Source organism: Myodes glareolus, chromosome 19 (assembly GCF_982192425.1).
Source record: "Myodes glareolus chromosome 19, mMyoGla1.1, whole genome shotgun sequence".
In the NCBI taxonomy this organism is placed as follows: Eukaryota; Metazoa; Chordata; class Mammalia; order Rodentia; family Cricetidae; genus Myodes; species Myodes glareolus.
Window position 1 is genome coordinate 63,838,439 of NC_142044.1, and position 64,939 is coordinate 63,903,377.

General features: G+C 47.7%; 2 protein-coding genes and 2 long non-coding RNA genes across 7 annotated transcripts; 3 read left to right on the forward strand and 1 right to left on the reverse strand.

Annotated features, from left to right (window-relative positions):
- Positions 1 to 330: 330 nt before the first annotated feature.
- On the forward strand, positions 331 to 16,789 carry Csrnp2 (cysteine and serine rich nuclear protein 2). Of its 2 annotated transcripts, XM_048446160.3 has the most exons (6): positions 331 to 557; positions 5,071 to 5,169; positions 5,776 to 6,008; positions 7,068 to 7,327; positions 10,189 to 10,485; positions 12,269 to 16,789. In XM_048446160.3, the coding sequence occupies exons 3-6, from the start codon at positions 5,858 to 5,860 to the stop codon at positions 13,196 to 13,198; spliced, it is 1,638 nt and encodes a 545-aa protein (XP_048302117.1). In that variant the 5' UTR covers positions 331 to 557; positions 5,071 to 5,169; positions 5,776 to 5,857; the 3' UTR covers positions 13,199 to 16,789. The 2 variants fall into 2 exon arrangements, with proteins under 2 accessions (XP_048302117.1, XP_048302107.1); XM_048446150.3 differs by lacking the exon at positions 5,071 to 5,169.
- Positions 16,179 to 25,927, reverse strand: Letmd1 (LETM1 domain containing 1). 3 transcript variants are annotated; one of them, XM_048446170.3, is made up of 9 exons: positions 25,521 to 25,907; positions 24,953 to 25,104; positions 23,056 to 23,171; positions 22,430 to 22,512; positions 20,143 to 20,329; positions 19,938 to 20,039; positions 19,691 to 19,843; positions 18,387 to 18,483; positions 16,179 to 17,588 (listed from the first exon to the last, which is right to left on the reverse strand). In XM_048446170.3, the coding sequence occupies exons 1-9, from the start codon at positions 25,640 to 25,642 to the stop codon at positions 17,521 to 17,523; spliced, it is 1,080 nt and encodes a 359-aa protein (XP_048302127.3). In that variant the 5' UTR covers positions 25,643 to 25,907; the 3' UTR covers positions 16,179 to 17,520. The 3 variants fall into 3 exon arrangements, with proteins under 3 accessions (XP_048302127.3, XP_085534735.2, XP_048302140.3); XM_085678609.2 differs by having other exon boundaries at positions 25,628 to 25,895; XM_048446183.3 differs by lacking the exons at positions 20,143 to 20,329; positions 23,056 to 23,171 and having other exon boundaries at positions 25,521 to 25,927.
- A 10,151-nt stretch (positions 25,928 to 36,078) lies between these two features.
- Positions 36,079 to 39,951, forward strand: LOC146890985 (uncharacterized). The gene is made up of 2 exons (XR_014998145.2): positions 36,079 to 36,336; positions 39,713 to 39,951. It is a non-coding gene; the product is annotated as an uncharacterized LOC146890985 (long non-coding RNA).
- A 7,629-nt stretch (positions 39,952 to 47,580) lies between these two features.
- On the forward strand, positions 47,581 to 51,525 carry LOC148119029 (uncharacterized). Its single transcript, XR_015735707.1, has 2 exons — positions 47,581 to 49,957; positions 50,419 to 51,525. It is a non-coding gene; the product is annotated as an uncharacterized LOC148119029 (long non-coding RNA).
- Positions 51,526 to 64,939: the final 13,414 nt, after the last annotated feature.

A 64,939-nucleotide genomic window follows, 5' to 3' on the forward strand; every position in this document is an offset into this window, starting at 1 on the left:
CTTCAGGCATAGGCATGAGGTCATGGCGCGAGGAGAAGGAGGGCTTTATAGGAGAATTTGTTTAGTTAGTGTCAGTGTGTAGCCGAAGGTCGGCAGCCTTCCTTTTCAAAAGGCTGCAGCTACCCTGATGCCTTTCTCCGGGGGTCCGATGTGGACGCTCCCTTTGCAGCTGGTTCCAGGGCGGTCTAGGGCTTTGCGGCACTCGCCGCCTCCGACTCCCGGCATGCCATTGGGCGTGGGCCGGGTGTAGACTCCATTTCCCAGGCTGCTCCAGGTCCCGGCCACGACGCGCCGGCGCCTATAAGAGGCAGAGCGCCGCAGCCGGAGCCTATTGTTAGCCGGAGCCGGGGCGGTTCTGGGCTGTGCTGCTCGGGGTGCCCGAGTGCAGAGCCGCCCGTCCCCCGCCGCCTGCCGGCCGGCCCACACACCCTACAACCCGGGGAGCTACGCGACGGGCCCGGGGACCGGCGCGCCTCGGTCTTCCTCCGTGCACACGGGCTGAGGCGGCAGCAGGGGTGTCGGAGACCCTGACGGGAGAGGCGTCCGCGGCGGGGCCGGTAATGGGCCTGGGGTGCGGGGCGAGGGGTCCGCCTTGTCCTCTCTGGGCAGCGGCTCCCGGCAGCGCTCCGGCGCAGAGCCGTGCGGAGCGAGGGGGGCGGGGAGCCGGGGCGCCTCTGGGAAGAGGCGTGGGAGCGAGGGGCGCCGGGGACGCGGGCCGGGCTGCAGGCTAGCTCGAGGGACGTCTGGGCGTCTTGGAAGCCGGCAGGATTGTGGTTGACGGCTGAGATCGGGATGGAGTGGGCAGTGATGTAGGATGGAGAGAAGTGAAGGAAGGGGAGGGGGACCGGAGGAAAATGTGGGAGGGGTGGTTGGGAATTTGTGAGTAGCAGGCAGGAGGATGTGGAAGGCTGTGGGGGACTGCAGATGATCGGAATGAGCGGGAAGGTTAGCCGGAATCAATGGGTTGAGAGCTGAAGGGTTCCTCAGCTGTGTTAAGGTGAACTGGTGACTTGACATGTCCCTTCTGCTCTGGTCTTGATGGCTCCCATTTTTCTGGCGTTGTGTGCAAAAATGAGAGCATCACTTGTCCTGGTTGCTAGCTTGATCTTTTTTTTTTCAGGCCCAAACACACGCCCGCCTGCCTTCCAATCCCATTTCAGTGCTATGGTCTTGATTCTTCCTTTTAGAAGGGTTTGGAGTGGCAATGTGACATACAAACTGTTCTTCAGTATGAAAGGTTAGAAGTTCTCCCCAGTTTTCAGTTCATGGTAAAACCGCAGCCGATTCACATTCTCCTTTCCTTTGGTGGCTTTAAATCTTAGGAATCTCTAAAACCAGGGTGTTGGTATGTGGCAGCTATGTGAGGCTGTCCTTTAGAGGAGAGCTAATGCAGCATCATGTTCCAAGTCTCCCACAAATATCTTGTGTCTTCCCTAGGATGTGGCTTACACGTGGAAAGCCGGCTTCTAACCTCGTGTTAGTAAACCGGTAGAACCCCGGAGCATGGGGGCGGGAAAGGGCCCTCTTTAAACCTAGCAGGAGGTTGTCAGTGAGCACCTGAAATGCTTTTCCGATTTCATGATCTTGGTGATCACAAGGACACAGGGTTCCATAAAACCGTAGTATTTGAGAATCACCACAGCATCTTGTAAAAGGGCAGCAGGGTAAGGCATCTTACTCGATTACTGTGTGGAGTGACAGCAGGCTTTCTACCCCAGTCCTGGCTGGTAGTCCTTTAGCAGAACACTGGGCTTTAGCTGAGTGGAAAGGCCTTTCCAGTGAGGTGAGCCTTGTCTTAGGATTTTGGACTAATTTAAGAAAAGGCTCACACACCCAAACTGTACAAATAACTCTTCGACCACAGCTCCACAGCTGCCCTGAAATGCGCCCCACGTGCTTTTTTTTTTTTGACCTTGTCCCTCCCTCTGCATAGGCTGTCCTGGAACTTGCTCTGTAGACCAGACTATTCTCAAGCTCACAGAGATCCACCTGCCTCTGCCTCTGCCTCTGCCTCCTGAGTGCTGGGATTAAAGGCACCTTAATGCATTGCCACACCCGGGTTTTGCTATTTTATGGAAGTTGGGATTTGGTGTTTGCAGTTCTTACCTGAAGAAAGCATAGACCTAATACTGAAATGCACACGCTGGTTTTATGTCCTCTCTGTACTGTAACTGTGAACTGCATTGTGTCCTTTTGGGAAACGTTCAGCTAGAAACACAACACCATACGGCACATAGTCAGAATGTGTCAGCTGACTTCATCTCGCCAGCGTGTGGAAGGTTCGAGAGAGAAACCATTATTTGTTGTTTGAGATGTTGTTGATTTAGACATTAAGTATTCTGACCTGCATCTCTAGTCTCACCTTGGTTATTTCTGTATAGGTTTGAGTGCTTGGATATAACTCTTAAAAGTGGAGGGGTAGGGGTTGAGACAGGTTTCATGTACCCTTGGGTAGCTACAAATTTGCTTTGTAGCCAAGGGTGACCTTGAACTTTTGCTTCTTCTGCACTTAAGTGCTGGGATTACATGCATGTGCCATCAGATGAGGGCTAAAGAGTATCTTCTGAACTCATGCATGATCTTTTACCAATAGTTAAGGGAATAGCTGAGCCAGTGGGAATGACTGATTCTTAATGGAACCTGTTCTAGTGGTTACTGTAGCATACGTGAGTTCTTCAAGGCAGTTTGGGACTAACTGGGTGGGAAATTCATGGTCAAGTTCACCCCAAAGAGCTGGATAAGGAGAGCTGAGTTGAAATATAAACTTACAGTGTTTGCAGGAGATGATAGGAATTTAAGTTCTCAGTGCTGGAGGGCTGCACTTGGGAAGCTGAAGCAAGAGGACCACTGTGAGTTCCATACTTTTCTCCAAAACAAGCTTGGGCCTTGAAGGGCCAATCTGGGCAACATAACTAAACGTAAACAATTTTCAGTAACAGGTAACTTTCCAGGAGTGTCGTAACATCCTGAGTAAGGGATGAGACCTAGAACAGTGGAGTTTCAAGGCTGTTGCGTGGTAGCACCCATGAACTGATTTTATTTTGTGGTGCTGGGAACTGAAGCCAGGGAAGGCTTCAAGTGTGTTAGGTGGGCAACCGCTGTCCTACCAAGGTCCCGCCCCAGCCCTTTCATGGAATAGGCCCTATAGATCAGTATACACAGTATTTACTCATGTAGACCTGGTTATTGGCAACTTAAGAAAAGTACTTTTCCTTACGTTCTACAGCTTTCCCCTCCCCCTTTCTTTCCTACTTTCCTCTGTCACTGCCCAAACCACAACCCCAGAAGTGAGAAGACATGAACAAAGAGACTTAGAGCAAGCAGCCAGCATTGCCACGCTCAAGGGCACAGAGTAACCCTGATGAAAGGGTGCCCTTAAGGGCAGCTGGGTTATGATAAGGGAGAATTTTAGTAATAAAAATGGTTTTGGCCCAGATCCAAGTTCACGTGAGACTTAGAGAGTAACAGTCAAAGGAAATCCACATTACCGGAAGCAAAGGATCCCAAGGAAAGAGCAGAGTGCACATTTGCTTCCAATCATAAATCCCTGAGTGCTTCCAGGCTGAGGAATAGCAATTTTTCTTCAAGTATTAGCCAGAGCTCAGTTAAATGGAAGGAGTGCTTACGCCATTTCCAAGAGGCAGATTTTCTGCTCAGTGTTGGCTTCTGTGTAGTTGAGAAGGCATTGGTGGTGTGTGTGGTTGCAGGATTCAGCAGACAGTCCTCTCCTTTCCCTCTATAGTATCCACATGAATATTTAATGACAAACATGCCCCCTCCCCACGTGCACGCCATGCTTCTTCACCCAGAATAGAACGGAATGAGACATTTGTTAGCTGAAAGGTATCATCTTTAAGCCCAGCTAAAATCTTACCCATAGAAAGTCCCTTCACCCTCACTCTCGTCATTTCTAAGAAGGTGTGGTCAGACCCAAGGATCACAGCTGACATGCTGGACTCATTCGATTCTTTTAAAAAATGTTTTGGTTGTATTTTATGTGAATAGGCTTTTTTTTTTTTAATCTGCATATGTGTCTGCATACCACTGTGTGCCTGGTGCCCGAAGAGGCCAGAAGAGGGTTTCAGACTCCCTGAAACTGGAGTTAAAGGGTTGGAGGCTGGAACTGAACCTGGATCCTTTGAAAGAGCAGCCCGCACTCTAACTGCTCCCCACCAGCCCTTTGTTACCTTTTACACACACACATTTTTTTTCTTTAAAAGACTGTTTCTGTGTAGTCCTGAGTGTCCTGGAACTCACTCTGTAGACCAGGCTGTGCTCGAACTCACAGAGATCCACCTGCTTCTGCCTCCTGAGTGCTGGGATTAAAGCTGTGTGCCACCACACCAGGCTCCTTGGTGGAATTTTTCTTCTTAGCCAAACTTAGTTGAGGGATTGCTTGCCTGAAACTGAAAGCTAAGGTGCGCCAGCTCATCTTGTGACTCGAACGCAGGATTTTTATGTGACCTGAGTATGTATTTTAGGACATCCCTGAAGTGCGCACCAGGTCTGGCTAACTCTGTAGAGCTGAACTAAATTGCTACTGAACTATAGCCCAGAAACCAGCCGTCTCTGTCTCCACAGTGAAGCTGGGCAGCTACTCCGCAGCAAGGCAGTAACCGCTGCTGTTAGCCGCCAGTGAGATCGCAGTGTGGGAAGTGTCTTACCTCGTCGCATGGGGGTTTGGCTGGCAGCATTTCTCCTGTACAGATTCTTGTTCTTTCGGAACTTAAGTCCAAAGACAGAGACAGAGAAGGACCTGTGCCTGCTGTGTTGATGTGACCAGGATTAACTGCCACCTCTCTGTATTCCCTTGATGGTTTCTTCTTAGAGACCAGAGATTGTAAAATTTTATTTTCTTTTTGCATGGGGAGGATGAGAGACCAGTATAAGATTGAAAATGAGCCTGGTTTTTGTGTTGTTTGTGGTGCTGGGATCAAACCCAGGGCCACATGTCTACTAGGCAAGCGCTCTGCCGCGGAGCTGCACCCACAGCCCCAGTTTCTGGGTTTGGAAGCCAGTACAGATTCTAATCTTGGCTCCTTTCTTTAGTACTAAATTTGCCCTTTCTAGGAGCCTGGTGAGACACTTCACACTTGAAGATCTGGGTCAAGGGTTTTCCTGACTGCCAATGTCCTTCAAAATTGAGAGCCTGGAGCGGAATTTCCCAAAGTATGTTCCAGGGACTGTCTGCCCCCTAACATACTTTGGCAACAGTGGGTTCCACAATCAGGTTTTGAAACACTGCACTGTTTTCTTTCAGCCTTTACCATGCATGCTCATAAGTATATTAAAAACCCCTAGGAGATTCTGCCATAGCTGGTTTTCTCAGCTATTTTAACAGCAGTCCTATTTTCATTCAAGAAGCTATTAATACCATGGAACTAGTGTATTTAAGATACACACTTGGGGAAATGCCAGGCTGTGTTATCACTGGGATAAATATTTGGGCCTGGCTTTGGTTTAAGCAGAGGGTTTGCTGTCTTTGAACAGTGAATGCTAGCCCAGTGACTGCTGTGGCCAGCGGGGTTGGAAGTGAAGCCACTCCTCCACTGGGAAGGGCTATGCAGACTCACTCATAGAGTAACTGAGGCTGGAGGAGCCAAAGGAAACCAGTAAGAATGCTGGCCAGAGTCAACAAAGAAATGACCTGGTCCTGAGAAGCCAGACCAGTGCTAGGCCAGGTGCTTAGCTTTTCTTCAGTTAGAGCGATGTGTTTACAGACTTGGCGGGTGTGTCTCCGGACAGCAATGCTGACTCCTCTTCTCCCTTGGGCAGAATCCTAATGCTCCTGGCTAACTGGTGGTGAGCAGCTTCGGGGCCACCGTGGTTGACTCCCCAAGCAAACCATTTGAATCCAATGGATGCATTCTCGGGCTCAGGGCTCAAGAGGAAATTTGATGATGTGGATGTGGGCTCATCAGTCTCCAACTCGGATGATGAGGTCTCCAGCAGTGACAGCGCTGACAGCTGTGACAGCCTCAACCCTCCTACAACTGCCAGCTTCACACGTGAGTGAGCTGCTCCCTTCCTGCCTGCACCCTGTCCCCGAGAGCCCCTGCAGCCTGAGACCGCTTCTGTCCATCCTGTGGATGTGCCCTTTACATAGTGTATCCTTGATTTTTGGCAAACCTCACTGCTCCAATAGCATAGACTGGTCTGATTTATTTTACTTGTGCTGTGGTTTGGGGCGCCCAGAATGGGTGGGATGTGATGGAGGAAGAGGAGCTCAGTATTCTTTTACCTCAGAGGACTTGCCCAGAGGTCCAAGAAATGGTAACTGGAGCAGGAGTGGATATTTGGTTTGGACACTGGCATCTCCATCTCTTCCTTTCTATTCTCTTGATCCCATAGCTCTCCAAGGGTCTGAACTCTGAAACGAAAGCTGTGAGGGTACTACTATTGGTTCCATTCAGAGCACACCTGCAGCTTTTCCAATGGCACCTAGCCTGGGCACAGTGGCATCTCCTGACTCTCAGGTTGTCCCTCTAGAGAACCCCTGGTAGTGAGGCCGGGGCTGTGGACTAAGTCTGGTCTGCTCGTTTCCGTGGTTTCGTTGGGACACTCATACCCATTGTTTGTGGTTGTCTTTGTGCACTAGCAGCGTGCTTGAGGAGTTGCGTCAGAGACCTCGTGCCCTAAAGAGCCTAAAATATTTTTCAGCAGGCGTGTGGGAGAAATGTTCCACTGTGGAGCGCTGTCCGGTTGGACTTCTGGGTGGAAGTGGTCCTCGTCAGCGTGGTCCACTGCTAGTTCTTAGTCACACGTGCCGACTGAGGTGCAGACACAAGAGCTGGGGTTTCTAATAGAGTTTTAATTAGTTTCAACTATCACATGGCAATTTTCTTTTCTCCTGAAAAGAACACCTAGTGTTCCCCAGTTACTGTCTAAAAATAGATTTTTGTGGCCATCTATTTAGATGAAGTCAGTCTGGAGGCAGTAGTATGAACCAGCTGAGGGTCAAGGCTCTTTCCAGTTTTGCATAAGACTTGGAAATAGTCTAATATTTGGGGACAGGTTAAGAGCCTGGATGAATAAGAGCAGGTAAGAGCCCTGTGTTCCATTCACAGCCACATCCATCCTGAAGCGGCAGAAGCAGCTGCGGAGGAAGAATGTTCGCTTTGACCAGGTGACTGTATACTACTTTGCCCGGCGCCAGGGCTTCACAAGTGTGCCCAGCCAGGGTGGAAGTTCTTTGGGAATGGCCCAGCGCCATAATTCTGTTCGCAGCTACACCCTTTGTGAGTTCGCACAAGAACAAGAAGTGAACCATAGAGAGATTCTCCGTGAGCACCTGAAGGAGGAGAAACTTCATGCCAAGAAAATGAAGGTGCCTGTGGGGCGAGGGGTCTGGTGCTTCCTGCATGCCGAGGCCAAGGCCTTCCGTTAGATCTTAGTTTGAGTCTCCTCGCCATCTCTGGTGGCACTGGCAACTAAGACAAAAATGACTCTCCCTGCACTGTCCCCGTCTCCCTAGCACAGGGACGCTTTGGGGAATGTGAACACCTAAAACTTACGAGTTTGTTAGCAACTGTCCTTGCCCACGGGAGTAGAACAGAGCAGGCTTTGATCCTTCACTCCACACCATCACCCCCGAAGACTGACACAGTCTCCTTGGTCTAGAGAGTAGCATTATTTCATGGTTAGTTTCATAGACCAGTACACCACGGTACTGGAGAGATGGCTCAGCACTTAGAACATTTGTTATTCTTTTGAAGGATCTGGGTTTGGTCCCCCGCACCTACATGGTGGATCATATGGCTGGACTGGAACTTGCTATGTAGACCAGCTAGATTCAAGTCACTAGTAGATATGTACCTACCTCTATCTCCCAAGTGCTGGTGTTAAAGGCATACACTACCAGACCTGGCCAAGTAAATCAGTCTTTAAGAAGCACTTACCTACTGTATTGTGCTGACACCACCAGAAGACCCTCCGCAGACACCCATACTTTAGAGTGCTGACACTCCATTGTCAGAGTTTCTGTAAGCCCTCCAATTTCCCCCAGAAATGGGAATGGGGCATAGCTTAGTGGTAGAGCATGAAGTCCCCAGTTCAGGAGACAGAGAGAATATGAATGTTAATTGATTTCCGAGCCCAGAGCATGAGGTGGCTGCCTTATTTTCAGGGTGTAGATGAAACTGAACAGGCTATGGCTGGGCTGGAGACCTGGCAGCAGAGGGCAGAGACTGCCTGGGTCTCACCGAGTTCATTCTTTGAGGCTCTCAGCCTGCTGCTAGGGTCTTACACCTGTTACTGTTATGACGATGACATTCGGCCTGCCCTTTCTTCTGAGGAATTCTGTCACTGACCCTGCCGCCTTTCTGTTGCTATAGCAACAGCTAGACAAACATTCTTCTCAGTTGCAGTGAAGGTTCTCTGCCTCTTTCCTGTAAGACAACTCTCCCAAATGAGGCAGAGGAATGATCTAAGCAGCATCTATCTGTCCCTAGCAGGGCATGCTGAGTGCTAGCAGTGCTGACAGGGATGTCAGGAAGGTTTCCTGTCTTTAGCACTCTAAGGACACAGTCTTCTCATGCGTCACTTGATGTCTCTCTTCCTTTGGAGCTGTTCCAGTCAGCTGTTAGAACTCCGTAACCTTCAGTGCATATAATTTCCTAATAGTTTAGTTTTGTTTTGTCCATATGGGATTCATTATTGTAAGTAGTTTGAATTAGGTGGTAGTTGTTTTTGTTTTGGGGAAATCTCATGGAGTCCAGGCTAGCCTTGAACTTGCTGTGAGGCAGGGTATAGCTTTGTGCTTTTGTTCCTCTGCCTCTACTTCCTAAGTGCCAGGATTATTAAGCAGGAACCACTGCTCCTGGCCTTGGCTTTTCTTTCCCCAAGAATATCTCATCCCAGCACTGTGTAACGGCTAGGAGCCTGCACTGCTCCGAAATACCCCTTCCATGGAGATCTGGAGTCGGCTCGCTTCCCTGATCACTTTCCTTTGAGAATAGCAGGAATGCTGGGGATGAGCCACAGACAGGAACAGTCCTAAGGTCTACAGAAAGGAACCTGGCAGCTGCTTGCCTGGTACAGAAGTAACAGACTGGAGAAGTCCGAGTGGGGTTCCCAGTCCCTCAGTTCCCCCACAAGCCTTCCTCCTCAGGCTGTTGCATCACATCTCCCAGGGGAGTTGTTCCTCTCCCAGCACTCCTGCTGTGTGATGAAACAAAGCAAAGACTCCAGCCGCTGAGCTTTCAGCCTGCTAGCAGCTTCCAGGGCCCCAGGGGCTGGGGCCTCATTTTCTTTACTTAGATCCTCTAGTGAGTTTGTAGAGCTCATTCAGCCAGAAATTGTCTCCAGCCTGTCCTTTCAGAGTCCTGCCCTGACTTTCTATCCAGATCAGTGCAGAAAACCCAGATCTCTCCCATAGATAGCACATACGATGTTATTCACACTGCCACCTCACACAGGGTTTTCTCTGGTGTGAAATAAACTAGGATCAGAAGGAAGAAAGCATTTCTTCTAGACTCTGTTGGAAGTCAAGGCTTTGATAGTGGTTAGTAACTGGCTGTCCACTCCCTTAACAGTAAAATGCAGTTCTGAGTGCATAGGTAATTATTTACAGTGGTGGGAATCAGTTTGTTGACGAACACCTTGGAAGCTGGTGTTACTGTAAAGTACCCTTTTCTCTGAAGATAGTTTTGGGTTCTCCAGGGTTTAAGTTGAGGGTGTTTTACAAGGTTACCGATATCACTGAGGAACACCCAGCCACTGATACACATCCACTGCGGTGCTGGCAGCAATCTAGAAATGGAGAGAATGTTTGTGCTGTATTCTAAACATTTCTCCAGACAGGACCATGATGTTGTTCATGCCCCTAGCCTCAGCTTTCTGAGTAGATGGGGTGCTGACTGTGCTGCCAGACTGGGCAGAGAGCCGTCTTTGAGGACCCAGAGCTCAGGTGATGTCTCTGCTGTTGACAGCATGGTGTTAGAGCCAGATAAAGTTTCTGTCTTTCTGCTCTGGTTTTTAATCATGTCCTGTGTGGTCTAGTATGACAACTATCACTTATTTTGGCTATTTCAATGTAAAGTGAAATAAAATTCAGTTTCACAATCTTTACCTTTCTGCTGCTGTGCTGTGGTGTAGGACAGCATAGCTCCTCCTGGCTGCAGAACTGGGGTCTGTTGTGGTCACTGCATTGCTAATGCTCCAACGCTGACCTTTCCTGTCTCCTGGCAGCTGACCAAGAATGGGACAGTGGAGTCAGTGGAGGCTGATGGCTTGACACTGGATGACGTTTCAGACGAAGACATCGATGTGGAAAATGTGGAGGTGGATGACTACTTCTTCCTCCAACCCCTGCCCACCAAGAGGCGGCGGGCCCTGCTGAGAGCATCCGGAGTCCACCGGATTGATGCTGAAGAGAAGCAAGAACTCAGAGCCATCCGCCTATCTCGGGAAGAATGTGGTTGTGACTGTCGGCTATACTGTGACCCAGAAGCATGTGCCTGTAGCCAGGCTGGAATTAAGTGCCAGGTCAGTCATATTTGGCCTGAGATGGAATATCTACCCCAAGATTGGGGGTGTGGTTGGGTGCCAGTGAGGACAGGAAGCTTCCGGTCCAGGGATAGTCCATGGCTGAGAACTGTGCTCCAGTTCCACAGCCCTCCCAAAGAAAGCAAGCAGGGGAAGACTCTTAGGCCATGGAGGTGCCCATTATCTTTTCTGACTATACCTCAGAGGTGCTAAGCAGCTGGCAGCAAAGGAAAGAATAGGGAACTACCCTTCCCATTCGGTAAGTGTGAACAGGGTAACTACCTTTCCCATTCGGTAAGTGTGAACAGGGTAACTGCCTTTCCCATTTGGTAAGTACTCCTCAGGTAGGGATTCTGTGAGATGGAAGGAAACAAGTGGGGCAGCCTGCGGCTTCTCATCTGCACACAGCATTTCCTTCCAATTTTGTGAAAGGCAAAGTAGTTTTGAGTCTCTGATTCAGGACCAGACCTGAGCTGACAGAACTTAAGTCCTCAGTTTCCTCAAATAAAGTATCTTCTTGTTGGCATTCGGAGAGATTGTTTGAAATTCCCATTTTCCTGGAAACCATCAGTGCTACCCAAAACAGTGAAACCTCCGGAACTTCGTGCTGGGGCATGGTGTTGAGTCCTGTAGTTGAACCCTAGAACTCATTTTCCTTGGCTTTATTTAGTAACAAAGAGCTCTAGTAAGTCCGGCCAGATCTTCCTTTCCATTTGCAGTCCCATGGTGAGTCAGTTATTCACAAACCTGAGAAGAGTCTTATCAACTGCTGAGTCTAGATACGGATTGCTTTTGGGGGAGGACAGGTCTCATTCCAGGCTGGCCTAGACCTGGACTTACTTGGTTTAACAAGGATGACCTTGGACTCTTGGCACTGCTTCCACCTTCCAAGTTCTGGAATGATTGGTGTGCATCGCCACGCCGTGGGCTGGAGATTTCAATAAGCTGATGCCATGAGATGTGTTTGTATTGTTTGCTACATGGTTCTTAGGAGTTTCCATTTGGGGCATTAAGGGGAGATAAAGAGGCAGAAAACATCTCCTTTCTATTTTTTTCTTTAAAACTGTGTAGCCCAGGCTGGCCTGGAACTCACCATGTAGACCAGGTTGGCCTCAAATTCACAGCAATCCCCCTGCCTCTGCCTCCCCAGTGCTGCCACCATGCCAGCACATCTCCTTTCTAGATAGCCCTGGCTGTAAGTCAGTTATCTTGGTCACCGCCAGAACTACACTGGTAACCCTCAGGGAGAAGCTGGTGGTGAGAGCCGGTCACAGTGTGAATCTTCACCTCAGCACTAAGGCACCTCTGTTTAGTTTCCCTAGAGTGTATTGCATTGAAGTAGCAAGATCTCCACTCATTTACCACGCCTGTCATTGCAGAAGGCTTGGGCCCAGCCTTTTATTGTCCCAGTGAACCAGGTAAGTTCTGCAAGTCCCTGAGGCACAAACTCTCTTCTCCTGAGATAGCAGCATTCAGAGAGGTAGCACTGGGCTTGCTAACTGGAAGGAGCCTTTGATGTGATTTTTGTCTTTTGATTTAGAAGAGGAAACAAAGCCCAGGGGAGAAAATAGATGACCCCTGAGCTGCCAGCACTAATTAATGGCCGAGTTGGAACTGAGGTGCAGGCGTTCTGCTCACCACTGCCTAGTGCTGTTAGCTTGTGCTGCATGTTACGCTTAGACCTGGTCACTGCTCAGATCCCAGCTGCCTGTGTGTGCCAGCCGATGTCACCTACTGCTAGAGCTATTGGTCTAATCTTGCCACAACCTCATATGTCCCTCAGGTGGATCGGATGTCCTTTCCTTGTGGCTGCTCCAGGGATGGCTGTGGAAACATGGCGGGACGAATTGAGTTTAACCCGATCCGCGTGCGGACTCACTACCTCCATACCATCATGAAGCTGGAGCTCGAGAGCAAGCGACAGGGGAGTCGCCCAGCAGCCCCTGAGGATGAGCTCCTGCCCACTACTGGCTGCAGCCTGCCAGGAGCCCAGAGTTCTGAGACGCAGGACTTCCAGGAGTTCATCGCCGAGAATGAGACTGCAGTGATGCACCTGCAGAGCGCGGAGGAGCTGGAGCGGCTCAAGGCAGAGGAGGACTCGAGCGGCTCCAGTGCTAGCCTGGACTCCAGCATGGAGAGCCTGGGGGTGTGCATCCTGGAAGAGCCCCTGGCTGTTCCCCAAGAGCTGTGTCCAGGCCTGGCCACCCCCATTCTCATCCAGGCTCAGCTGCCCCCAGGTTCCTCTGTCCTATGTTTTACTGAGAACTCAGAGCACCCGGCTGCCTCCCCGGTGAGCAACCCATCCTACTTGAACAGTGGGCCTCTGGTCTACTACCAGGTGGAGCAGAGGCCAGTCTTGGGAGTGAAGGGAGAGTCTGGGTCGGAAGATGGCACAGCCTCCTTCCCTAAGGAGAAAGATCTGAGTGTGTTCTCCCTCCCCGTTACCTCACTGGTGGCTCGCAACTCCTCAGACTCAGCTGCCCCCTGTAAACCAGAGGTGGGGAAAACACCCGCTCTCGACAAACTGTTGCCCGATGACTGTAATGACTGTAACCCTAAGCAGCCTGAGAGCGAAGGCTTCCACCCATCTTGGTCTCCCTCAAGTCTACCCTTCCGAATGGACAATGGAGAAGGCTGTGGAGTGCAGAACTCCCAGCAGAGCGAGGATCGGACCCCTGAAGACTCTGCCCTAGAGCTCCCTCTGGCAGTGTGACCTGAGGTAGACACTGCCCATTCTCTATTTATTATCTAACACCATTTCAAAACAGGACTGCTGCTCCCAGATTATTTTATTGAAACTCTTAGGAAAATGGGTAGGAAAGGGTTGTTAGTACATGTGTTTTTAAGAAGGGAAAGAGACCAGCCCCAGCTCAGTTTCCAGTACTGAGCTCACTGGGCCACCAGAACAAAGATGTCGCTCACACAGAGTGAGCTGGGTAGCTCAAGTAGCTCTTTTTTATGCACAGGGCCAGAACTAAGGATGTGAGCAGCTCCCTGCAGGGCGCGCACTCGCTCCTCAGACAGCCATCTCGGTATATCAGTCACACTGTTGGAAAGGCCACTTAGCTGAGTCTAGAACGGAGGCTGCAGAAGTCTCCACTTCTCTACAAAGCCCCCAGTTCGAAACATTGATTCTGCCTTTCTCCCACCTCCTATCTGGGAAATAAGTTCATTTTCAGCGTGTTTGGTATTCCCTGACCTGCTCTGTGGACAGGATTCCTGGTCTGTAACTTGAATTATTTCTTTCTATGTTCTTAGACACTAGAGTTAAACTTCTCTGCCTTTTCCTCTATCCTTTTCCTTAAAAGAAAAAATGCAGGTTGGACATGGTACAGAGCACAAGGCTTGCACACCATTAGGCAGGGGTCCAGTGTGGAACAGTCTGGAAGATGACTGTGCTGCCTTCTCACCTAGTGCACCCACACACACTCCTTTTGGGAGAGCTTGGCTCTACATGGAATATAAAGTATAGTACAGAGTCACCAGCTAGTTAGGATCCTCTCTGTACCGACCCTCACGGTTCTTGGTTACCCAGGGTTAGAAAGCCCTTTGGAAATCACAGTTCAAACCTGAGAACTGCAGGTGTTTATTGGACCCTTCCATCTTGGAGATTTATGAAAACAAACCGATTCTTAGTAATATGACATAGGACTCCCAGATTCCAGAGGATTCAAGGTCTGATTATAATCTTTGAAATGTATAGACTGGGACTCAGACTCAACACTTACCTCAGTCAGTAGGCCTTGCTCCTCTCGTCCTAATTAAAGTCCCCAGATCCCCATTCAGCACTGACTTTTACTGGCAATGTTACCTCCGCCTCCTGGTTCAATGGAGGTGGAATGAGACAGTTTCCTCTGCCATTCTCCACCAACCAGGAAGGAAAAATGAAATTTGCTTTGATTTTCTGAGACAGGTTATTGCTAAATAGCCCTGGCTGGCCTGGAACTTACTGTGTGAGCCAGGCTGGCTGTGGCTGTCCTCCTGACCATGCACCCTGAGTGCTGGGATTGCAGGTGTGTACCGCTTGGCTCGACTCTATTTTTGGTGGGATACTAAGGCCCTGGGGTTGCAAAGCGAACTTGACTGTGTGTGGCAGCAGAAGCACCTAGTTCTCTCTCCAGCCTCACAGGAGTTACCCCGAGTACCAGAGGCCAAGATGCTCTCACCCTTAGCTAGAACTCTTAAACCCAAGACCGAAGCTAAACTGAGACTGGCTGATGGAGAAAAGAATCTTTCTGAAAGTTAGTTGAGAAGGAGGGAACTCAGCACCTTTCCTCCTTAACACTCCAAATGTTCTTATCCCTTGGCCTTGGATTTTCATTAGGAAACATACTACTCATTGTCATCAAGACTAGCCAACCTTCAAGATATTTGATATAATTCCAGTTTCTTATTCTAAATGCATCTCTTCTTTAATTCTATGTTCTGATTCAAACTGATCCCCAATCTCTGAGTGCTAAATGTTTAGCACTGGCGAATGTCAAGCAAAGGACCTTTCTACAGCTTGGTCCGTCTCATTTCTGGTGCTACCTGCGCTGGGCAGAAATGATAGTTCCTGCTAGGAAGGCTAGGCCCCTCACGGAAGCAGAACCAGTCCCCCTCAGCCTAGGCCTGCAGCTCATTACTGCAGCTCTTGTTATACTGTCTCCTTGCATACTGTGCACAGGTCGTATTTTCAATGTGAATCCAAAGCTTGTCTGGCTCTCTGAAAACAGTTTCTCCCCCTTTAGGTTCTTTACATTGTAATGATGCTGTATTTAAAGAGAATATTTAAATGTAATATTAAAGAAATATTCAAAAGAATGGTTTTCTGTGCAAGCCACGGTTATTTGTTAAGAGAACGGGTGCTTCTCTTGCTGCATGTATAAAACTGTTAGTTAGGAACTAATATCGATGATAGGAATATTCTGTGATAGAAATGTAGATAACTGTCTCTTTTATATATATATATATATTTATTTATTTATTATATATACAATATTCTGTCTGTGTATATGCCTGCAGGCCAGAAGAGGGCACCAGACCCCATTACAGATGGTTGTGAGCCACCATGTGGTTGCTGGGAATTGAACTCAGGACCTTTGGAAGAGCAGGCAATGAATGCTCTTAATCTCTGAGGCATCTCTCCAGCCCTGATAACTGTCTCTTGCTGCAGGTGTAAAACTATTAGTTAAGAACTATTAGATAGGAATATTCTGTGATGGAACTGTAGATAATTGTCTTGAGCACCAAGACCCTGTCCTGCCCAGGATTCCCTGATACACCACTTCAGCTTAAACAGACCTGGCCTTTTATACCCCTGCTGTCTGCAGTTGCCTTTTTCTCTATTTCTTTTTTTTTTTAAAATTTACTTTCATTTTATGTGCATTGGTGTTTTGCCTACAGGTAAGTCTGTGTGAGAATGTCAGATCTTGGAGCTACATACAGTTGTTAGCTGCCAAATGGGTGCTGGGACCTGAACCCTGGTCCTTTGTGAAAGCATTCGGTGCCCTTAACCACTGAGTCATTTTTCCAGCCCATTTCTCTATTCTGATTTGCCGTTCTAGTATGTCTGATAGATAACATTAAACAGCCCTCTAAATTTCCTTTCATCACATTAAAAAATTCTGTTCCAACCAATTAAATACCCACTAGTTAGGTCACATCAGCCTTATAAAAAACGAGTAGAGTGTGCGTAAGTAATTCCCCAAAACTGGTTTCAGGCAGTCTTTACTTGGGTTTAAAAACAATGCTTCATGCATTTACAGTAAGTTATAGATGTACACACGACAGCCAAACCCAGCTTACTATCTTGATGCAGATCCCCTGGTCTCCCAGGACTAGGCAGTAATAAGTATCTTACGACCTATGGCCTAAAGAAGGCAGCCACTGCTGGCTACAGATGGTTTAGTGCAACACAGTGGAGGTAGCAAACACGTAAGGTCCTCAGGGACTGTGACAGCCTGAGAATTAAGACACTGGAGGGAGGGCAGCAGCCGTCCTTCAGCTTCTCACCTCCTTTAGGATGTTCCCATAAAAGCAAACAAACAAAAATAAATAAACAAAACAAAGAAAAGCAAGTGTTGAGAGAATATGAACAGGAAGAGGGTGAACAGTCCGTGCCAGCAAAGGGGAAAGTGTCCCTACTTTTGGTCACATCAAAAAGTGGCTCACGCCTGTAATCCTAGTACCCAGGTGCTGTGGCAGAATTTTCAGGATTGCCAGGAACTGAAAGCCAACCTGGGCTATATAGTGAATTCCAGGCCAGCCTGGGCTATACAGTGAGACTCTGTCTCAAAAAGGCCAAAAAAGAAAAAAAAGAAAAAGGGTGAGGAAAAGACTGGCAGGGTGTCCAGGTGCGGGCCCAGGTGTTAGTGCTCCAGTCTGGGCAGCAGGGCTTCTGGCACCCAGAAAGGCTGAGTGGACAGCACTTGCCTGGCACAGCAAAGCCCTTGGTCAGTTCCTAACGCCTCACAGGCTCTGTGTGGTTCTTCATCCTGTATCCCCGCCCTGGGAGGTGGGAGCAGGAAGAGCAGGACTTCACAGTCATGAGTTATGAGACCGTCACACAAACCCCTCACGGCTGTACAGACCGCGGCAGTGAGGCCGGTGTGCTATGGACCTGAGTCCTAGCACCCAGAAGCCTGAGGTGGGAGGATCCCTTGAGCACAGAAATTTGAAGCCAGCCTGGGCAACATAGACTTATGTCAGAAAAAATAAAAATTTAAGAACAAACCATGGCAGTCATGGATTTTAGGTCAGATGATTCTCACCTGCGCAAAAACTGTTAACAGGACCTAAACATCACATCACAATAAAAGTCCAGTATCAGAGGTGCTTGCCAGCTCCAGGTTAGCATGGTGGGATGGCAGCACACGCGGTTTAGTTCAAGCTGTGAGGGAATGTCTGTGCCTCCCAGATGGGTAGCGTGCTTCAAAGCCTATGGAACCTGTTCCTCTGCCTCCCACACTAGTGCAGACTGCTGCCAACTGCGGTTTGGTCCCACACTACAATACTATGTGACTGCAGGACAACGTCATTCTCTCCATGGTTCACTCAGCGCCTTGTCTCAAGGTTGGTGGAAAGCAGGACCACGTTGTGCAGCAAGAGGGACAGCTCAGCTTCTGCAAACACCATCAGGGTTAGTGCTTGGCTAGGACTCGGTTTCCCTTCTAATTGCCCTGGAGTTCAGAGCTCGGTGTGAGGTAGAAGCCAGGGCTGGGGAGTGCAGCAGCACGAGGCTGATCTGCGGACCCTGGCCTCACGCCAGCCCCACACGCACGCCCCTCTCTGCTTCCACTATTTCTTCACGTCCACGGTGCCCTGATTCTCACGTGACGGCAGTCACCTCATGGTAGAATTAGTGCTGCAAGGACATTCCTCAGCTTCAAGACTGTGTCTGTCCCTCTCCCCTTATTTACCCCAAGCTCAGGAACATCTGCCTATGTCTGGAGATAGCTTTTGTTTGGCACACTAGACACAGGGCTGACTGGCATGGAATGGGGATAGGCAAGTATGCTTGCTAAATACTCTCTTGTGCATGAGACAGCCCCCTAACAAAATGCCAGTAGCGCCCAGGCTAGGAAGCTCTGCCTCAGCAGCAGGCAGTCCTTTTGTCTTACACAGTCTATGCTATAGTAGGCACTCAACTACAAAATAAATATATGTTAGATAAAAGCTTTATGATACTCAGCAAGTAATCCCAGGATAAAGTACAAAAATGAGCTGGGTATGGTGGTGTATGACTATCCCAGCATTCAGGATGAGAGGCAGGATAGCTGCAAGTTCAAAGCCAATCTGGGACATAGTTCCAAACCAGCCAGAGCTACACAGCGAGGCCCTGGGTTTTGGTTTGTTTGGTTTTTATTGTTTGTTTTCTAAAGTTCGGATTTCAGTAACACAGCCACAAAGGTTTGCCTTACCTTTTAGGCTGCAGGAAATCTGCAACCATTCTCCCAACCAAGCCCGACACCTGTCATCAGCAATGTGGGTAGAATTCAAGCCACGAAGATAGCAAGCCTGTACCACTCAGAAGAGAAACATCCTTAATAATCACAATATGCTACAGAAACAGACATCCACAGTGACTGGATCTTTTCAACAAGTTGCAGTCTCATCCCCATAAGAAACCAACCTTCAGCCGGGCAGTGGTGGTACACGCTTTTAATTCCAGCACTCAGGAGGCAGAGGCAGGTGGATCTCTGTGAGTTCGAGGCCAGTCTGGTCTACAAGAGCTAGTTCCAGAATAGGCTTCAAAGCTACAGAGAAACCCTGTCTCAAAGGGGAAAAAAAAGAAAGAAAAAACCCTTCACCATGCAATGTAAACTAGAAATGATAACCAAATAGGCCTATTGCTCCATGTCCTGCCAAGGCCCCCACGCTGAAGGCTCCGTGCCGGGTTAAAAAGATGCCCCTGGTAGAGTGCTCCTGCGGCACGCACAGGCCTGCATGACATGCCACAGGGAAAGCCTAGTCCAGGCGACCATGGGGAGGCAGGAGGAGAAACCAGGAGATGAAGCCTAGCGAGCAGCCTGCGTTCATGCGTGCATGTCCTTGCAGGGCACCGTGTGATGCCAGCCTTCCTCTTCCTGTCTCTTACTGTCCAGCTGCCAGGACATGAACAACTATGCTTCATCTCATACCCCTGAGATGCACTGCTACATCGTGGCACCAAAACCTCCAAAACTGTGAGCCAAAAACACCAAAAAATTAAAACAAAAACACCACCTTCCTTCTTTTTAAGTTGATAGACTCAGGTATTACTACAAGAATGGAAAGCTAACTGGTACATCTATATGATCTAAAATAGCAAGCTCAACTATACTGTCCTTGAATTGTTTTAAACAGGTTGTGCTGGGACCTCCCAAGTGCTGGCTCACAGGCATATGCATCATACCCTGCCCATGGGCTTTGCTTTCTTTTTTTCTCTTCCTACTAGTTATGTGCATTGGGGGAAAATTCATAAAAATAAAATAAATTAGCTTAGAGCCAGGTACAGCAGCTCTGACTGTAACCCCAACACTTGGGCGACTGAGACAGGAGGACTGCTTTAAGTTTGAAGCCAGTCTGTGCTGTTTGAGGACAGCTAGGGCTATAGAGTAAGGTCCTCTATCAAAAACTACAACCACCCAGAAACAGCTTGAGTTTTGGTACAAGCAAGCTAAAGAGCCCTGTAAGCTTCCAGTTCACTCGGGGACACTGCTTGACGCTGCAATCAACCTCTTACCGATTTCACCTCCTGAGCAGTCAGCTGGCCAATCCCCAGCTTTGCCAGAGCCCTGTCCAGCTGGTGAATCACTGTGGTGTGGCTCTTTAGGCGCCATCTCAACAAGGGCAGAGGCAGGTACGGCGTCAGGAGCATGGCCCGGCTCAAGGCTTTCTGTGACACAGCAGAGGAGGGAGAACTGAGATCATTCTATTTACAGCCTACAACACAGTGATCCTGTGGACACACAAGACCTCTAAGTGCTCACCATTTGCGGAGCCTGGAGTTGATTCAAGCCCAGGGGATAAGTTGAGAAGCACTCTCTGAGAGCAAGGATGTCATGGGCTGTTGGGTGGGTACCGTTCTGCACCTTGTAAGTAAGAAGTGGGTAGATTTTAGAGACCCTGGTCAGCTGCTCCTAGCAGATCCTGTGCAATGCAACCATCTGGAGAAAGGCTTGGCTGAAGCAGTACCTTGGTGCACACGTCTGTCAGATGCCACCGAAGCCTCTCATCCGAAACAAGTGCGCTGGCCCTCTTTAGATAAGCAATGATTTCTGAGTGGGACTGCTTCCGGAGACTGTGATATATGTCTAAGAAATCAATTTGTTGTTTGGGGGTCCAGAAATGCTTGACAAGCAGTTGCCTAGGAAACAGATACCTAGAAGGAAACAGCATCACAAAATAACTTCCTGGAAGTGGGCTCACCGGGCATCTGGCAGAGATGTGCTTCTCCACCCCACATTCTTTCTTCTGTAATTTCAGCCTGATTGCAAGTGGACAGAAACCCTGGTGGGCAGCACTCAGATAGAATGCCTCTTTTTGAACTAAAGCATGCAGAGAACTTACCCGGGACAGCTTCATAGAGCGGGGTGCTGTGTGTAATGCTGCTAACGTACCACAGAACAGTCATGAAAACACAACATGATAAGGGCCATGGATGTGCTCTTTAATTCAGTTACTCACATGTAAGGTAGTTTTTTTAAAACATGGCTACAAATTCTCTGGTACTTCTTTTATGGGCAGGTAAGATTTATTTGCCTCTTTTTTCCCACTCTGTGTGATTAATTCATACAAAAGAGCTGAAAGGATCTGCGACCTCTAAGACAAAGCTATCAAAAGGATAGGCTAGTGGACACTTTGGTCCTGGAAGGCAGAGGCAGACAGACCTTTGTGAGTGTCAAGACAGCCAAGACTACATGGTGAGACCTTGGGTTTTGTCAGTACAGAGTCACATGCTCGTTGGCCTACTCATGCCTGGAGCTCTGGTTGTGTTGTAAGACACTCCACCATCCAGACTGCTAGCCTGAAGAGGCAGGCCATCTCCCAATGTCGGCATCAAAACAGACAGAGTGACGGCAGGCCCTCCTCTGGTTCACTCGAGCTAAACACTACTGCAGAGCCTGTTAGCATCACTCGGTACGGAAGTCGCTCACTCTCCTTAGGCTGTCCAAATACTTTTCTTTGATTTTGCTTGTTTGTCTATTTGAGACAAGGTTTCTCTGTGTAATAGCCCTGGCTGTCCTAGAATTCACTATGGAGACCAAGCTGGCCTCTAACTTACAGGGATCCACCTGCCTCTGCCTCCCAAGTGCTAGGATTAAAGGTGTGCACTACCATCACCTGGCCAAATGCTTTCTTTTAAAGTATTGCTTTATTTATTTTACTTTTGACTGTGTGCATGTGAATGCAGATATTCAGAGTCTAGAAGAGGGTGTCAGACCCCTGGAGCTGGAGTGACAGGCAGCCATGAGCCACCCAGGTTGAGTGCTGTGACGCAAATGAGGTCCTATGTAGGAGTAGTGTATGCGCTTAATTGTGCAGCTTCTCCCCGCTCCTCTTCCCTTATTCTTGACCCCCAATTCTCGAAAAGAATGGTGGTTTTCATCTAGTACGTTCTGAAGCTGCCATTATACCACCATTGACAGCTGAAGTAATACACAGGGTCATAGCTTAGACATCTTTGGCTATAAGATAATAAAGCCACAATATCAGATTATAAAAATTATTATTTTGCTGAAAAAAATTCCAAAGTGTTGTTCCTCTTGGGGACAAGGAAGGCACTAAGGTTACTTTACACAGCCAGGGCCGCTGAACCACCTACACCTGTCACTGCACCGTGTCGGGACCTGACAGTACTCAGCAGCACTTAGGGAGGACCCAGGCTCAGTTCCCAGCACCCACATGATGGCTACAGCCGTATGTAGGCCCTATGTCATGTATATACATCCTCATAAAATAAATCAGAAAAAAAAAAAAGAAACTTTGAGATACCGAAAAGACTGAAGTAGGAAGTCTGATGACCTTTCAACTTCTGAGATGAAAAGTTTTTAAAATAATTTTCTTGGGGCTGAGGAGATGGCTCAGGGTTTAAGAGCACTATCTGTTCCTTAGAGGACCTGGGTTCAATTCCCACCATCTAGATGACAACTCATAACCACCTCTAACTCAGGTCCAGGGAATCTGATGGCCTCTTCTGTCCCGCAGGCTCCTGCGTGCACATAGAGCACATGAGCTCACCAGCCACACAGACATGAAAGATGCAAACGAGTAATTTAAAAAATAAACAAACAGTTTAGTGGCCTTTTTTCATTTTGTTTGTTTGAGAAAAGGTTTTATGTAGCCCAGGCTAGCCTTGAACTTCTGATCCTCCTGTCTCCGTCTCCCAAGTGCTTAAATTATGTGCCACTACATCAGGCAAAATGATTTTTAATTGTTAGAAAGTCTGTAGTTTCGGGACCTGGTGTTAGGACATACTCACATCAGCAGGAAGACCAAGTAGTTGGCAAAGGGTGGGATGGAAATGACACCTACGAAAAGACACTTGGTGACATCGCGACGGAACTGAGCAGAAACAAACAGAGACCGCTTTAATCCAGGTAAGTTCTCGGTAACGTGGACAGCCCTCCATCCCACTGTACAGTGAACCTGTACTATAGCCTCAGAAGGTCCATGTTCACTTCTGTCTTCTAAATGGGAAGTTCCTGAGGGTAGCCCTCTGATGTTAATTTCCGTATCCCAAACCCCTCAGTGAGCTCTTTCTGACCACAGAATGTCTCCTGACTCTTATCTCAGCTTCAAACTGCCTGTCACCTCACTGCCAAACATCTTCCTGCTGCCCTGAGGCTCTGTGGAGATCTCTGTATGTTCAAAACTAAACTGGATTTTATTACTTACGAATAGAATCAGAAAATGTGCCAGAAATTCTATATAGCGCTGCTGTGCAGTTCATTCTCAACGAACCTAATTCTGACAAATAACCGAATGCCTCACTCATGGCCCAGGGAAATGTGTGACCAGTGACGAACAAGAAACAAAAGAAATAAATGTAGGATCTTGATTAATTACCTCACCATGAACGTCTTGGTATTTGTCCCTGGCCCATACCTGTCTCAAATGCTCCATCTCCCGGTAAGAGAGTTGATGAAACTTTACACTGTGCTTCCACATGTTTGCCTTTATTCTTCTAGCCTTTTTGGCATCAGCCCATAACATCTGTATTCCTGCCCCATTAAAGCGGAGGACAGAACGTGGTGTTATCCCGGTTTGAATCTTGCCATGGCTTCCTACTCTGAGCTCCCTCACATGCACACACACAGCTCCTCCCCTGCACTGCCTACACAAGCTTTCAAGTAGAAAGCTTGAAACCCCTCTTAGACGCCCCCCCATCCTTTCCCCCAGCAGAATTATGATCTGCTGTGGCAAGGTCCCCTTGTTGTAAACCCTAGCTCCTTAATACCAGGGCATCATGATCAGTTAACCTTATGTTTCCCAGCCAGATTAACTTGCTGCTGTCTGAGGCATGTTTACAAGTTGCATAAATTACTATGATACCATTTTGAATCTTCATTCGATGATAATCCTTACATTTATCTAGTTTTTAAAAATGCTTCCAGAGCTGGAGAAATGGCTCAGAAGTTAAGAGCACTGGCAGCTCTTACAGAGGACCCAGGTTCAGTTCCCAGCACCCACACAATATTCACAACCATCCACAATTCATATTCCAGGGGATCTAATACCTTCTGACCTCTAAGAGCACCAGGCATGAACATGGTACACATGTATACATGCAGGCAAAACAGTCATACAAATAAAATATTTTAGTGCTTCCATATTTATGAACAAAATGTTATCAAGATTGGCTTCAAATAATACTGAGTCATTAGTGTGTGTATATGTAAGTATAGTCTCTGTGTGTGTATGATTGATGATCATTAACTCTTTTGTTTTGAGTTTCTTGCTTTTACAGAATCTTGCTATGTAGCTGAAGCTGGCCTCGAACTCCTAATCCTCCTGCCTTGGATTGCTGGGTTGTGAGATTATAGACATAGAACCACCATGTCTGATAAGCCAGCCATTCTTACCTCCACTTTTTAGATAAAGTAGGTAATTTTCCAAGTACATGAAGCTAATAACAATTACAGTAATATTCAGAGTTGACATTCTGCTTTTTTTTAATTAGTGGATAAAAGTATAGGATATAATAATAATAAGTCAATATACATTGGGCACTTACTGTATAGATACCATATTAATATAAATCAGGCCCTGTTCTAAGCACTTCATAATGTTGATTTAATCTTCACAGTTAGTGTGGTGACGCAAGCTTGAATCCCAGTACTCAGAAAGTGGAGGCAGGGAGATCAGAAGTTCAAGGTCATCTTCAACCACACAGGAAGTTCAAGGCCAGCCTAATCTGCATGACACCCTTCTAAATAAATAAATAACATTCACAACTATATAACCAATAGGTAGGTTCTATTACTGTTTCATAGATGAGAAACCCAAGAGAACAATTTAAGTCACTACAGCAGGTGCAGTCAATAAGTCAGTCACAAACTGGGATTTGAATCAGACATTCTGGTTCCAGAGTGGCCAAATGACATTATAGGTGTCATTTCATTGTAACTCCTGGGCCTCCATTTTAAATCAAAACCTTCAGAAATCAAGTATATACAGTGCCATTTCCCTACAAGTCCCCTAAGATGGCAATCTGATAAGCATGTCTATCGTTTTCTTATGGCAACAGATAAATCACTGGGGCAGGTCTGCACAGCCACAGTTCCTTGCTCTTGTGACGGACAAGGAAATTACATCTGTTCCTATGGTATCAGAAGTGGTTTATAACATCTTTGTAGATATTTAAGAAGACAATTTGTAAGAATTAATGTTCAAACACAGATGAAAGAGAAGACATCCCAGCTCACGTCCATGCAGCAGAACCCGCCCGTGATCTCACTGCCTGTACTCTAGCTCACCCGGGGATTTCTATTTTAGTGTTTACCTTTCATGAAGACTGTGTATAAGGCATAGAAGCGGGGGAAATGACGACCCAAGAAACGATGGTATGTTCCATTAATCGCTCTTGTCTTGGTCGCCACATAAGAAATCAAATTCTTCACGTCTGCCTTGGGAGAGAGATGAAGCTTTGAAGACCTACAAGGAAGATCAAAGAGACTGTCTGTGATCTAGTAGAAGCCACTTCGTACCTCGGGCTTATATTGTAAAATACAAGTTTCTGAAAATCAAAGCTCTTTGGTCTGAGAGGGGGCAGAACAAGCAGAAACGTGATGAGACGGGCTGAGCATGGCGTGTGAGCAAAGCCTGTGGGGCCGGCAGAATGCAAGCTAAGGCCAGGGAGGGATCAGAGAGGGGAGCTGAAAGGTGAGCTCGGGATGTGCGGGAAAGAACAGACAACACGGAGCAGAAAGGGTCAGGGATCCGCATTCAGTAGGGATCCTGCGTGGAAAAACAAAATCCCCGGGGCCAAGGCGCGGGACCCCGAGAAGCCGAGGTTGAGCCGCTCCAAGGCTTCTACGTCAAGAATGCTCTTCTCTCTCCAGGGCCCTCACCGAGGGGCCCGCCACGCAGAACCAGAGCGACCCAGCTGCACCCGCCGGGTGACAAAGGGTCCAGGGGCGACGGCCGAGCCCCAAAGAGCAGCCCGAGCCCAGCACACCCTGGACAGCGCCATGTTCACGCGGAGGGAGGGGTCGTCTCCGGGTCAGAGTGCACGCCGCAGTGCGCGCGCGCCGATCCCCAGTGCTGCCGGGCCCCCCGCGCGCGAGCCTGTAAAGGGGAGAAGGACCCGATTGGACGCGGCGCCGCTTCCGCTGGCAGGACCGGAAGCGGGCCGACCAGTGGAGGGAGCGTTTGTGAGTCCGAGGACGCCTTCTCCTTGAGGGGCCCTGTGCTCTCGTCCGCTCCCTAGGGCCCCGGGGCTCGCGGGCGCTGCCCTTGACCTCTGCGGCGCCCAGGGCGTCGGGCCCCGTTGGGGTCGGGTGGCGGGGACGCGGGGTGGCGCGGCCAGCGCCCTCTGGTGGCGGCGGCGAGAAGCGGGACTGTCCCTCTGCAGCCTGTGTCTGTCACCTGCGGCCCTCCCACCTCCCCCCTCCCCGTCCAGCCCTCGACTGTGGGCCTCAGGTCCCCTTGTCACATAGGAGGTGCGCAGTGACTATTTTGGGGTAAATGATCACGTGAAAGGACTCTAGGCGTTTAGCTGCCTGCAAGTGTCAACACGGCCCTACTGTGTCCGTAGGCGTTTTGGCCATCAGGGACGTGCTGAAAGGGTGTCTAAAGTCAGTTACGACACTCACATCTCCTTTAGTGTATGTGGCCTTGGACACATCCCTTCAGTGTGTTTCCCGTGCAGTGTACCCTATGTTACAAAAACTCCCTGAGGATGGAAGGATGAGATTTTTGCACAAGTTCCCACTGTAGTGATTCAGCCACAAAACATGGCTGACACGTCCCAGTTCCAGGGCCACGCATGTGCTTACAAGCCCTCAGGCAGAAGTGCCTAATGGCCCCTGGAATCTTAAAGGACCCCGCCTGACCCACGTGCAGCATGGTTGCATCATCTATGTATGACGCAGCTGCGTGAGCCCTTGCACGCATGGAGGTGCCATCTTCAGCTCTCTCTCTCTCTCTCTGCACATTGACTTCCTCAGACCTGTACACACACCCTCTAATAAACTCCTAAGCATGTTGCGTGTTCCATGTTTTCTTCTCACTTGCGCCAGGTAATTTCACCCATGACCATCAAATGTCTTCATGTTAGAAGATTGTGGTTGAACAGCTCCAAAGCTGTCCAGGTGCTAGGCAGATGATGGCGGAAGGATAGAAATTGACCAAAAGATGGTTTCTCTCTGTTCTCAGGTAGCATCTGAGTCCTCTAACTACTGTGGTTTCCAAGGCTATTCGGTTCAATTATAGTAGAACTCCCGGGAGAAAAGGGTGGGCAGAACAGACAGTTCGGTAAAGCAATCCAAAGGAAGAACTAACTAAAGGGAAGGCATTCGTGTAGGGGGGAGGGGGGGCTTGGCTGGGTAAAGTGCAGGGCAAGCCTGCCGCCCATGGCTAAAGCCAGGTATGGTGGCATGTGACCCATGTACAGCGTTAGAGCCCAGACACTCAAAGGAGGAGCCCTGGCCTTGCTGACCAGCCAGTCCAGCCAAGTTAGCAGGTTACAGGGTCAGAGGGCAACCTGTCGCAAAGAAACTAAGTGGAGAGGATTGGCAGGCACTGCTGGGTACAGCAGTCCAGCACATACGCGCAAATGTGCACAAACACATACAAAGAGAAAAGTGGCAGGGATTCGCTCCTCACAACACTGTTTACTGCCTCCTTTCCCCTTACCCTAACACTCACACACACACACACACACGCATGCACGCGCACACATGCATGCACGCACACGCATGCACTCACGCATGGCCTTGTTGCTCTAACTTCTTCTTCAGCCCTCTTCCCTGCCTTTTTGACCTTGCTCCTCACCATTACAGTAGCCTCCCACTGCTCTTGCTGCCATTTTTTCTTTCCTCAACTTCCTCTACCTGTAAATAAGTAGCCAGAGGACACTGTTTCTTTTGTGTTGTGTTGTGTTTTGAGACATGAGCTCAATATACTCAAGCTGGCCACGAACCCCAAACTCTCTTCTCTCAAGTGCTAGAATTATGGGCATATAGAACCACTCATGGCTCAGAGAACATTTTCAAAATAGTCTGTCAGGCATGTTAGCATATGCCTGTAATCCCAGCACTTGTGTTCCAACATAGCAGGATCATGAGTTTGAGGCCAGCTTGGACCACACAGTGAGATCTCTTTCTCTCCCCTATGCTTTCTTTCCCTCTACCCCCTCCTCTCCTCTCCTTCTCCTCCCTCTCCTCTATTTCTCCTCTTTCCTCTCTCTTTCCTCTCTTCCCTCCCTCTCCCTCTTTCTCCTCTCTCTTCTCTCCCTCTCTTTCTCACCTCTCTTTCCCCCCTCCTCTCTCTTCTTTCTCCTCCTCCTCCTCCTCCTCCTCCTCCTCCTCCTCCTCCTCCTCCTCCTCCTCTTCTTCTTCTTCTTCTTCTTCTTCTTCTTCTTCTTCTTCTTCTTCTTCTTCTTCTTCTTCTCTCTCTCTCTCTCCCCCCTGTCTCTCTCCCTCTCACATACAGAGTTAAACACACATGGAGTTTAAATATTTTGTGTACAAGAAAACTACTTTAGAACTAAGTTATTTGTGATCTTTACCGTTCTTCCATCTTTGCTGGCATCTGTGTTTCCATAGCAACTCCCTCTGGTTGTGCCTACTCTTTAACTAGGTGCTCAACAGCATCCCTTTGGTAGTTTGCCTTCTGTTCCTAGGGTGACTTACCGTCTGCATCTGTGTTACTCCACATCTCAGTTTCTTTGCAAGAGAAGTGGGTGGCCTGAATGTTCTGTTGACGAGAACTGAGTGCATTGAGACCCTTGAGCTCTTTGTTCTGCTTTGGTGAGGATAAAAGTTTCTATTTCTCTTTCACGATGGGCCTTGTTCGCCAGGGTCAGATTTTCCTCTCTGCTGGGCCACCTGGCCTTCCTCCTCCGAGCACTGCCGAAAACTCCCGCAGCCCTGTGTGTACTTTCCTGGCGATCCGCACAGAGAACGCTGGTGAGGACCTCTTGCCTCTCCGCTCCCGAAGGCAGAGGGTTGTTCACTCTCACTCGCCACAGATGCTTATAGCCAGTGGTGCTCACTCTGTTCACGTGTGTGTGTGTGTCACATGTGCATGCATCACATGTGCATGCATGTGCAGACTGGAGGCGGACCACAGGTGTCTGCCTCACTTGTTCTCCACTTTTAGAAGACGGAACATCAGCTGAGAAAATGCCCTCACCAGACTGACCTGTAGGCAAGCCTGTGATACATTTTTCTTAATTAGTTATTGATGTGGGAGGGCCCAGTTTGTAGGTGGTACCACCCCCTGGGCTGATGATCCTGGGTGCTATGAGAAAGCAGGCTCCTTGGGCATGGTGGTGCATACCTTTAATCCCAACACTTGGGAGGTAGAGGCAGGTGGATCTCTGAGTTCGAGGCCAGCCTAGTCTACAAAGTGAGTTCCAGGACAGCCAGGACTGTTACACAGAGAAACCTGCCTCCAAAAAAAACAAAAGAAGAAGAAGAAGAACTGTGATATGAAAATATAAGCAAGCTGGGCGGTGGTGGTGCACGCTTTTAATCCCAGCACTCGGGAGGCAGAGGCAGAGGCAGGCATGTCTTCTGTGAGTTTGAGGCCAGCCTGGTCTACAAGAGCTAGTTCCAGGACAGGCTCCAAAGCCAGAGAGAAACCCTGTTTTTAAAAACAAAAACAAACAACAACAACAAAAAGGAAAATATAAACAAAATACCACCCCCCCCACACACACACACTCCAAGTTGCTTTTGGTCATGGTGTTTTATCACAGCAATGGAAACTTTAAGACACCTGGGCACATAGATTGCTCGTTAGATGTTTGAGCCATGAATAGACGCAGAGAAAGTACAGCAGTGGTCTTACAAGCTTCGCTATTGTAGTCCACAGTGTCTGGGTTTTGTGTTTGTCTTTTTAATATGGTACTTTTTTTTTTAAGACCTGCTTGGGAAAGTTGCAGCCTGAAACAATCTTGATGGGTTTTACTTTTGCAAGATTGCACAGATCGACAGGCAGGATGACTTAAAATACAAGCGAAGTAGAACAGTAGCCTAACCCGCATTTAGAGTGTCACTCTGAGACCAGTGTTAAATGTTGTTAATGAGTCTTTTCAAAGCAGCGCAGGGCTGGGGAGATGACTCAGTGCTTAGTGCCTTCTGCTCTTCTAGCCGCTTCTGCGCATAACTCCAGACCCAGGGATCCAACAGCACTGCACTCGGGCACACTCACATGCACACACTCACGCCCATGCACACACACACATGTACACAACTGAAAACAGCAGAGGGCCTGGAGAGATGACTCCATGGCTAAGAGTGCCGTCCTCTCTTGCAGAAGACCCGGGATTAGGCCCAGTACCCGCATGGCAGCTCCAAAGGACACACATCGTGCAAATACTGGCAAAATATTCATGCAAGTAAAATTAAATTATTCTTAAAAATTGCTGGGCGGTGGTGGTGCACACCTTTAATTCCAGCACTTGAGAGGCAGAGGCAGGTGGATCTCTCTGAGTTCGAGGCCAGCCTGGTCTACAAGAGATGGCTCCAGGGCAGGCTCCAAAGCTACAGAGAAACCCTGTCTCGAAAAACAAAACGAAACAAAATCAACAGAAACGAAACTCAGCAAAAACCAACAGAAGCTAAGTGTGTTAACTCACACCTGTAATCTCAGCACCCAGGAGAATGAGGCACCACAGTTGAGAGTTCAAGGTCGTCTTGGACTATGTGTTCAGTATCTCCGTGTAGCAAAGCCGTGCCTCAAAGCTAGCAGAAGTGTGCAAGTGAGGGGCCCAGAGTCTAAACCCCAGAGCTCGCTCACATGAAGTCAGAGGCAGCAGTGCGCACACTTTTCCATCTTTATTTTAATTTTATGTGTATGGTATTTTGCCTGGTTGTGTCTGTACCGTGTATAGACAGTACTTGTGGAGGCCAGAAGAGGGCATCAGATCCCACTGAGACTGGAGTTACAGACAGTTGAAAACCCTCAAGTCATCTGGAAGAGCCATCTCTCCAGCCCCAAGTGCATATATGTATAATCCCAGCATTCCTGTGGAAAGGTGGGAGGTAGAAACGGGAGAATCCCGGAAGCTCGGAGTCAGCTGCAGGAAAAAAAAAAAAAAGACGGGAGACAAAGCAGGACAGACAGCTTGGGTTGTCCTTTGTGTGGCACGATAGTGGATGCTGACACTCACACATGACACTCACACATGACACACATGGCACTCACACGTGACACTCACACGTGACACTCACACATGACACTCACACACAGGCATAAGCTAAAAATGAAAAAGGAATAGAGAGAAAGCCTGTCTCGAAAAACCAAAAAAAAAAAAAAAATTGCTGTGGTCATGGTGGCTTGTCACAGCAATAAAACCCTAACTGAGACAGCTGATGTGTTTGAACACTTGGTCCCCAGTTGATCTGTTAGCTGATGTGTTTGAACACTTGGTCCCCAGTTGGTCTGTTTGGGAAGGGTTAGGAGGAGTGGCCTTCCTGGAGAAAGTGTGTCACTGGGAGTGGGTTTTGAGGTTTCAAAAGGTCAGACCACTCCAGTTAGCTCTCTCTCTGCCTCCTGCTGTGGCAGGAGTGTGAGCTCTCAGCTATAGCTCAGCACCATCCCCCCACCAGGATGGCTACAGACTTACCCCTCTGAAACTTAGCCCTCCCCCCAAACTGCTTCTTCTATAAATTGCCTTGGTAATGGTGTTGTCACAGACAGGGACCTTCACTTAAAGACTTGAAAAGCCCACAGCAACAAAGCGTGACTTGATTAATGATGAAGGCTTTAAGAATTGACATAACATTGATAAAATCTGAGTTAGTAAACATCTCTAAATACATATATATGCACAGGTATGTACACACACACATCCATATGTGATGTGGTCTCCAGGTAGGCTTCTCTTTCAGTCAGTCTGGCTGAGCTCCCTGGCACACCCTGCACCAGGGTAAAGGCACAGCCATGCCCAGCTTCACGTGGTCCTAGGATGTGAACTCCAGTCTCTCTGCTTGCCCAGCAGCACCCACATCCTCCAGGTCATTACCCGGTCCCAAGGCCGTCCATCCCCTTGTCCTGGCCCTTTCCCTGACGCTCTGATAAAATGTCTAGAGCAGAATTGTGGGGGTTCCTGCAAGTGTCACAGCCGGCTGGCGGGAAAACTGTCAGTTCAGCCTGACTTAGCTGCAGCTGATTCAAACTTCTGGAGTCTGACACCAGGCCAGTTTATTTAAGTCCAGTACAATTTTGGGAAAAAAAATTCCTGGCAACAATTTATTGGTGCGCAATAAAGCTTAAGGCATGGCTACATTGAAACTGTTTTGAAAAGTACATGTGACCTCTTCAGTGAAGAAGAGTTCTATAGTTTAAGGGCCTAGAATTGGGTGTGGTCTCTGAGATATCATGTAGGTCAGCAGGCTATAAAGTACATGTGACATCTCCCCTCAGGATGGGTTATATTGGCTGAGAAAGAAAAGCTAAAGATCTAGGGAGGGACATAAATATTCTGAGAAGCTGGGTATGGCAGCACGCACCTTTAATCCCAGCACTTGGGAGGCAGAGACAGGCAGGTCTCTGAGTTTGAAGCCAACCTGGTCTACAGAGCAAGTTTCAGGACAGCCAGGGCTATACAAGAGAAATCCTGTCTCAAAAAAGGCCCCCCCATTTTTTTTTAAAAGGCATATCAGTAGTTAATGAACAAATAGAAGTTGGGGGTGGGGCAGGTGCTGTGCTTCACACCTTTATTCCTAGCACTCAGGAGGCAGAGGCACCTTGTTCCAGGCCAGCCAGGTCTAGGCCCATCAGTGCCACGTGCTAAGACCCTGTTTCAAAACAATCAAAAGTAAAAACAGGCTGATAAGATGGATCAGTAGATAAAGACTCTGAGTTCTCTCTCCCAGGTATACGTGGTGAAGGAGAGAACCAACTCTCGAAGGTTGTCATCCATCCTCCACAGGTGAACTGGGGCATGAGCGTAAACATGTGCACGCTTGCCTAAATGTATGTATGGGTACCACATGCATGCCTGGTACCAGAGGAAGCCAGAAGAAGGCACCGGATCCTCTGGAACTAAAGTTTTAGAAAGTTGTAAGCCACCATGTAGAACTGAACTCTGGTCCTTCACAAGAGCAGCAAATGCTCTTAACCGCTTAGCCATCTCTTCAGCCCCCAAATGGTATCTTTAAATAGTTCCAGATTTATGATGCAGTAAACAGGGCCAACTGGAGATGTAGCTCAGTTAGGAGCATTTGCCCAGGGCTCAGGAAGCCCTGGGTTCCATCACTAGTACTGTAGACACTGGGCGTGATGGTATGTGCTGTAGTTTCTATAGGAGGAGAGAGGCTCAGAAGGTCAGGGTCATCCTCGGCTTAGCAGGAGTTGAGACTAGCTGGAGCTACCAAAGACCTTATCTCAGAAGACTCTGTAGGGCTGTGGGTGACTACAGATACCTACTAAATACCTACAGATAGGTATTTAGTATATATAAATATACCATATTTAAGATACAGACTACAGATAGATACTAACTACCCCAAGGCACATGGTATTTACCCATCTCTGCCTCACCATGAGCTTTTGCAGTTCATGCTCCATCTAGGTGAGAGCCTGCTCTATAGCCGTTCTGCTAGGTTTCAGGAAAAGAAAGGTGAGTTCCAGGCAGGCCTTTCTCTCAGAAAGCTCAGAACTTGGAGAGATAACTGGTCATTGAGGCTCACTGTGGCAGGGCTGGAGAGATAGCCCAAAGGGATATGGGCCTGGCTGTCCAGTAGATTTTAGGTTTCTTTTAATACATTATTTTATTTTATTTTGTTATGTACATTGGTGTGAGGATGTCAGATGCCCTGGAACTGGAGTTACAGACGGTTGTGAGCTGCCATGTTGGTGCTGGGAATTGAACCTGGGTCCTCTGTAAGAGCAGTCAGTGCTCGTAACCACTGAGATATCTCCCCAGCCCTTAGTTTGGTTTTGGAGACAGGGTTTCTCTGTATAGCCCTAGCTGTCCTAGAACTCACTATGTAGACGAGGCTGGCCTCAAACTCAAAGATCCATCTGCCTCTCCCTCCCGAGTGCTGGGATTAAAGGTGTGCCCACCACTGCCCGGCTTGCAGTCCAGGGTCTCTAAAGGAACAGTTCCCAAAGACGGCAGAGTCAAGGCGGGCACTGCTGTTTTTGTTTGTTTGTTTGGTTTTGTTGTTGTGAGATAGTCTTACTACGTAGTCCAGGCTTGCTAGGAGCTTATTATGTAGCCCAGGCTATCCTTTTATCCACAACAATCCCTCTGCTTTAGCATGTCAAGTGGTGTGGTACAAGTGTAAGCAATCTACCTGCTGCAACTGGAGGGCAGGGCCGCCGCCGCAGCAAACCTTTCCTGGGGAGGCCTGCAGGTCTTGGGGTTGAATGCTTCTTGGTCTTTGGACTGTTGGTGCAGTCCTGGCCCCCTGTGCCTTCCAGGTTTCATTCAGGACATTTTTGTGGGGATATCTTGCCCACAATGAATGTACCGCATCTCTGTGGTTTTATAGATCCCTTCCTTTCTTTTAGAGGGGCAGGGGAAAGGGGTCGTTCTATGTAGCCCTGACTGTGCTAGAACTCATTATGTAGACCAGGCTATACATTCACCTGCCTCTGCAACCCAAGTGCTAGGAGTACAGAGTACTTTCAAAGCTCCCTTGTTTGATATTATTCCATTTTGTTTTGTTGTCGAGGCAGGGTTTCTCTGTATCCCTGGAGCCTGTCCTGGAGCTAGCTCTAGTAGACCAGGCTGGCCTCGAACTCACAAAGATCTGCCTGCCGCTGCCTCCCGAGATTTTTAAAGATGTGCGCCAATATTATTTCTTTAGATTCTTTGTCCATGTCGGTTCTCTGGTCCAGGACTTAATTGATACGTCAGACTATTTGGAAGGGCATCCTCAGGACACAGGTTGAGATTCCGCTGTGTAATACGGAGATACTCCGTTGTTCTTTGCTTTTTCAACAATGGGATTCAAGGCATCAAAAGCAAACATATGGAGGGAGAGCTGGCTAGGGCCGGTGGGCTTCTAGGAGCTTCCGTGCGGCCCGTGGGGAAACCACGGGAAGCTGTCCACCTTGTCCACCGTGGCATCTCCATCACTTCGTGGCTGTGTTAATATTCTGTTCTGGCTGCTTAGGCTTTCTTCAGTCCCACCACTTTACGTGGGGTGACGGCAGGATCTTAGAGGTTGTCGGCGTTAAATTAGTTACTACATGTAAAGCAAAGTGCTTAGGTCAGTCCCCTGCCACCAGGTGTTTTTATTAGTGCCTGCTCATGCCTGCTGTTACCTGGCTTTGACCTTCTCAGGAGTCTTTGCTCGGAATCCCTTGGGCTGTTGCCAGAGGTTCCCCAGGCCAGTGCTTCCCAGCCATATTATTAGTCTGAAAGTGCAGTTAATTACGGGTGAAGGCAGGCGCTGCGCTAGTCGGAGACATCCGCTCTGGTAACGGTCGGACTGTCTGTAATCGAAGCTCACCAACTGTCTGGGCTTCATTAGCTAATAGCCTCAATCCGGCTTGTGACAGGTAGTATGTTTGTTCATTTGGTGTCTGTTTAGTTTGATTTTGCTATGTGACCCAGCTTGGCCACAGACTCTATCCCCGCTCCACAGTGATGAGATGACTGGTGTGGGCAGTTTATTTTGGACACATACCTAAAAGACTGTGAATGCACACTTGGTTTCGTGTGTTTCCGGAAGGCCTGTAGGACTCAGAAGGGGAATTCCTGAACACCCTGGCAGCACCTCTTGTTGAGGAACAGGGAAGCTGCATGTGACTCTGAGATTCTACTCTGAGGAAAGCGGTGGTTCCTTGGGTTACAGCAGAGCTGGCAGGAGGCTTTGGTTCAGCTGTGACTCAGGGAATCAGATTCCAGAAAACAAGAAGCATCTACAAGTCTGGGAAACTGTGTATTGTGTGTTTGTCGGCAAACAACAACAGCTAAAAAACAAACACAAATGGCAACAATCAAAAAGCGTACTGCTTGCTATTTTGCAGTGCATTTTCATGGGGATTTAAGTACTCTGAAGAGTCCTTTCCCGTCCGTCTTAGTACACTCCGCAGACAGGGAGAAGCATGGGGCTTGTTGTTTGCTGACTGGAAGGCGGTGATGAGGAAGTTGGCTCCTAAAATCCATTTCTGGTTTGGAGTGGTACATTACTGAGATTTCAGAAAAGACCACGGGTCTTGTGTTTCATTGGCCTTCCTCTCTTCCTCTCAGCACCTAGACCCGCTATGTCTCTGCAGTAGCCACAGCCTGCTCCCAAAGCTCACAGCAGCACCACCTTACAGGCAGGAAGGGAAGTATTTGGAAGGCAATTTGATGGGCACGTCATTTGCACTTGGCAAAACAGTAGCAGCAGCTTCTCTTCCTGGGCCCAGGACTTCCCCAGCCAGGGGCTTTGACCAGCTCTGCTGTCCATGACATGAGTGCTCTCCTGTGGAGCAAGCCCCAGGTCGGTCAGGCGTTGGTTGTTTACCCAACATCCCTCATGCCACTGTTGATCCGGCCTGGCAAGTTCAGCAGTACAACACTCAGTGTCAATAGCTGAGTAGGTGTTGATGACAATCGTCAGTCCTCCCCCAACCTCGCTACAGCCTGCTTAGCACCCTCTAACACTAGACAAGAGGGAGCTCCAGCTCAGTTCAGCTTCAGTGCTCTGTGTCCGGCAAACCTGGATTGTTAGGGGCCAGGAGCTCTTAATTGCTCAAGGAGCTGAGATGTAGGTGAGTATTGGTTCTTCAGGTGTTTAGGTGTGTGGCGGTTTGAATGAAAATGGCTTCATAGACTCAGGGAGTGGCATTATTGATGGTGTGGCCTTGTAGGAGGAAATGTGTCACCATGGGGGTGGGCTTTGAGATTTCGGAAGCTCAAATCAAGCCCAACCTGTGAATCAAGATGCGGAACTCTGTTCCTTCCCCAGCACCACGTCTTCCCTCTGCCATGTCCTGCCATGACCTCTGAACTGCAGGCCAGCCCCAGTTCAGGCTTTCCTCTGGAAGTGTCCCTGTGGTCGCGGCGGCTATTCCTAGCCACAAAACCCTACCTGAGACAGCTTGTTTGCCCACTTTGTTCTCATCTGGTAGGAGATTTGCCACAACTGGTGGGAACCAGCGGCTGTTACTGCTATGGTCTGGATAGATAAATGTGCTGACAATAGACAGCAAGTTTGAGAAGCCAAAAAAACCTTTCACTGAATTTCAGCTTCTGCCTTTTGTTTCCTCATCTCCAGTATATTTGTTGTCATTTTTGTTTGTTTGTTATTTGGGGGGGGGGTTTTCTTTTTTGAAACAGGGTTTTTCTGTGTAGCTCTGGCAGTTCTGAAACTCACTCTGTAGACCAGGCTGGCCTCTGCCTTCCGAGGGCTGGGATTGAAGGTGTGTGCCCCCACCTAGCTGCTATCTCCATCTTTATCCAAACTTCTTTTTGAAAAACCAGGAACAAAAGATGAATAAACTAGGGTCACAGAGATAGTGAGTGTTGGGGTGAACTGAAGACTGGAATGGGGCCATGACTCCAAATACAGAGGAAATAGATTCGGAGCCTCAAAGCACTCCAACCCCAGCATCACCAAACTCAAGCCAGCCAGCAGTCTGGGGCTGAGGCAGGTTTAACTGTCTCCTGGCTTTGGGTGTTGCACTACATGCTGTCCTGTTGGCAGCTTCCTAACCACTGGGCTCTTTGTCATCCTCTTGCTTCCTTGTGGAGACTTCTTCCTGCCCACCAGTTTTGACCTTTGAGCTAAAGGCAGACTGGGAGAAGAAAGAAAGAAAGAAAGAAAGAAAGAAAGAAAGAAAGAAGGAAGGAAGGAAGGAAGGAAGGAAGGAAGGAAGGAAGGAAGGAAGGAAGGAAGGAAGGAAGGAAGGAAAGAGGGAAAAACAGACACTGATGAGCCAGTTTTTTCCCCCACCAAAATCTGCCTCTTCTTCATTGCTTGTGAAATGGTTCACATGGGGCAGCATTGACAACCATGCTGATTAAGCCAATTAAAAGTTTTGAGTACTTATTTGTTGAAGGCCAAGCCAAGAGTGGGCTCATGTCTCTGAAAAGTCTCCTGGTGCCCAAGCTCAGAGGTGCGGCGTTGTTAAAGCCACATTACAGCAGCACTGGGCAGGGGTTCCATCATGACGGATTGCCGAGGCCTGGCAACATCTGCTCTCTTTGCCAGGCTCCCCAGTGTCTTCCAGACAGTACAAATTTGTCTGGACCATAGTCAAGGTTAGGGACCCCAAAACCTTTGCCAAGGCTGTAGGAGCGGCAGGTCCTACACAGATGCAAAGCTGGGCAGGATTGGGGACACCTGAGTCATTCTCTTTCTCGTTTGTTTCAGCTTTTGTTTATTTTGTTAGGTTTTTTTTTTTTTTAGGGGGATTTGTTTTGCTTTACTTTTAGACAGTTCCACCCTGTAACACCATAAGCCAGGAACACACTGTGAAGCCCACCATACTGTGAAGCCTGGAACGCACTGTGAAGCCCAGGTTGGCCTCAAACAAGCAGCATTCCTACTACCTCAGCTCCCAAGTGCTGGAATTTCAAGTACTAGACCGCCATGATCTGTCCTTTGTGTTTTTTTTTTTTTTTTTGTCAGCTCTCACTAAGAATCCTAGGCTGACCTACAATTTATTATGTAGCTCAGAGTAGCCCAGGCTGACCTAGAACTCCCTATATAGCCCAGGCTGGCCTAGAACTTGCTATGTAGTCCAGAGTAGCCTTGAATCATAATCCTCATTCTTCCCAGTGTCCACACACTCATGCACACACACACACACACTTTTAAAAAAAATAATGGGGGACTGGAGAGATGGCTTAGAGGTTAAGAGCACTGGCTGCTCTTCCAGAGGACCCAGGTTCAGTTCCCACCACCCACCTGATGTCTCACCAGTTGTAGGGAACCCAGTGCCTTCTTTTGGCCTTCATGGGTCCTGCATTCACATGTGCACAGATACACAGTCGGCAAAACATCTGTACTCATAAAATAATAAAATAGAGCAGTAAGAATGTTTAAGGATAATGGAGGGCTAGCAAGGTAATTTAATTGGTAAAACTGTTTTTTGTACAAGTATGAAGACTTGAGTTCAGATCTCCAGCCTCAGCAAACACCCCACTGTGGGCATCATGAACCTGTAACACCAAGAATAAGGGGTGAGGCACTGGGTCCCTGTGGGCCCTGACAGCCATCTCAGCCAATCCGTGAGCTTCACATTTAGTGAGGGGCACTGTCTCAAAAATAAATAAATAAATAAATAAATAAATAAATAAATAAATAAATAAATAAAATAATGTGAGACAGTTGGTCAGCATCAACCTCTGACTTCACACACACACACACACACACACACACACACTCACTCACACTCACACATCTGTGCACCCGTAAATAAATAAGTAAAAGATATAAGCTAGGCGGTGGTGGCACACGCCTTTAATCCCAGAACTCAGGAGGCAGAGGTAGGCGGATCTCTGTGAGTTGGAGACCAGCCTGGTCTACAAGAGCTAGTTCCTGGACTGCCTCAATAGCTACTGAGAAACTCTGTCTCAAAACAAACAAACAAAAAAATATGGAAGCTGAGTGTGTTGGTTTATGTCTATAAACCCATCACTAGGAAGGCTGGAGATTCAAGAGTTCAAGGTTATCCTCAGCTATATAGCAAGTTCAAGACCAAACATAGCTACTTGAGATCCTGTCTAGAAGAAGACCAGGAAGAGAAGGAGGAAGAAGAGGATAACATGGGGCTGGAGAGATGGTTTAGCAGTTAAGAGCACTGGCTGCTCTTCTAGCAGATGCAGGCTCGACTTCCAGCATCCACATGGCAGCTCACAACTGTCTGCAGCTCTGGTTCTGTGTGATCTGATACCTGGTTTCCTCAGGTACCAGACACACTTACACATTTACACACTTACAGTGAAAACACCCAGACTGGCCTCAAACTCACTGAGACCCGCCTTCCTCTCCCTCCCAAATGCTGGGATTAATGTTGTACACCACTGTCCCCAGCAAAATTTTTTATTAAACAAAGATAATAAATGTTAAAGGTTTCAGAAATACTTTTATGCATACCTTTTAAAAGAAGATTTGTTTTATTTTCATTTATTTGTGTGCAGGAATGTGACCTGAGCGCAGATGCCCTTAGATGCCAGAAGAGGGTGTTGAATCCTCTGGAGCTTGAGTTACAGGCAACTGTGAGTCGCCTGACATGGTGCTGGCAAACAGACTCGGGTCTCCAGAGCAACAAGTGCTTCCTGCCACTGAGCCATCTTTCCAGCCCCCTCAAGTTAAAAAAAAAAAATCTTCAAAGTGTTTCCGTTCATAATAAAATAAAATTAAGACATATCCATCTTCATCCGGCTCATGATTTCTTTCTATCCTTAAATTTCTCAGTGGAAGGTAAAGGGCAAGGAAGTATTACAAAGGTGATAAACAGACAGACAGAAAGTCATACTTGTGGGAAGTGGTTGCTAGTCACCTAAAGCCTCCCTCATAGCATGAAGGCTCATAGGGTTTTCTTGGAGTTCTTAGAAAGCCTAAACTTTCCTCCCTCTTAAATGACATTTCGTAATACTACAAGTACAGACAGTCCCATCTTCCATTTGGTGTTCAACAGCAAGAACTTCTAGACCCAGGAAACAAGCTGCACAAGCTTGGGTCCTCCCATGCCAGCAAGGGCTGTGCCCTTTGGCAGTTATGCTCATGTGGAATGTTTAAAAGACTGAAATCACCAGGACCTGGGAGATGCTTCCGATGATGGGTAAAGGCACCTGCCTCTCAGCCTGAAGACCTGGGTTCAATCCCCAGTACCTTGTAGGAGACTCTTGAAGGTTGGTTGGCATCTGATGTCCACCATTCATGACAGCATGTGTGTATACACTTCCACTTGCACTCACACATAAATAAATAAATAAATAAATAAATAAATAAATAAAGTCATTTTAGAACTGAAGATTAGGCACCATGGACTGCTACAGCCTTCTGGAAATCAGCCCATGAGCGGAGAAGAGCTTCAGGCTCAGTATCTGTTAACACGGTGCCTTCCTAAAGTTTACTTTTGAGCACGAAGTTTTAGAACGGTGACCAGGCCCCTCTGAGAGGGTAGTGGTAAGACACAGAATGTTCTCTCGGGAGGCTCTGAAGGAGGGGCGGGCACTCTAGCAGGACCTGGGAGCAGTCTAGAACTTACTGCTTCCTGATGGACCACCGTGATTGATCTCCGTGCACCCTTCTAGCCGGTTGGTAGGTGTCACTGTGGTCGTGAAGTTCTCAGCAGCTCAGAGTGCGGCTTGGAACCACAGCGGCTTGTGACTCTCATCAATGTGCCTGTGGAGACAAGCACAGCGGAGTCTCCCAGAGCTGTGGTCTTGGTAACAACAGCAGTAGGTGTAGGGTGAAAGAGCCCATCAAAGAAACCCACCCTGGCTCTGAAACCAGAGCCAGTGAAAGAAACACACCCTGATCTAAGACCTGAGCCAGTGATAAACATACTTTAGCCCTGAACCCAGAACCAAAGAAACCTGTCCTATTCCTTGTCTCCCGACTGCCAGGATCCCTTTCCTTCTGAGTTGTGACACTTCTAGTAGGGACAGCCCTGGTGGGCTCTTCCGGCTGAGGATGGCTTCTGTCCTCTGTGATTTACTGTCATCAGTCATTCGGTTGGCCAGTAATGGCACTTTTGGGAGACAGAAGCAGGCAGATCTCTGTGAGTTCCAGGCCAGCCTGGTCTACAGAGCAAGTTCCAGGACAACCAGAGCTACACAGAGCAACCCTGTCTCAAAACAACAACAAAACAATATGAAAGATGCAGGAGTCTTACATCTCCAGGTTTCCTCTGGCTACACAGCTGGAGAAGGCCAAAGAGACAGGAACAAAAGGCAGCTCCTCAGAGAACTGCTGTGGCCACGGTGGCCTTTGTCCTACACCTGGCCCCTCAGAGTCTCACCAGGAGCCCAGGTGAAAGGCAGCTGTGCTGCTCACTTACAGTGATGAAAACTTCCTCCTAGCTAAATTGCACTTTATTATTCTATGGGTATAGTGTTGACTTTGTCAAAAAAAAAAAATCCCATATCCCATCTGGTACTCACCAAGGGAGGGCTGTGCAATACACCATCTTCCGGTGCCAGCGCACAAAGCTGAGTTTTCCTGGTATGTTTGTATGAAATGTCTAAAGATATAGAACTGAAAAACAGAATAGAAAAAATTTAAATGTAGGAAGTGCCGGTTATGGTGGTGCACGTTCAATCCTAGCACTTGAGAGGCAAAGGCAGGCAGGTCTGTGGATTTGCTACCAGCCTGGCAAATTTCAGCCCAGCCAGGGCTACTCAGTGAGACCTATTGTGAGTGCACACACACCTGCACACACATATACACAGGCACAGCCCTACACATTCTGTGATTAGCTCTTCAGTGTCCAGCAAACAGCAGCAGGTGGGGAGCAGCTTTAGTTGAGCGCCTATGAGACCCTGCTAGACAGGTCAATGGGGTTAAATGTCAGTGGCCATTTAACAATACATAAACTTGGTTTGTAAGGTCTTATTATTACCATACTTTAACTTGAAAAATAACTTCTGTGCCTTTTTTCAAGCAGAATATAAGAGAGTCTTGGCTCTTCATTGAAGTAGAATTTTATAGTCCACATTTGCTGCCAATCAAAATTGGTGAGTACAGGCCATATGTGATGAAATACACCTTTAATCCCAGGACACAGGAGGCAGAGACAGGCAGATCTCTGTCAGCATAATCTACAGAGCTTCCAGGACAGCCGGAGCTATATAATCTCTCTCTCTCTCTCTCTCTCTCTCTCTCTCTCTCTCTCTCTCTCTGTGTGTGTGTGTGTGTGTGTGTGTGTGTGTGTGTGTGTGTCTTACCCCTTCTCTCCCACTCTCTCCCACCCCCATGTGGAAGGTAATGTATGCTGTGAATATGTTTTATCGCCATTGGTTAATAAAGAAGCTGCCTTCGGTCAATGTCTTAACAGAGTAAAGTCAGGCTGCAAGAGATATATAGAGAGAGTAGGCAGAGTCAGAGAGAAGCCATGTAGCTGCCTGCAGAGACAGATGCACTGGAACCATGCCTGTAAGGCATAGCTATGTGATGATATCCAGATTAAGAGAGATAGGTTAGTTTAGGATATAAGAGCAAGCCAAAAATATGCTCAAACTATTGGCTAAACAGTATTGCAAATAATATAGTTTCTGTGTGATTATTTTGGTTCTGGGCAGCCGGGAACAAACAAACAGCTTCTGCCAACACCTCCCACTCCCACCATACACACACACACACACACACACACACACACACACACACACACACACACATACCACACACACACTATGTTTGAATGCCTTTTTTTCTCCCTGGTGTAGATAAGGAGCAGAGTCTTTCATGTTTCTTCCCTGGTGATAGCTAAGAAGCAATATCCTGCATGCTCATTTGCGTAATCATCTTCCTACTCACCTATTCCTGGGCCACTCAGGAGCATTTCTCTATTGCAGACCTGACAGGCTTCTCTAATAAAAACATTCATGTAAGGGCTGGAGAGAAGGCTCAATGGTTAAGAGCACTGTGGCTCTTCAGAGCCAAGTTTGACTACCAGCACCTACGTTGGGTGACTTACAACCACCTATAGCTCTAGGTCCAGGGGTTCCAGTGCCCTCTTCTGATCTCCTTGGGCACTCACATGCAGGTGGCATACACACTTACACATGTACACACGTACACATTAAGTAAATTTTATTTATTTGCTTACTGTACATTTGTGTGTGCCTGAGTGTGTTATGTGTACCATGTGCGTGCAGTGCCCTCAGGCACCAGAAGAGGGCATAAGAACCTCTAGAACTGGAGTACAAGTGGTTGTGAGCCATCCTGTGTGTGCTCAATGTTCTTAACCACTGAGCCATCGCTCCTGCCCCATAAAGAAAGAAAAACTCTATTACTAAATCTTCTAAGTAATGACAGTGGAACTAATGATTCACCCCTTGCTTACTCTATGATGGGTGGTCTATCTGCTCCCTTGCGAAAGGTTTTGGTGATTTGATAGCCTCCCAGCAGCTGTCAGCTGGTGAAGCCTATGGTAGCCGGCCTTCAGTTGAAGAGCAAGTTGACCATTCTCACTCAGTACCTTCTAGCCCACGCTCTGGGAATGTTTTGATTCTGGGCACGTTGTGGTCCATATCACCACCACACAGTTACCACTGTTACTGTGAATCGATACAGGGCATTGTTTCAATTTAAAGTCATGTTTAGGTTACAGCCACAGGTCACATGCGCCCCAGGATAGAACCTGCATTTGTACAATGAGGCCCAACACAGACGTGGAACAAAATTCCCAGGAGTTACAGACAAGGTCAAAGTCATAGGATAGGCCCAAGCCCAGGGCCTTTTCCACTCCAGTATAATAAGATGGCCCCTCATATATATTTATAGTCTGTATTTTGTATTAACCTATAGGCTAGTGGTCTTGAAGGCAGTAACATTCCTCAGGCAAAGGCTGGGATGTATCTTAGTGACATAGCATCTGCCCAGCATATACAAGGCCCATATACAGGTCAATTCCCACCATGGGGGGCGGGGAAGGCCAAAACAAGAGTGGTTGTCTCTAGTTATGAATTACTTGGGGGCTAGAAGAATAGTAAAGAGAAGCATGCGTTTTTAACCCTAAGGAAAATCATCTGGATTTAGCTCTGTAGAACTAAAGAAAAACCATTTGGTGTGACCCTGATTCAACTTAGCAAACATGGCTTGTCTTCCTCTCAGCATGGTTTGGGGTGTGTGTATGTGTAGGTATGAATGCATGTATGTATGCATGTCTGTGTGTGTATGCATGTGTGAGTGGGTGTAAGTGTGTATGAGTAGGGGTGTGTGTGTATGAGTGTATATATGTTAGTATGTGTGTGGTATGGGGTGTATGTAGGTATGTGTTCGTGGGGGAGAGTGTAGATGTGTGGCTTGTATATGTATTGTAGGGGTGTGCGTATATGTGTATGTGTGTGTATATGGCATGTAGGGGGTGAGTGGGTGGGTGGGCGTGGGTGGGTGTAATGTGTGTGCATGTGTATGCCTCCTCCTCCTCCTAGAGGAGGGCTCAATTCCTCTCCATCTTATTGTCTTGAAGCAAAGTCTCTCACTGAATCTGGAACAAAGCTGATGACGAGCAAGTCCCAGTCATCCTCCTGTCTCCGCCTGTCTCCCAGTACTGGAGTCATAGGCACATGTATGCTTTAGCTGGCTTTTAACGTGGGTGTTGGGAATCTGAACTCAGATTCTTGTGCAAACCCTCTTACCCACTGAGCTGTCTCTCCAGCCCTGTTTCTGTTTGTCTGGCTTTGGTGTTTTGAGAGTTTTTCTATTAGCTGATCTAGAACTTAAATATAAACTACTCTGACCTTCAGTGGACGGTGATTCTCCTGCCTCCCTTCCTTAGGGCTAGGGCCAGAGACCTGTGCCACCATGCCCGTCAGCAACTCTTTGAAAGCCTTTTCTCCACTCAGGCGTCAAAAGATAATGGAGACAGAATTACAGGGCTCAGGACTTAGAGCATTTGGAATCTGGTTTCCCGTACATACAGGACTAAAACACAAAAGCATTCATGTGTTTAGTGATGTCATTCTGAGGGAGAGTCCCATGTGAAGCTGGGTCACAAGGGTCATCAGAATGCATTTGGCGTTGTCTCCATTCTTAACCTTTTCAGTGCCTGAGAGTTTAAGCACTAGACACCACTGTGCCTAAAGAAAGACGTTTATTTCAAAACAAAACAAAAACATAACGATGAAAAAGAGGCCTAAATTGTCAGGTGTGGTGATTCTAACTGCTTCGGGTGGTGAGGCAAGAAGATCCGGAATTTGAGTCCATCCCAGCCATTAGGTAAGAAGCTGTGACAATTTTTTTTATAAAATAAAGTTTCATCATGAGTCTCAGTGTTAGAGTGCTTGGCTAGCCTTCATGGGGACCTGGGCTCAGTCCCGCATATAAGAACCTCCAAAAGGGAGAGCTCGAACTTAATACACTGATTATGGGTACTTAAATGTCCACTTCAATATTTATATTTAAAAATTGGTGTAAAGCTGGACATGAGCCGGGCAGTGGTGGTATACACCTTTAATCCCAGCCCTGGTGAGGCAGATCTCTGTGAGTTCGAGGCCAACCTTGTCTACAGAGTGAGTTCCAGGACAGGCTCCAAAGCTACACAGAGAAACCTTGTCTTGAAAAAAAAAAGTTGGACATGGTAGTTCATACTTATAATCCCAGCATTTGAGAAGATGAGGCAGGAGGATCACTCTGAGTTCAAAGTCAAACTGGGTCTCAATGTGAGTGACAGGCTAACCTGAGATGTAATGTGAGGTCCTATCTCCAAAGGGGGGAAAAAAAAGACAAAACAAGCTGGGCTGTGGTGGTGCACACCTTTAAGCCCAGCACTCGGGAGGCAGAGGCAGGTGGATCATTGTGAGTTTAAGGCCAGTCTGGTCTACAAGAGCTAGTTCCAGGACAGGCTCCAAAGCTACAGAGAAACCCTTTCTCAACAAAACAAAACAAAACATCATCTTTCTTAGGTCTTTGTTTTAATACAGCCTGGTCTAGCCTGGAGTAGCAACTCAGCCTGTGTCCAACATTCTCCACACCTGGATGCCGACAGCCCAAGAGACTGGAAGAACACTTTCTCCGAGACCACTGGTGTCAGATGTCTGGGAACAGCATGTCTATTAGTTTGTTTGGTCTTCTTCTCTTCGTGAACAAAGGCAAAGATTCCTTCTTGAGAAAGGAGTTAAAAGCTCACAGTTACAGGCCTTGGCAGGAGGCCAAACCCACTCTTATGTGGTGAAAGTCTGTCTTAGCCAGTTCTCAGCACAAAAATACCCTGATGGGTGTAGGGATGGGTCAGAGACGGGCCACCGCTCCAGGCCTGCAGCCCCTGAGTCCAGTGACCGGCCTGGGACAGCCACACCCCAGTGAGAATTGCATTTGACTTTCATGAAAAGCACAGGGTCAGGAGAGGTGGCTCAGCAGTTAAAAGCACCTGCTGCTCTTGCAGAGGATTAGGACTTGGTTCCCCACAACCACTCGGTGGCTCACAGTTGCCTGTAATTACAGTTCCAGATCTGATGCCTTCTGACCTCTGTGGTCACATAGTGCACATGCAGACATGCAGGCAAACTACTCACATACATCATATACATTCTTGCTGTTATTTTGTTTTCAGATTTATTGTATGTGTGTGGGTGTTTTGTCTCCATGTATACATGTGCACCATGTATATGTCTAGTTCCCTCAGAGATCACAAGAGGGCATCCAGTCCCCTGTAAATGTAGTTACAGCCACGTGGATGTTGGAACTCAAACCCAGGTCCTCTTCAAGAGGAACCAGTGCTCTTAAGCTCTCTGCCATCTCCCCAGCCACCCTGGGACAGTATTTTTACACCTAGCCTAGCAGGAATTTACAGACTTCCTGTCCTGCCTTCCCAGTTACTGGTATTACAGGGCTATGCCAAGATGTCTGACTCCTTTTCTAGTTTCTTTTTAAATATAGACTTCTCCTTTTTAAAACATTTTTTAGTTTATTTATTGTTTGTGTGTTTGATGTGGGTACCCATGCCAAAATATGTACATGAAAGACAAGTCCATGCAGTCATTCTCCTCCCATCTTTACATGGGTTCCAGGACCGAACCCAAGCTGCCGGGCTTGTGTGACAGGCATCTTTATCTCCGAGTCATCTCACCATCCCCCCCAAATATGTCCTTATGATGTATACCTGTAATCCCAGCACAGGGAGGCCAAAGAAGGAGAATTTCCAGTTTGAAGCCAGCTTGGGCTGCATAGGAAGTTCTAGGCCAGCCAGCCTTTGCTGTAGAGGGAGACCATGTCTCAAAAGAACTTGAAACAAAATTTAAAAACAAAATGTTTACTTATTAGATCTTTGTTTGGTCTAGGACTAGAAAGGAAGGCTGCTGTCTCACAAAGAGGCGGCCAGTTGCTGTCTTCTGTAAAAGGCCGCAGCCACATTCTCCATTATCAAGATGGCGCTGACATCCGGCTTCACCGCCAGGTGAACGCACATGTGCTCGGTAATTTCCCACTGAGTCCCCGCCTACTCCCGAGGCATCACCTGGGACTGGGAACAATGGACCTATCCAAGAGTGACACGTCCAAAGCAGGGTCTGTTTCCTATATAAGGGATGGGTTCCATCTTATCTGGGTCTCCGCCATGTTGGCTGATGCCCGCTCTCCCAAGGGGCATTAAAGCTTTACTGCAGAAGGATCCTATGTGTACCGCGTGGTTCTTGCTGGCGAGACGGTAGCGCGGGACATCTGGTGCCGAAACCCGGGAAAAAGAAAAACTTTACACCACCGGAGACCCCTTGGACACAAGGAGGATTCAGAACTGTAGGCATGCGTGCTCAGAGAGGTACGTTCTAAAGTCCAGAGAGCATATCAGAAACTGAGCAGCAATGGGAGGTTGTGCGCGCACCCAGATAAGTTAAAAAATGACCCTCCGGTAAAGAATGGGGGAGACAGAAAAGAAAATAAGTTAAAAAGGACCCTCCGGTAAAGAATGGGGGAGACAGAAAAGAAAATAAGTTAAAAAGGACCTCCCGGTAATTTTGGGAGAGTGGAGATGGGGGAGAAGGCTGATTTGCAGGGTCAAAAGCTTTATGTTATGTTGTTCATGTTGTCTTTTGTGTACTGGATGGGAGAGGGATATTTAAACTTGGAGACTGCTGAGGATGTGGTGTTTTGGGAGGGAGGTTCTGTTTTCGTCTCCACGGAGGGGGAGAGCCTAAGGGTGTACTTGGGATTTACGTGGTTTGAATCACCGAGACCTCCTGAAATGTTGTAATGTATACCCCTAAAATTCAGCGGCCCAATAACAGCAGGAAGCAGCCAAAGAGACTAAACGACGCCCAAATTCCCTTAAAGATTAAATGAGGTCCTTTCAAGCCTGCTTCTCTGAGTTCAGCTTTGCTCCATACACCGGTTTGGGCTCGAAATGGGTACAGCTGGGGCTGGAGGGCGGCTGGAGCGGAGCTTTGCTCTGTGGCTATGGTGGGGAGCACGTTGCGCCGGCTCAATTGGTGCGACTCGGTTGGTGCCTGGCCTGGAGGATGTCACAGCGGTGCCACAGGCAGCCGGGCCAAAAGGCTTACAATGTACCTAAAACTATGAGGGTCTCTGAGGGTAAAATGGCTCTGGTTCCATTTGGCTATGCTAAACGATGCTAACTTCAGGCAGGGCTGGTCGTATTTATCATAATAAAAGCGCAATTAAGGTTTAAATGCAGTAAACAGGCAGTACCGTATTACATCTACATAGTGCGACTTAAGTTTTTAAGAACTGCTTAGCATTTTAGAAACTCAAGTCCTCCTGAAAGATTGCTATGTATACGCTTGGCTTGTCTGGTGTTTCGGGTTCCACAGGGAGATGGATGCGAAGGGCCCTTGGATTTTGGGGTGATTGGGTCGTTGACTGGATCTGTGAGAGTTTACAGCCGCTTTTGCTGTGGCACAGATGTTGAGAGTTGGCTAGTAGGAAAGCGGCCCTGTTCGCCGCCTCTCCCATTGGCCCCTTGAGCCACAGCAGCTCTGGCGCGGACCTTGAGATGTTGCCACCTGTGCCGCCTAGGTCTGAGTGTCGGCTCCCGCCACACGCCGCCACCAACACAGCCTTAGAGAACTAGGCTAGCCCCGCGGGGAAGGCAGGGGCGCCTGGGGGTGGAGCCGCCACTTCCTGGCCTGGGACACAGGGATCCCCGCAGCAGCAAGCAGGCCCAGGGCCGCGCACAGCACTTGGATGGCGGGCGGGCTCTGGAACCCAAGGCCACCGTACCAGCAAGGAATACAGGAGCCAATAAATCTTAAATCTAATATCAACAAACAGGGCCTGGGTTTTTCCTAGGCGCCACTGGGGCAACACGGCCCATACCGTAAAAAACAGAGATCCCCATATGGGTTCCCCAATGGCCACGTTATCTTAGGACTCCAGGCTGGAAACAGAAAAACGGTTTTCTCATATTTTTAAAACAATAATCTCATCTGTGCCAGATTTAAAATGGTTTAATTCTAAGGCCTACTATAATGACACAGACAAACAAGATTGCTCTTTACAACAGAGACCTATAGGTCTCTAAATTCAAGACCAGCCTACTTCCAGTACTGACTGTGCTAAATTTTTACACTGAGTTTTTTAATACTCTTAAATGTTATTTTGGGAGAAGAGTTTGTTTATGTTTTTTTTCTAGAAATGCTACTATTCATGCTATGGATTCATCTGTCCAGAGGCCTGAGGACAAAGCCTCTGCTATGGAGCTGTCTGGCCTGATTGCTGCGGAGCTGGCGGGTTCCTGAGGGATGGTCCAGCTCCTGCCCTTGGTCTGTCAGTTATTGCTATGTTGTTGTTGTACATTGCAATGTTGTTGTTGCTGTGCCATTGCTATGCTGCTAGATTTCCCCTTGTTTTGTCAGTTATTGCTTGCTATCAGTTTCCCTTATCCTGTCAGTTATTTCTGCTAAACACTATGGGTATCTTCAAGATAGGTTACAAAATGCCATGGTTATTTAAATTAAAAATTGAATAAATATCTATTTAAACAAAAAGGGGGGGAATAATAAAGGAACTGCCCCCGATGCCAAGAATGGCCATCGCCATGGCTCTGTTCACCATAAATTTTTTAAATCTGGATAATAATGGCCAAAATGCTACAACACGACATTGTTCGGATCCGCAGCGGCCCAAAGAGTTGGTTAAGTGGAAAGATGTGCTTTCTAATGAATGGAAAGGCCCGGATCCCATCTTATTGAGATCCAGGGGAGCTGTTTGTGTCTTCCCACAGGATCAAGAAAGCCCATTCTGGCTGCCAGAGCGATTGACCTGAACAGTGAAGAGTGATCCACAACACACGGATTCGCCTGAGGACCTGGCTGCTGTTCCTCCTGCCATTTTGCAGATGGATGACAGAGCACCGATGGAGGACACTCTCAGCTTTCCCGAAGCTGTTACCAGTCAGCCATAGGATGGCGGTGCTTCCTTGACTTTTTACAACCAATATGACTCTGGGCCCCCTCCCCCTACCGTCCTAGAGATGATTTATAAGCTTGGCCATAGGATTACAGTCCTGGGTCGTGTCTTTCTTCCCCTACTTCAAAGAATGGGTGGGGGTGGAAATGTTTTGGAACAGTCCTATGCTATGGATTAGTGTTTCTCCTCTGGATGGTCTGCTGACTCAAATCCCAAAATCGTAGGGACAAAGTGGTTATTGCACAAGCGCTGGCTGCCCTGGAACAGGGGCCTCTACTGATATATGGCTATCTATGTTAAAGCAGTAAGGTTTAAGCCAACCAGCTCCTGCACCCCTAGGACTGTGGTCCATTGCACAGGGTGGAGTGCTTGGCTTAGCTAGCCCTGAAGGTTGTTGAGCTGAAGAGCATCGCACAGAGAATGGCCCTCTCTGAGAGATAAGTCGCTTTGCTTAAGGGTTTCCTGCCGTATATTCCCTTTCCCAGAAAATTGACAAAGGGCAGGCCGGATAGGTTCCAGGTGTCATGAGCCTAGGGACAGATTCCGTGTAAGCCCATTTTAATGTTTTCATTTTGGGAAGTGCGACCTCTATCTTTACCTTCCTAGGGAGTTGCCTTTCTGCAAAGAAGTAAAATTAGGGGGAGATGTAAAAGGCCGCAGCCACATTCTCCATTATCAAGATGGCGCTGACATCCGGCTTCACCGCCAGGTGAACGCACATGTGCTCGGTAATTTCCCACTGAGTCCCCGCCTACTCCCGAGGCATCACCTGGGACTGGGAACAATGGACCTATCCAAGAGTGACACGTCCAAAGCAGGGTCTGTTTCCTATATAAGGGATGGGTTCCATCTTATCTGGGTCTCCGCCATGTTGGCTGATGCCCGCTCTCCCAAGGGGCATTAAAGCTTTACTGCAGAAGGATCCTATGTGTACCGCGTGGTTCTTGCTGGCGAGACGGTAGCGCGGGACAGTCTTCTAAAGAGATAACGTACTGTTCAGCTCCAGTTCCACCTCAGCTGCCATCCCTCAGAACAATCCTCGCATGTAAGGCAGTTTTCTTCTTTTAAAAATTAATTAACTGACTTATTGGGTATGTGGGGCATTGTGCCACGGCATACATGTGGAAGTCACAGCTGTGGGAATAGGTTCTCTCCTTCCACCATATGAATTTCAGGGACTGAACTCAGTTTCACCTTTGCCCTCTCAGGTCTTTGCTTGTTTTCAGATTAGTCTAAAAGTAATGGTCTTTGTTGTGGTATTGTTTCTGATAATCCCCCTCTGACTCTCCTTCCCGGGCTCCCTCACCCTCCCTGGACCCTTCCCCCCCCAAAGTGTCCCCTTTCCACTCTCATGTCACCCCCTTCCTGAGAACATCTTCCTTCAGTCGGGAGGTGGAGGCGCACACCTTTAATCCCAGCACTCAAGAGGCAGAGGCAGGCAGATCTCTATGAGTTTGAGGTCAATCCAATCTACAGAGTAAATTCCAGGACAGTCAGGACTACACAGACAAACCTTGTCTCAAAAACGGAAAAAACAAAAACAAAAAACCACATATTTGCAGGACATGGTGGTGCACACCTTCAGAGGCAGGTGGATCTCTGTGAGTTCGAGGCCAGCCTGGTCTGTAGAACAAATTCTAGGGCAGCCAGGGCTACACAGAGAAACCCTGTCTCAGCAAACCAAACAAAAATAAAACAAAAATCAAATCTAGGACCTGAAAGTGAAAGAGAATGTATGACATTTATCCTTCTTAGTTTGAGTAACTTCATTGAGTAAAACAGTTTGCAAGTCCACCCATTTTCCTGAAAATTTTATCTCATCTTATGTTGGGAAAAAGTTCTGTCATGTTCATGCATCACATTTTCATACCCAGCCTCTGTTGATGGGCCCCGCGGCTGGTTCCCTTTCGGGGCTGTCATGAATAATGCAGCAGTAAGCCCAGAAGGGCAAGTATCTCTGCGGTAGGAGTTAGGCTCCTTTGGGTTTGGGTTTGTGCCCAGAAGTGGTGTAACTGACTCATATAGAGGCTTTGCTGTAGGTGGATTTTTCTGTCCTGCCTACCAGCTCCCAAATCACAACACAGAAGCTTATTATTAGTTGTAAAAGCTCAGCTGATAGCTTAGGCTTGTTCCTAACTAGCTCTTACAGCTTAAATTAACACATTTTTATTGAACTATGTTCTACCATGTGACTTTTACCTCTATCCCATTGTGTGTCCGACTCATTCTGTGTCTGTCTGTCATCTCCTGTGTCTCTGCTCTTCTGCCCAGCATTCTCTCTGGCCAGAAAATGCCGCTTAGCTGGCAGCCATTGTGTGTGTGTGTGTGTGTGTGCGCGCGCGCGCGTGCATGCACACGTTCCAATATACCCAAGCTTTCTTTGGCCTGCCAGCTTCTAAATAATGACACTGAGACCTCTTCTTAATTATGAATGCTTGGCCTTAGTTTAGCCTATTTCCAACTAACTCTTAAAATTTAACCCTTTTATATTCATCTGCGTTCGCCACGTGGCTCATTACCACTCCTCCACACAAGACGTTCTGCTTCCTCTGAGTTTGGTTGACAAATCTCTCACACCTCAGATTCCTGTCTCTGCCCAGAAGCCCCGCCTTTCTTCTCCAGCCTAGGTTATTCAACTCTTTTTTAAACCAATCAGAAGGTGCCTTGGCAGGCGAGGAAGGTCAAAACCACATTTTTGCACAGTGTACAGAAAGATTATCCCCACATGCCACAGTGTTGTGTGTAGGGTCTGAGGACTTCTTCCAAACGTGTGTCCTGGGCAGTAACCTGGGCTGTCGAGCTTGGCAGCAAGCAGTTTAACCAGATGATCCCACTCTTCTGTGTTTAGCTTTGCTGGGAATTCTCCGTGGCGGCCGCCACAGCTGCCTGCACTAGCTTCTCTCATTACTAGGACCCACTTTCCCCATATCCTTCTAGCATCTGCTGGCTTTTTGTCTTGATGACAGCCATTCTGACTGAGATAAAATGGAATCTCAAAGTAGTTTTAATTTGTGCTTCCTGACAGTTAAGAATACTAGACACGAGCTGGAGCGCACTTCTGCTCTTGCAAAGGTTCTCAGCTTCTGCCTGGCACTCACGACTGTCAGCAACTAGTTCCAGCGAAATAGCACCCTCTTCTGGCCTCTGAGGGCTCCTGCAGACACAGGGTGCACAGACACATATGCAGAAAAGCACTTATATATGTAAAATAAAAAGAAATCTTTCTTTAAAAACATAGAAAAGGCCAGGCAACAGTGGCACATGACTTTAATCTCAGCACTGGAAAGACAGAGCTTGAAGTCAGCCTAGTCTGCAGAGTGAGGAATGAGTTTCAGAACAGCCAGAGCTGTTACACAGGAAAAACCCTGTCTCAACCTTCACACCCAATAAAGGAAGGAAGGAAGGAAGGAATCTAAAGAATACTGGACCTTTTTTCATGCTTTTTTTCCCCTTGGTTGTGGTCTCTTGTAGCACAGGTTAGCCTGAATTCCCTCTGCAGCAAAGAATGACCTTGGAATTCTGGCCCTTCTAGCACCACACCTGGTGTGCGCAGGGGAATCAGACCTGGAGTTTATGCCTCTCGTGCAAGCATCGTACCAATTGAGTCGTACATATCCCCAGTCCTGAACTTTTCATATTTAAGACTTAAATGACCTGGTCAGTCACCCCAGTTTGTTAGTCTGGCACTGCCATGGCCCACAGTGTGGCTTCAGTGTGCCTTGGCCTGTGATGTACCCACCCTCACCCCGGCCTGCAGATCCTCCGCCTGGGTGCTCTGGGTATTGGAGAAATGGTCGAGCGTTGCCTCCATGGTGGTACTGACTACAGTCCCTGTGACAGCCGATGAGAGCCAGGTGGGAGGGCCTGGATGGTGACTCTGAGCTTCCTGGCTTCCCTGCAGCTAATCTTCCTGAACTTGTTAAGGTTGGGCCAGTGTTGGGTGTGGAGTTGTTCCTAAGCTGATGGTGAACGAACATGTGGTTCGTTCTCATGTGGAACATGAGAAAGCCCAGGGAAGCTCCCCTTCCACATCCCTCAAAAGGATTTCAAAGGGAAATCTCTGCATTGAAAGAGTTGGCTCCTTACCCTAGAAAAGGATATATGAGTTATTTTTTTCCTATTGAGACATGACTGGACTCAGATTTGCCATGGATCCAAGAACAACCTTGAGTTTCTGATCCCCTTGCCTCTGCCTCCCAGGTTCTGGATGCAGTCTAGCACCCCTGATTTGTGTGGTTCTGGGACTGAAGCCAGGGCTTTGTGCTGCCGAGGCAAGTACTCTGCCAACTAACCTACGTCTCCCAGCACGACAAAAACCAGGCGTGGTGGTGTGTGACTGCATCCCAGCCCTCCGCCCTGGTCCATTCTTATGGAACCCAGTACTTGTTCCCTTCCCCCATGGGATCATTTCGTGTGTGTTTGGGGCCAGATCTCATGATCTCTGAGGCCGGCCTTCAACGTGCTATGGACCAGGAGGACCTTGATCTCTGATCTTCTTACCTCCATCTTGAAAGTCCTGAGATTACAGGTGTAATCCACATACCTTGTCCCTTAGGAAATTTTTTAAATAATTTATTTAACTTTATTTTATATGCATTGGTGTGAAGGTGTCAGATCCCCTGGAACTGGAGTTACAGACAGTTGTGAGCTGCCATGTGTGTGCTGGGAATTGAACTGGGTCCTCTGGAAGAGCAACCAGTGCTCTTAACTGCTGAGCCATCTCTCCAGCCCCCTTTTATTAATTCTTTAGTTGGTGTAAAATAATAAATTTCATCATGACATCTTCACATATAATATATGTATATAATTATACCTGGCTTGTGTTTTCTCTGTGAATGGGGTAACTTAAAGACGTCTGACAAGGACTTGTAGCATTGGGGAAAGATTTATGGAAACTTCTAGTTAAATAATCTTTTATTATTTTTTTACATGGTGTTTTGTTTTGTTTACTGGTTTGACCTTTTCAGGGGTCCCACTTTGTAGTTCAGGCTGGCCTGAAACTTACTTTGTAGCCCAGGCTATCCTGAAGCTTGTTGTGTAACCCTGGTTGGCCTAGAACTTGAATTGATCCTAGACCCCCGCCTGTCATGTGTTACGAGTATGAGCCACCATGCCAGGCAGTTCACACTTTCCAGATTTCTTTCTTTAATCTGTAACGTTTGTAGCCCAGAAGGAAGCTTTGCTGAGGTGTGAACTTCCAGGATGCCTTGGAGAGAAGGGAGAGCAGCCCCCCATCAGAAGCCAGTTGGGTTTTTATAGATGGTTTAAGTTGGGCAGGACGGGGAATCGCCACAAACGAACTGCTGCAAGCAGAAATTTTTGCAGGGACCTCTGGTCATCAGGATAACAGGATGCTGTGGGGCAGGGGCGGGGGTTAGAGCAGCAGATGCCCTAGGTCTGGGGTCAGAACCCTGAAACTGCAGGACATGCAGTTTCTAGTTCCTCAGAGGGACTGGTTCCCTCCTGACCAGGGACTTGGTCAAAAAGGTTACAATCTTGGGTACTTAGGAAAGTAAGATTTGAGATGACTTTGTGCCCCTGTCAGTTAGTACAGGCATCAGATGTCAGTGGGAACGTAGGTTGGGAGGATAGATGTTCAAGGAGACAGAAAATCGCCCATCCTTGTACTAGCCAGGCTCAGTCCTGCTTAGCTCCCAAGATCAGACAATATCATGCAGTCAGGGTGATAAGATTGTAGACAATATACTTTTTCCCTTCCTTCCTTCCTTCCTTCCTTCCTTCCTTCCTTCCTTCCTTCCTTCCTTCCTTCCTTTCTGTCCTTTTTTTTTAAAAAACAAAACAAAACAAAACAAAACAGAGTCTGACTGTGTAGCCTAGGCTGGTGTTGAACTCTCAGTGATCCACCTGCCTCTGTGTCCTCCTAACTGTTGGTATTAACTAATTGTGTGCACCACCACACCCCACTTTTAGAAAATAAAGATAGCTCATCAATTATTTTCCTAACGTGAATAAATTACTTAGTGAATTGTCTCTGTCACTCTGTTTCTCTGACAAACACCATGACCAAGGTGACTTAAGAAGGAAGGGTTTGCCGAGCAGTGGGCACACCTTTCAACCCAGCACTCGGGAGGCAGAGGCAGGTGAATTCCTGTGAGTTTGAGACCAGCCTGGTCTACAGGGTGAGTTCCAGGGCAGGTAGCCGAGAGACTGCACTGGATACTGACGCATGACTTTGAAAGCCTCAAAGCCACCCAACACATATATTTCCTCCAGCAGGAATGCACCTCCTAATCCTCCCCAAACAGCCACCAACAGGGGACCGCATATTCAAATGCCCCAGATTTATGAGGACATCTCTTTCAAAGCCTCCACCACTAAACACTTATAAAATGGATAGAAAATGACCTAAAACTATTGAAGAGGAGGAATAGGTAAAGCCAGTTGGATTGTGTTTTACTTTTTGGTGTACAACAAATAATGTAGATTCTGGCTAAATAACATAAACAATAAATGAAATAAATATAAATTGTTATATTTGTATTACACTGCTGGGGTTAGAACCCAGATCTACAGCGCCCAAGCAAAAAGCTGGGTGTGGCTACACATTCCAGTAACCCAACACTGTGGGCTTCAGGGACAAGAGAATCTCTGGAACTTGCTGCTTGTCAGCCTATCCCTAGGTCCAGTGAGGCTGCCTCAAGGGAATAAGACAAGAGGATGACAGCAGAAAGCACCCACATCCTCCTTGGTCCCCTCTCTCCCCGCTCTGAAACACACACGCCCCACAGCAGATGTGAGCCCTCTGCTCCATGCTCACCGTTTAAGGTCACGAGTGACGCAAGCCCGTTTACACAGTTCTCCTGGTAGCTTTTCTTCCTACACTAAAACCGTGCTGATCCAGATTGAGTGGAAGGGAGGGAGGACCAGAGCAGGGCAGGGAACCCAAACTGCCTTCGGCTTACTGCCCACATTAGACCTAAGGGCATTTAAAGGCCTTCTTTTTCTCCAGTGATAAGGCGAATGCTGTCAGGCCGTGGCACACATAGCGAAATGGTATCGGGGGAGATAACATAATCAAGTGGGTACTTTGGCCAAGTTACAGAGAGCCAGCTTTGAGACAAGCAGGGATTTCGTGCCGTAGAACAAACAAGGAATATAATGAGCTTCCAACCGCAAAGGGAGGATCCTATTGCACATGTACGTGTACATGAACACACATACTTACACATGCATCTTATTTATACATCTATATCTGTATAAATACACACACAAACATAAATTTTTATTTATTTGTTTGTTTTGAGTTAAGGCCTCTCTATATTACCCCAGCAGTCCTGAAACTCTCTCTGTAGACCAGGCCAGCCTTGAACTTAGAGATCCGCCTGCCTCTGCCTCCCGAGTGCTGGAACTAAAGGTGTGGGCCACCACTCCTGTAGTATTATGAATATTTTTTTCTAGCCTTGCCAGGAAAGTGGGCCATTATTCAGGATGGTTATCTACCAAGGAAGGGGGGAAGTCTCATCAATGAAATGTTTAAGTCCCCCCCCGTTTGTTTATTTGTTTGTATATGGAGGTCAAGTTCACCTCCATTTGTTTATTTGTGTGTGTGTGTGTGTGTGTGTGTGTGTATGGCGTCAAATCTCTCCCCATTTATTTGTTTGTATATATGGAGGTCAGAGGTCAACTTTTAGGAGTCAGCTCTTGCCTTCCACCGTCTGGGAAGTCAGCTTAAGTCAGTAGGCTTGGTGGTGAGTCTCTTACCTTCTGGGCCACCGCTCCCGCCCTAGTGGGGAATCTGTAAATTTTGATTCTGGATTGGCACTGATTCCTGTTCTCTCAGAATTGACATAAACTCAAAGTAGGAATTCTGGCCTGGAAAGATGGCTCAATAGGTGAAAGCTCTTAAGTTTTTGCAGAGGACCCAGGTTTGACTCCCAGCACCCACGTGGTGGCTTCATCCACCTGTATCTCTGGTTCTTGGGGGTCTGAAGTCCTCTTCTGACTGTCTTAGGGTCTTGCCCAGATGTGAAACACACTCACTCAGGTACACAGATATATACCCAAATATTAAATAAATGGCACACGCCTTTAATCACGGTTTGTAGTAGGCAGAATAAGCAGATCTCTGAGTTCCCGATCAGCCAGAGCACATAGTGAGAAATCTGACTTTATTTATTGATTTGGTTTGTTTGTTTGTTTTGGTTTTTCGAGACAGGGCTTCTCTGTAGCTTTAGTGCCTGTCCTGGACCTAGCTCTTGTAGACCAGGTTGGTTTCAAACTCACAGAGATCCACCTGCCTCTGCCTCCCAAGTGCTGGGATTAAAGGTGTGTGCCACCACTACCCGGCTCAAAATTGAATTTCTTGAATTTAATGAGTTGAGGGCTGGTGAAATGGCTCAGCAGGTAAAGCCACTTCCTGCTAAACCCGACGACCTGAGTTCCATTCCCAGGATCCACATGGATAACCAAGTCCTGAAAATTGTCTTGAGACCTTTCCCCTCATGCCAGGGCACCTGCCCTGCAGCCTGGTAGCTTGCTTACAGTTGTTGATGGCAGTGCATTCTTGCCATGGTGGGAGGCAGACAGGCATGCCACCAGCTAGATGACAGAGACACTGCATCTGGTGAGGTCCACTCCGCAGCAATTTACCTCCCCCAACAAGGCCACACCTACTCCAACAAGGCCACACCTACTCCAACAAGGCCACACCTCCCCCAACAAGGCCACACCCCCTAATTTTCCCAACCAGATCTGCTGGAGATTAACCACGCTTAGGGCCACCCTCAGTTACACCACCATATTCCGCTGTCTGACCCCCACAGGCTTGGAACTGTACCATAATGCAAAATGCATTTAATCCAGTTTCAAAAGCCCCCCCCCCCATGTTTTTAAATCTCAAGACTGCTGAAAAGTCCTCAGTCTCTTCTGAGACTCAAGGAAAGGTCCTACCCCTAAAATCAAAATCAAAGAGCAGATTGCATACTTCCAACATACACTGATATAGAATATTCGTTACCATTCCAAAAGGAAGGGAAGAGAGCACAGTGAGGGAAAACTGGACCTTGCTCTCTCTACAGAGACCAGTCAGGCCTGAACTCAGACAGGTCCGGCTGCCTCTGCCTCCTGAGTGCTGGGATTAAGGGCATGCCATCCCTTTATATATACGAGAATTTATTCTTTAGCACAGGGGCCTTTGGAGACATTTCATAGACATTCGGTAATGAGAGATTAAAGACTGAGAGTTCCAAGGGCTTTGGGTTCGTCTCTTAGGCCACTGTGGAACAGAGGACGCAGCTGTGAATGAGGGACACAGATGAAAGGAAGGGTTGCAGAGCCAAAGAGGCTCGGAGAAGGTTCTAAGAGGCCAGGTGTCCACTACAATGTGGCAATGTGTGTGAGCATATGTCTGTGTACATCAGGGTGTGGTGCCTACAGTCACCTGAAGTCACAGTGGTTCTGGAAAATTTGGTGGTGGTGGTGATGAATGGGTGGAGAAAACTTCAGTGGTCACAGTGACTGGCGGGAGCCATAGTGCTGGCCACGGTAGCCGTGGGAATGGTTAACTGGATTTGGTAATGATGGAGGCTATTTTGGAAGTAGAAGCAATGATTTTAGCGACCACACAGTCAGCCATCACAGTTTGAAAAGGAAGAAGCAGCCGGGCAGTGGTGGTACACACCTTTAATCCCAGCACTTGGAAGGCAGAGGCAGGTGGATCTGTGAGTTTGAGGCCAGCCTGGTCTACAAGAGCTAGTTCCAGGACAGGCTCCAAAGGTACAGAGAAACCCTATCTTAAAAAATAAAAACAAACAAACATAAAACAAAAAACAAAACAAAATAAAAACCAAAAAACAAAAAAGGAAGAAGTTAAGGCCCCTGTGGTAGTGGAGGCCAGTGCTGCCAAACCAGGAAAGCAAGGCGGCCAAGGTCATTCCAGAGCAGTCTCAGTTAAGACAGAAGCTGAAGGTTTCAGTTAGCACCAGGAAACACAGCTAGACAAGCAACGGCAATGGGCGTCAAACAAACAAATAACCCCGTCCTCAATTTATGCAGACTTGTATAGCAGGTCCTTAAAGTCTGTTCTTTGGAAAGTATAAATTATTCCAACTGTCTTAGTCTAATTTCTGTTGCTGTAACAAAAGCAACTTGGGGGAGAATGAGCTAATTTTAGCTCCAAGTTCCAGGTTATTCTGGGGAAGTCACTGTGATAGAAGCTTGAAAGCTAATACCCACAGTCACCAGTGGAGAGGAGCTCATTGTGCCCACAGCTCACTTCCCCTCCTAGGGAATGTGCCACCCACAGTGGGTGAATCTTCTCACCTCGGTTAACATAATCCAAGTAATTCCCCACAAATTTGGCTCCTGGCCAACCGTCTCTAGACAATTACCCCCCCCATATATATAATTTTTCGACTATCTCTTGCTGAGACTCTCTTTGCAGGTCATGTTCATCGTTGACTAGACTATGTTAAGTTCATAACTAAAGCTGACATTGTAAGATTTATGGTGAGAGAGGAATCTGGCCGGTCCCATGGTGAGTGAGGGACCATGTGAGAAACAGAATATGCCCTGCAGAGAAAGCTTGGATATGTTGGGCATGGGGAGTTTATTTAGTTGGTATTGGGAGAGTATGGAAGGTGGGGTAGGGGAAAAGAGAGAAAGAGAGGAAAATAGAGGGGCAGAGAGAGACAGGAAAAAGGAGAGAGAAGGGAGCGGGGAGAGAGACAGAAAATTGCCTCTTCAGAAGAATGGCAGGCAGAGAGAAAGGGAACAGACAGAGAAACAAAGAGAAAGGAAAGAAAGCAACTTGCCTAGGTGGTAGGAAGGGAGAGATTGGGAGTGAGGGACGCTTGTCTCTTAAAGGGACAAGGTACTGACAGGGAAGGCCAGCATAATTACAACATGCCCATCTTTCTCTGATCATAAAAAGGTGACGAGTTAGGCGTGGAAGGTTAAGGGGATGAGTTCTCAAGACTGCTTTCTGCTACCAAGAAAGTGTTATTTTGTGCATGTGTGTGTGTGTGTGTTCACATATGAGGGTTCTTGTGTGTATGGAAGCAGAGAGCATTCCTCAGAAGGTTTAAGCCCTTGGTCCCCAGCTAGTGGCAGCCTTGCTGGAGGACATTTATTTCTGGAGGTAGGTTTTGAAGTAAAGAGTTTTGCCTCTTTTCAGGCTACTCTCTCTTTGGGATTGCAGTTGAGGGTGTAAACACCTAACTTCCTGCTCTGGCCTCTGTGCCTGCCTCTTGCTGCCATGCATCCGCACGTGATGGACTCTTGTAAGTTGCCTTGGTCATGGAGTTTTATCACAGTAATATGAAAGTAGCTATGCCGGTTGTGGTGGCGCATGCCGGTAGGATTTGCTAAAGGAGGAAGAGGCAGGAGGATCACGAGTTTGAGACCAGCCTGGGCTACACACACACACACACACAAAGAAAGTAGCTAGATGGGCGGTGGTGGTACACACCTTTAATCCCAGCACTCGGGAGGCAGAGGCAGGTGGATCCCTGTGAGTTCAAGGCCAGCCTGGTCAAGAAGAACTAGTTCCAGAACAGCCTCCAAAACTACAGAGGAACCCTGAGATAAAGGAAGAGAGAGAGAGACAGAGAGGGAGGGAGGGAGGAAAGAAGGAAGGAAGGAGGGAAGGAAGGAAGAAAGGAAGGAAGGAAGAAATAAAGTAGCTAGCACACCATTCACTTTGTTCTTTGAGCGGGACCTGTCACGGTGTCGTGCTCACGAAGTAGGCTGGGACTGCCAGCATGTGTCACTGTGCCCACATTGTAATGTGGATTCCAGGAGTTAACCGTGACTATTTATGCTCACAAGGCAAGCATTTCACTGACTAAGCTCCTTCAAACCCACTCACAAATGCTGGCTTGGGTTTTCTTTGTGTGTATGTTGTGTGTAGGCTGTGTACATACTTAGTATAAGTGTGTACAAGGCTTTACATGTATGAATACACATGTGTGAAGGCCAAGAATAGATGTTTGGTGTCTCTTTTTTTTGAGACAAAGTCTCTCTACATAGCCATAGATGTCTTGGAACTCTGTGTAGACCAGGCTGGCCTTGAACTCACAGAGGTCTATTTCTGCCTCCTAGTGCTAGGATTAAAGGCATGTGCCACCACATCTGTCCATGTATATGTCATGTGCATGTATGGTCATGTGTACGTCATACATGTGTTTGACCTCGAGTATGCCATGTGTGTATGGTGATGCGTATGATCATGTGTGTGTAATGTCATGTGGGTGACTGTGGATGCTAGAAGAAGGCAGTGGGACCCCTGGAACTAGAGTTACAGGCAGTTGTGAGTTGCCTGACACACCAAGGCATGGAGGAGCAGTATGCTCCTTTTTTTTTTTGGTTTTTTGAGACAGGGTTTCTCTGTGTAGCTTTGGAGCCTGTCCCGGAGCAGTATGTGCTCTTAATCACTGAGCCACCTCTCCAACCCAATCACTGAGCCACCTCTCCAACCCTTGGTTTTGTGTTTTAAGAGTGGGTCTCCCAAGTGCTGGGATTAAAGACGTGTACTACCATTGTCCAGCTGGCACTTGGGAGGCAGAGGCAAGCAGATCTCTGTGAGTTTGAGGCCAGCCTGGTCTACAAAGCAAGTTTCAGGACAGCCAGGACTGTTACACAGAGAAACCCTTCTTGAAACCCCCCTCCCCTCAAAAATATCCAGCCAACCAGTGATGGGTGCTCGCCTTTAAATCCAGCATTTAGGAGGCAGACGCAGGCAGATCTCTGTAAGTTTGAGGCCAACCTGGTCTACAAGAGCTAACTAGTTCCAAGAATCCAGGACAGGCTCCAAAGCTACAGAGAAACCCTGTCTTGAGCAACCAAAAAAAAAAAAAAAGTGTGTGTGTGTGTGTGTGTGTGTGTGTGTGTGTGTGTGTGTGCGTGTGTGTGGTGGGGGTTGTCTCACTATGTAGCCCTGACTGGACTGGAACTCACTGTGTAAACCAGGCTGGTCTCCAACTCATATCAGTCCTCCTACCTCTGCCTCCCAAATGCTGGGATTAAAGACATGTGTCACCATGTCCAGTGGATGAAAGTGTTTTAATAACCAATGTGTAATACAATTTTGTGATATTCTCTCAGGCCTCTGGGAAAGACCGAAACTCCATTCTATGTTCTTTCTTTTAGATATGCTTTGTTTAATTGAGATTGGGTCTCAGGTAGCCCAGTCTAACCTCCAACTTGATACTAGCTAAAGCTGGCCTTGAACCCCTGAGCTTCCTGTTTTCCTATTACAGTAGAAACACAGACCATGTGCTGGGGTTATGGTGCCACAAGGCGCGACTGGAGTTTAGTTTTGGCCTTCACTACTTGGCCACACTGTGGGACTGTTTACTGCCCTCCTTCTGAGCTGAGTGTTGGCTGCTCCTAGGTCTAGGGTTCTGAAGGGCAATAGGAATGTGAATGAGGTCTAAGAAGCATAGCATTCTGGGAAAGAAGAAGCAGGTGGAAAAGACGAGGTAAGGGAGTTGTCCAGGAACCTCTGCAGAGGAATGAGGCCCTGGGTTTGCCTTCATTCCAAGGACCTGCTGACCCTAGCAGACACCTGTTTGTAGAGGAGGTAAAAAAAGAATACTCCAGAAGGCGGGATTTCAGGTGACTTGTAGAGTGACCACTAATGCCTGGTGCTTCATTTGTATGCTAAACTGAACACCCTCCAGGTGGTTAAGGTTAAAAGAGTCATAAAAGTTGTAAGAAGAGGCAACTGCCAAATTCCCAGAAAAAAGTTAAACACATTTTCCTCCAGCCATTAATCCATCTCTCTCCCCTGGTCTTTATCTAAAATCTGCAGACCCCTCCCCCTCCCCCAGAGCTGAGAAGTGGATCTGCTAGGTTACCGGCCAACCAGCGGTGGTGCACGCCTTTAAACCCAGCATTTAAGAAGCAGACCACCGCTGCTCGGTTGTCTTTGGCCTTGTTATTGAATTCACAATTCAATAAAGAAAGTGGCACAGTTTGGGACAAGCACCGGTAAGAGGCAGAACGAGGTTAGGTTCTGAAGGACCAAAGTACAGGAAGTAACCTTCAATTTCAATCATGTGGTTGTGATTTTTTTTTCCCTTTTTGTTTATGTGTGTGTCTATATGTCCCGAGGTCTCCAGAGTTACAGATAGCTGTGAGCTGCCTGGCATCCATGGTGGAAACTGAGCCCAGGTTCTCCAGAAGGACAGCAAGTGCCCTTAACCAGCAAGCCATCTCTGAAAGTCCCCGTGGTCATAATCCATCACCAATGCCTTGTGATTTTGTCTGTTTGTTTCTTCTAGAGCTGAGGACTGAACCAAGGACCTTCCCTCGCTAAGTGAGTAGTCTGCCACCAAGCCGCATCTCCAGCCCCGTCACCAGGGGTTTATATATTG

What these genes read in the sequence shown, in the direction of transcription:
- Letmd1 (XM_048446170.3), bottom strand. Translation starts at nt 25,642, where the DNA reads ATGGCGCTGTCCAGGGTGTGCTGGGCTCGGGCTGCTCTTTGGGGCTCG. An exon ending in ATACACAGTCTTCATGAAAG is followed by an intron (nt 23,172 to 24,952) that starts GTAAACACTAAA and finishes TTAATGGGGCAG; the next exon opens with GAATACAGATGTTATGGGCT. An exon ending in TACTTGGTCTTCCTGCTGAT is followed by an intron (nt 20,330 to 22,429) that starts GTGAGTATGTCC and finishes GTTTCCTTCTAG; the next exon opens with GTATCTGTTTCCTAGGCAAC.
- Csrnp2 (XM_048446160.3), top strand. Translation starts at nt 5,858, where the DNA reads ATGGATGCATTCTCGGGCTCAGGGCTCAAGAGGAAATTTGATGATGTG. An exon ending in TACAACTGCCAGCTTCACAC is followed by an intron (nt 6,009 to 7,067) that starts GTGAGTGAGCTG and finishes TTCCATTCACAG; the next exon opens with CCACATCCATCCTGAAGCGG. An exon ending in AGGCTGGAATTAAGTGCCAG is followed by an intron (nt 10,486 to 12,268) that starts GTCAGTCATATT and finishes TATGTCCCTCAG; the next exon opens with GTGGATCGGATGTCCTTTCC.